Source organism: Chiroxiphia lanceolata, chromosome 1 (assembly GCF_009829145.1).
Source record: "Chiroxiphia lanceolata isolate bChiLan1 chromosome 1, bChiLan1.pri, whole genome shotgun sequence".
Taxonomy (NCBI): Eukaryota; Metazoa; Chordata; class Aves; order Passeriformes; family Pipridae; genus Chiroxiphia; species Chiroxiphia lanceolata.
The window spans coordinates 27,653,908-27,714,855 of NC_045637.1; the positions used below are offsets into that span (position 1 = coordinate 27,653,908).

A 60,948-nucleotide genomic window follows, 5' to 3' on the forward strand; every position below is an offset into this window, starting at 1 on the left:
GGAACACAGGAACATAGAGCTCAGGGTAGTAAGGTCGAAGCAGCTGGTCATGGCTATTCTGCTCCCCTTTTCCATCACCTCCAACAACCAAGCCTATTTTGCTTATACCAGAGTCAAAATGACTGCTACAGCAGCTACCAAAAGAAAGGCTCAGGTGAAGCAACAACTATTGCTGGGCCATGTCCTCTCTTCCCTCCCTCACAGCACTAGAGGTGCAGCCTTTTCCTTTTGCATCCTCCTGTACCAGAGAAAAACACAGAATCCAGTTTTCCTGTCACCTCATACTTTTCTTTGGGAGAGCAGTTCATGTTCATTTCGCTGAAGCAGCAAAGCAAAGATGAGGAACCTCAAGCTTTCTGTGATAAAGATGAATTAAGGAGAGAGGAGAGATTGGAAAAAGACTACAAGGATATTTCATAATCCTTACTTGTGCTTTGTCTAATCATAAGAAGTATCACAATTCCTTTCCTCATATAATGAAACTTTAAACAAAGTCCATTTAATGCAATTATCTTGCTATAAAATGTCTGTAGCACGAAATCAAGGAAAGACAAAGTCTGACATGAATTAACTGTAGCAACAATGGAAAAAAATTAAATTTCATGTTTTGTGGCTTTTTAGCACCATTAAATCACAGATGCTATCCTATGACAGAATGAAGTATCCATCCTAAACCTAATCTAATTTTACAGATTAATATAACTCATTAATCTATATTTTGCGATACTAAACTACTGTCCTGTGCAGGGCCAGCAGTTGGACTCAATGATCCTTGTGGATCCCTTCCAACTTAGCATATTCTGTGATTTTTTTGCCTTCTAAAATATAAAATAAGTGATGGCATACTTTAGAAAAGTATAACAACATAGTTAGGCTCCATGGTTTTTTGGGGTACTTTTAAATCCAGAGTTTTCTGAAAAGTACTTTAAGTCTCATTTTCAAAGAGCCTTGTGGGTACTAATGAGTTAGATAGTCAACAGCTATACAAGCCAGAGAATTTACACAGGCACCACACCTGAGGAAAAGATTATGAATTCTTGTACATACATCCTTATCATCTGAGCTAAAAAAAGGAACTCCCTTATCTCTGGGCAAAAAAGGGAGGCTGAACTCAAGCAGGTCACAAGAGGGTCTAGATAAAACTCCTGCAAAATTTTGTGGACTTTGAATCAGACCTAAAAATCATGTGGACAGCTGCTAGAAGAAGATAATAAGAATACCTGTGGGTAAACAAGGGACTTGAGAAAGCATTTTGTGGTGTAGGTAGAAATTAGAAGAGAATTATTAAAAGCACAGCCAGGGCTCAAACAACATTAGTTAAGGGAGAACAGCTAAATGGAGAACTTCAAATGAGTTAGAGAAAAGCCTTTCCACAATCTCTCATTAGCTTCTCTGGTATAATCAGAATGAAATAAACCAGTAAAGCCTTTAATCATAGTATCAGTTTGCAGCTTCATACAAATCAACGCCCCTTCTTTTCAGATGTGTTGCCGTGGGATTTAGGTGCTGAAAAAATCTTCGGAGCAGTTAATTAGGGGTGAGATAAGAAAGGGTTTATTTGCCAAGGCTAAGATGTTACAAGACGCCCGCCCCCGTGCCCGAGAGGTTACATTTTATAATACCATCCATCCAATCCCAGATGTGTCCACCCTATGGCCTTTACTCTGGTCCGCCCCGGGTCCACCCCCTTGAAATGGGTTTGGGGTGCATTTCGGGACCACCTACTTCATCATCTTCACCATCATCAGAGCACAAAGGGTACATAGTTACCTAATTCTTGACTTCATTCTGTGGTTTAGGCCCAGATATGCTGTTCTGTCAACTGTCTAGGCCTTGCCTTGACAAAAGACTAAACATTTCTATTAGATTTGGGGCTAGGATTGATATTGGGAGGATAGAATGGGGTAAGAGGGTTAAGGAATGTATAAACAAGGGTACTGGAGGAAGGGAAAGGGACAAGGGACAAAGAAGGGAGGGTTTTCTGCTTTTAAAACCTACTTATAGAACTTACAAGTCTTACAAATATTAGAAAAATAAAAATCATTAGGGGCTTAAGGCATCGCATGACCAAAACCAGCCATCATCTTCTCTCTTTCTCCTCACACTTCACAAAGCAGCACAACGTTCCCAGCACAGATGAGGATTCAGCAGGAGGCACCATTGGAGCCTGTTTGATTAAAACTTGGCCACTTACCTCACTCAGCAGCACCTGGTACTTTTGGCTTCTTTGTTGGCTACTCATTGCCCCATCTCCACCTCCTCAGTTGCCCTCTCCCACTAGCTTGCTTTGTGATTAATCCTCTGCATAATGAGTTCATTCTTAATTAATTCTCTGTGCTTAGTCAGTTTGTTCCACAATGGTTTAATTTTTTAAATTTATTCCCTGCATTTTCTTATGTATTTAACAAAGTGTAATTCACCTAATCACAGGTTCTCTGTGATATTGGATCCAATTGCTATAATTTCTTTGCATATTTATCATCTCCCATAACTGACTGGCTATACAAATGTTTCCCTTGTTTTACCTATTCTGTTCAATAGCTCTGTTGGTGGTTATACTATTTAGAAGGACACATCCAGCCTCCACCTGCTAACTGCTGACTGCATTATCACTCTCTGTCTCACAGTTTCTTTCGTCTTCCTAACCGATAATTCCAGTAAGATTCTTTCCAACTCATCCCTTTTCTTTCCCTTTCTCCAAACATTCTCCGCACCACATTTAAGTACTTCTGTTCTGAAGTCTATTCTCATCCCCTTCTAACTTTTCCCTTACTAGAAAATAGTCTTTTTCCAGTATTCTGGGTTTTGGTCTTGCTGTTTCTGCTAAATCAACAAGTGTCTCAAAGATTTCTTTCCAGAATCACAGTCACATTTATTCAGCTTTTACTGAAGTCCATATTGACATTGCTTTGTTCTTGGTAGGACTTGAGTGAGAAAGCTAAACCAAAACTACCATAGGTATTTCTGTACATGCTACAATTGCATCTCTGGATCATAAGATAGACAGAACACCCCATCTGGGAGATTACCATGTTAATGTTCAGTGACATTTAGTATTTTCAGAGCCTAGATACTTTGGAAAGAATCTCAAGTGAGCAGTGCAGTGCCTCAAAGGAAGGGCTGCACAAAAGAAACTTCATTCTGCTCCAGACTCTCTCCCACTTTCTTTTAGGTATTCAAGGATAATTCACTAAATGTTTAACTAACAAAAAACCCAAACCAGAAGCTGTTGATAGCTGCCCCCTTTCACATATTAGCCTAGCTACTATACCTTGCCTCTTTTGTGATAAGAGAGTTCAAACCTATATCTCTCACGTTCCCATAGAGTTTCCTAATTACCTAGACTAGAGAGATGTGGGAGGAAACTCTGTGTCCTTCCTAATCTCTGGATCATTGCGCAGAAAAGAATGCAAAATGCTATGAAATGTAAGAAAATAGAATACAAAGTGGGTCATGAAACCAACCTAGAAGTTAATTAAAATAGTAACCTTGTAGGAGGAATGAAGAACTTTGATTTCAGTTTGATTTCAACAACATTTTTGAATCATTAAAAAAAGGAAAAACTAATTCTCCCAACAGGTATTTTGACCCTATTGCAAATAAATAAGGCCCAGAACTCAGATCTCCTCAGAGGAAAGTTTTGATCATTAGGTGTTGTATAAAAGATGGTCACTCTCTTTTCCTGTAGATAGAAATAAAGCAGATATATTTATTGAGGGTACTAAACTCCCGTTGCTGTAAAACTCTGGCTAATTCTGACTAATAAGGTACTAACTAAATCTACATGGACTACAACTGAGTTATAATCCTCTGAGAAGGGTGATTTGAGTTAAATGTGAAATTTTGCAGCTAAAATCTCCCTTTGGCCTCTTATGAATCTGACTCTTAAGCTGCTTTTTAAAACCTGTCCCCTAGCACCTCAAAATCCAGGGTTAAATAAGTAGTTTGTATTTCAAAAAATACAAATTAAGTATATGATATAATATGAGGCAGTGCAATGAACTAAACCTGTCAATCCAAAGAGACTTTGAAATAATCTTATTCCTTGTTGTCTTATCCTTTATACTCTTTACTGGCACTGAGAAAACAGGCAGCTATTATTCCCATAAAATGGTTTTTTTTAAAGATTACCAAGAACTTAAATATGTTTAATCAGCTTGCTTTCACTCCTGCTGATATGAAGTCTTTTAATTCCTCTCAGATCTTTATTTTTCGCATGAGTGAAAGGTCTAAATGCTAGGAAAACAAACTCAGCTTCTTCATGCAATCTTTATTTCTTTACATAGAAAATAAGCTTACATAATACTTTTGTTAGCCACTGAAGTTGACAGTCAAGATGGACCTACTTACTGACTGTTTCACTTCACCCCTGTTGATTTCCGAACTTTTTTCCCCTGCTCATAGCATTGGTTCAAAAAATTTTTCTTGTAAAGTCATAAAGCTGTGTATTTTGTAATGTCAGAGCTGAAGTCTCTTCTCTCCTTCATCCATAGGTTTCCAGTGTGTTTATTTTTTCTTGACATCTTCATGACTCTATAGCCGTTATTCAGACATTTATGGATAGCTCAAGAACACCTCTGGGAGGCAAGGACAATCAAGAAATTATTAACTATGTCAAAAGTATCACAGGGAGTTTGTAGACCAGTTCTCTCACTCCCATTCTACTACTTCAAATGTAAAGTCAATCTTTACTCAAGAGAAACTACTTTTGCAGGCAATAACCCTTAACAGCCAATTTGAGACTTCTAACCTATTTCGAACTTTTTAACACTTTGCAGTAAAAGGAAATGGCAAAAAAATCACTGATTTTGTGTTTAAAACTATGTTTCTAAAGGATATATGTCACTGCTAAAAAAACCCATTACTCAAACATTAGCTGCTCTGTCTACTACTAGCAGACTCTACCCATGTCTTTACATAGTGTTTCCTGTTCCAAACAATGCTGTCTACCTTCAAGTATTTCCATGCACCATTAAAATTGCCAACGTTGTGCGTATGTTAACTAAAATAGTTCTATCACACGAGCATGTTGTGGTTTAACCCCAGCCAGCAACCAAGCCCCACGCAGCCTGTCTCCCAACTCCCCCATTAGTGGGATTGGGGAAAGAATCAGAATGGCAAAAGCTAAAAACCTCATGGGTTGAGATAACCATAGTTTATTAGGAAAGCAAAAACCATGCATATAAGCAAAGCAAAATAAAGAATTAACTAATTTCTTCCCACGGGCAGGTGTTCAGCCACTCCAGGAGAGCAGGGCTCCGTCACATGTAATGGTTACTTGGGAAGACCAACCACACCACTCCAAACTTTGTTCCTACTTCTTTCCCCCACTTTATATATTGAGCATAATGTCATATGGTCTAGAATATCCCTTTGGTCAGTTTGGGTCAGCTGTTCCAGTTATGTCGTCTCCCAGCCTCCCATGCACACCAGTCTCCTCACCAGCGTGGCAGTACAAAAACAGAAAAGGCTTTGGTTCTGTGTAATAAAAACATCTTCATATTATTAGCCCTGTGTTCCACACAAATCCAAACCATAAGCACATACCAGCCACTGTGAGGAAAATTAACTCTACATCAGCCAAAACCAGCACAGAGCAGAAATACCAAGCTACACAAGGTTTTCAGGCAACCATTAAATGTATGTATTCAATAGAAGAAAAATAAAGTATTCATTTATATTTGTCTTTTTCTCTACCATGACTAATTCCGTTCTGTGTTTCTGCTAAGTCTTGAAAATCTGATCAAGAAAGTTCAGAGCAATAAGATTTTCAGGACTACTTTCATTACCAAAGGAACAAAAAAGAACAACATTAAATGTTCTTTAAATAAATACTGCCTTCATTAATCCTGGTCATAAACATCAGAACTGAGTGTTAATATTTACAACTATATTACATACATAACAAGTCAATTAACTATATTTAGTACAACATTATCATTGTGTGATCATATAGTAGTTTTTAAGCATCAGTGTATTTTAAAATGCCTACATGTTTGTAAAAACCACAAAGTAGTTAGCAGTAAAAGAAAGTATTTGACTATATATTTAATTTATATAAAACAGACATTATACTAGGGTGTTCTGATGGAAATACAGCTTCCACCAAAGAAAAAAAAAAACATACAAGCGAGTCAATGTTTTGTAAATCATTCTGTAAAACAATATATTGTGAATTCAAAATTAAGTGAGATTATGTCAACCAACAATCAAGTTGTGCTAAAATGTGCTTTTGAACAGCCCAAGAAGAAGCCCAGGAACTCCACTTTTTATATAAGTAGTTCCTAGCCACGACAAGTTCTACCTTCACATATACCCAACCACTACAGATGTGAGGGGAAGCATAGATAAGACTATGGTCAGACTGCTAATACAAGGCAATGGAGCTGGCTGGGAATTCCAGGGAAGAAATTCTTCCCTTCCTGAAGGGAAGAAGTTTTTCTGTTCCGGACTCAAATGGCTACTATCTTGCTGCTGACACTTATTCATATCTTTGTAGTTAAAAACTAATTTTTTATTGACATTTTGCTTTTCTTTTTTTTTTTACTTTTTATTTTCAATAGGGCTAATGGCCGTGAAATGTGTGCTGGACGTAAGTGATCCAAGAAATACAAATTTTAAAGTCAGTCTAGTGACTGAGAGATTTATGTTTTATTACTTTCTTGCAGAAAGTCCCTTCAAATTGTCTGACTGTTCCAGAGGCATGGATACTGATGCTAAAGTACCAGTAGGGCTGCTGGTCTCCACAGTGCAAAGTGCTTTTCATTCTATCCCTAAGCATCCTGCTGCTGTTTGCAGCTGTTTGCTCAGGCAATCTCTTCTCTTGCTCTGAACAACAGGTTCACATCTCAGCACTTCAGTCTCCACACGGTCCTTTGGTGGGAATAAGAGGAAGGAGCTGTCCTAGTCAGGCTGGAGAGGTTGTAATTACCTTTTGCAAATCTAGGGATTTTGAATAACATCAGTAGCAGCAGAAATAGCGTGTTGGGATCCTTTGTAGAAGAAAGAATGAGCCACTCTCAGGAGATTGGAGGGAAAATGGTCGTTTTATTAAGAATGCACCTGCTTTTATAAGGTTGGGATGGAAGGGTCTGGAAAAAGGGGTGAAGTTAGGGAGGAGTATGCTAATGAAAACCATATAAGGAAAAAAGGGGTTGGAACATTTCCCTATTAGGAGAGTAACCGCTTCAATGCGGCGAATTTGAACCAATCAGGAAAGGGAAAAACAAGGGTGTAGATAACAAGGGATTTTTATAAAACCTTTTTAAGGGTTCAAACAAGTAGTAAACATGAATTTAACTAAATGTCCATAACACATGAGTATAAAGCTCTCAAATCGGGGTGATGTAGTTGTCATCCGTGTCGAGGACGTCACTCATCTCCAGACACCTCTCTTGTTCTTTCTTCCACCATTCAAATTCTGTCTCCTCTTCAGTCCCAACAAAATAGGACTGGAAAGTAGAAGAAATGATGAATTAGTGTAAAATGACAGACTTAGCCCTTCTTTTTTGCTAACTACTTACTATGGTAGAAAATAAAAATCTTATGTTCTACTGCTAGAAGGAACATGACAGTATTCATGGTGAAAGAATAAAATTTTTTTTTCCTGACCTAATTATTTTCTGGAAGAACCAAAACCTATGAAAAATGAGAATAATCTGAAAGACTGAGAAAGGTAAACAAATAGGTCTCATGACTTGAGTCTTTTCCTTGTTCCTTGCTCTCCTGGACAGATCATTGATATGACATGGTTTCAGTGGGCCTCTAAATTTAATCAGATATCTTTTTGAGGGATTCCATTAAACATTGTTTTACCCACAAAGTAATACTTCCACAACTGTCACTTTCCCCTTCCTTCTTAAAAGAGAACCAACAACACCTACCTAATTCAGTTTTAAAAAATATTATTATTCTGAGCAGGTCAAATATCTAGAATATGTAGACACCAGTGAGCTACATTCCTCAACTCCTACTACTAATACATTGGCAACTCAACCTACCTTTATTCCAGTATAAGGGGAATGGAAGTAATTTAGAAAAACTCAAGTCTGTTATTTTTTTGAGTATGGGTCTATATGTTTTGAAAATTTCTTTCATTGTTGGTGCTTTGGCATGATTCCACCTCTTTTTTCACACTCATGATTTCTTTACCATGACCTAAGTTATGCAGAGCAAATAGAAGATTTCTTTGTTGTCCTGTAAACCTGCCATCTACCTGATGGATCATTATCTATTCTGGAAACTAACTGCTGTATGCTAAATTTTCCCTAAAATAACTACCATGCTGTTCTTAAGGGTGTTCCCTTGGGCCTGGTCACATAAGTCAGAGGGCTACAAACTAGATTTAAGCCACAAAGAGACTACTGTTTGGTTTTTTTTTAATGTGATTATGCAGATAGCCCTCACAATTTTACATAGAAAGAGACAAAAGTTGACACATAACTGGCAGTGGTGCTAGGCCATGCTATTCTAATCTTAATATAAATAAACCTTGCACAGGTCCTAGAAATTTATAAATTTTTGTATGTGAAAGTTTGGAATATTCCTGGGATTATAAGGTCTTCCTTCAGTCTGAGTCCAGTCAGCATTTAATGGTCAGTCTGGATTCAGATATCAGACTGAATTCCTTGAGAATATCTAGCAGGCTGAGGAGTCGTTACCCTTCTGCAACGAAATTTTTATGTGCAAGCACCACATATTTTTTACTTTGAGGTCTTTGCTTCTCATACATGTTGTCATTCCAGAGGATTGTCTTATTCAGGAGCCCATTACACTAAATAATATGTCTACACTGGCATTTTATTTGAAATGAAGAATACCCTTCTGAAAAAAATCTGATTATACCCTGTTGTGCTCAGCTTTTTCCACCAAAAAAACCTCTAGGAACTGGATTCCTTTAGAATAAAACTAAACCAGAAGAAACACTCCATGAGTCAAACTACTTTACTCAAGCTACTGATTGTCATTGATTTCAGAGGATCACAGTAGACTTCATTTGAAACACATCTGCCAGATATGCCAGATATTTATATCTGACAGATGCAAACTGGATACCATGCCTTCAGCACCATTTCACTGTTCTGATTATTCATATCAGGTTGTGTTCTATACCAGTGTAGATGCAACTAGGAGCAACTACTATAACAAAGAAAATTCCCAAAGTGATACGATTACAGAAATGTTGAGATTTGCCTTGCTTTCAATCTTGATTGAGTACGTAGATTTTTGGCTGGTGGAGTCAGGGCAGGAAGAACTGGGAACCATGAATTCAGAAAGGACCAGAAACTGCAGTAAGTGCTGAAATTTTTGGCTCTTGTATCATCTTTGCTAAATCATCGCATGTTGACCACAAAATCACAGAAGGATTGTGCAACAAGGAGAGCACAGTCACTAGCATGATTTGTAGAGATCCCCTGAGGAAAGGGTTAAATAGAAATTTAATGGGTTAGGGTTCAGTAGCAAGACTCACAAATTAGTCAGTTATAAATAGGTCCAATCCCCCTTTATTTTCTGTAACTTCAGCTCCTCTGTGATTTTCTTACATGGGATTCCATGAAATGCCTAGGAGAAATAAATTTTATTTTGCTATGAGAACGTATTCATTATGTTAGAAGCCTGAACCCACTTCAAAATCCCTCCTTCCTAAAAAAAAACCAGTCTTTTTGGCTGGATCTCCCAGAAAAGAATTTTGAACCCCTGAAATCAAACTGTAGAAACTCTCTCGTGTTCTTGTACCTTCCTGGGGATAGGAACAGTAACAGTCCTCTTTGCAGTCTTCATTTCCCTGAATGTATACTATTCTGTATCTTGAAAATTCACTGGCAGATCCTTCAGGTAACGTTCATAAAACATTCAGTACTGACATATTTTCAACAGACTTTTCCTCAAGATAGTACTGCAATACTGACTGCTGCAGAAAGGAAACAATAATCTGCATTTTCACTAAGTGGCCAAGATACTGTTTTCAATTCAAGACATAAAATTCAATTGAATACCAAAGTTTTAAATGGAATTCCTCAAAAAAAATCTTTCCAGTTTACAGGTTATAAGTGATACAAATCCTGCAGACTGTCTTTTCATAATCAGTAGTGCTACATTTCTTCAAGGGATTATATGAAAATTAACCCCTAAACTTGCTAAGTCAAAACCCAGTTAACCAGTGTATTGGAGAACATGGATTTCTTTTTCTCACTTCAGCTGCTTTTTGGACTGTGGGCTGAGCATTTCTGGCATACGCAGACACTTCTGTCTAGGTCTTGCCCTTGATCCTGTTAAAGAAATGAATTCCTGTAAGAGTAGCAGGGCTCACATAGGATATTCTTACTTCTTAACCTAAATACTAAGAAAAAGTTCTAGAAATGCCCCATTGGTCCTGTAATCAGTTGTCTGTGTGGTAGAAGTCTGAAACTCAGCTCAAGAAACATAGCGTCTGTTCTTAATAGATGCCTGGAAGAACATATGATCCCGAATCTGAATTAGGAAGGTAGTTTGGTATATCCAGTGTTGTAAACAAACCGACCCACAGTCCTTCACAAGGTTTTGTTTCAATGCAATTTCAAGCAACCACCTTCCAGATAAGTAGCTTGACAGTTTAATGTTGTAATTGCCTTTACCCCTCTGAAATGAATAGCTCTCTAAATATGGAGCTTAACTGTCAGAAAAGTAATCTTACACTATGCATTCAAAATAGTCAAGGTTTGATTTTCTTTGAGATATCTCAGACTTAAAATACAGAATAGAGAATACATAACAGGCTCCTGATTTATTTGCTGAGATGCTTTCCTGCCAAGCTTTTTCCTCTATAATCGTGTAGTGAAAGTATTTATGAAGGCTGAGCTTGTCCCTCCTTTATGCAAAGTGTCAGACTGATGAAAGCTATCAAATTATTTTTCAACATAAAAATTTAAAACAAAGATATAAGATCAATTGTAAAAAATCATCACTTAAGGCCACTTAAATAGCAAGAGACTATACCATTTGTTTCAAACTCTACAAGCTTCCTACTTGTGATTCCTTTAAAAAACTTGATAGTAACAAAAAGTATGTCATACTAGCCAAAGTATGATATACTCACATCCTTAATGTTATATTCCTATCATAATTTACTCAGCAACAAACAGGACCGTCATGGCAGCTGAAGCAACAACATTTTTAATGCAGTTCAAACTCTGCAGTATAAATAATGTCATTAGAATTTCTATGCATAAGAAAATAAGCTACTCTTCATTTTCTTCCTGTATTTCACAAGGCATTTCTGGACAGATCTATCTATCTGTCCTCTACAATTTTTTTAAATAAGCACACACTAAAATTCTATCATACTGCATGAGTTCTTGTCCCTCATAAATATAGAAGAGCTCTGTATTGACCATTGTTGATCTGGCTACTGACGCATCTAGTTTAAAAACCACAAGTAAATTACATATTCTAAAAGATGTATTTATCATAAACAAGTTCTGTATAGCTGGCATTGAAATAGATTTCTGCAGGAAATTGCTCAGAGGTCAGGTCCCAAAAGCAATGTCATGTAGTGCTTGTCCACTACAGAAATGTCAGACAAAATGTGATTCCTTCAAAAGTATTACTGTGATTCTTTAAAAATTTCTATTCAAAAAAGTAAAACTTTTTTTCTAGATATAGGATCAGCAAAAGCACCTGAGCCTTCAAAAACTGAAAACTCAACTGAACCAGCTAAGACAACTCAACAGGAAGAGCATCAACTCCAAGATGGGAAAGAAGATGCTAAGTGAGTAAATTCAATTAAAAAATTTGAAGCTTTTTCCCTTACATCATGACCTAATATTTCTGTGTTCCATATGTCAATTCTTTAATCCTCCTGTAAGGATCTGAAGAGCTTTATTTCAATTCTAAGGTATATATATGAGGCATTCATTTATTATGTTCATTTGATAGTTTGTTGTGTATATCATCCTAAATTGCAGGAATGAGAAAAAGGATTTGCTCAACTATGATTATATGCTAATTTTAACAGTGCTGCTGCTCAATTATTATTACTCTACCTTAGCAAAGAACAAGGTCCCAGAATGCTGCCCTGAATAGCTGGAATGTTTGTCACATCATTCTGACTTGAAACTTTTTACTCTGCATATTTTTTTCTTAGTTCTACCATCAAATCAGCATTAATGTCCACAACCAGAGTATTAGTACTACCTCTTTCTGAGAAGAGACAAAAAAACTAAACAGTAATATTACTTCAGGGGAAAATCTAGAGTCATTCAACCTTTGGAAAAAGCTGAGGTGACTGTTTTGCTAAAATAGTGATAAATATGAAGTCTTGAAAACAATAATCTTGCAGTAGTCTACATTCATGACTGAATCACAGATTCGTAGAATCATAGACTTGTTTGGATTGGAAGGGACCTTTAAAGGTCACCTACTCCAACCCTTCTGCAATAAGCAGGGACAACTACAACTGGATCAGGTTGCTCAGAGCCCCATTCCACCTGACCCTGAGTGTTTTTAGGGATGGGGCATCCACCTCCTCTCTGGCCAACCTGTGCCAGTGTTCCACCACTCTTATGGTAAAAAATTTCTTCCTTATATCCAATCTAAATCTGCCCTCTCCAACTTTAAAACACCTTGTTATTCCACAAGACCTGCTAAAATGTTTGTCCCCATCTTCCTTGTAAGCCTCTTTTAAGTACTAAAAGGTCACCAAAAAGATCTCCCTGAAGCCTTCTTTTCTCCAGGCTTGAAAACTCCAACTGTCTCAGCCTTTCCTCATAAGAGAGATGCCCCAGCCTTCTGATTATATTTGTGGCTCTCCCCTGTACCTACTAAAACAGGTCTTTGTCTTTCCTACACTGACAACTTCAGAGTTGAACACGGTGCTCCAGGTAGAGCAAATTTGAGAGGAAGAATCAGCTCCAGCAACCTGCTGGCAACATTTCTTTAGATGCAGTCCAGGATACAATATCCAGCTTTTCATCCACCAGCACCCCCGAGTCCTTCTCCCTAGGGCTAGTCTCCATCCATTTATCCCCCAGCCTGTATGGATACTGGAGGTTACCCCAACCCGGGACAAAACCTTGTACTTGGCCTTGTTGAACCTCATGAGATTCCTGTGGGCCCACTTCTTAAGCTTGTCCAGGTTCCTTTGGATGGCAGCCCATCCTTCAGGTGTGTCAACTGCACCACTCAACTTGGTGTCATCTGCAAACTTGCTGAGGCTGCACTTGATGCCACTGTATCTGTCACTGCTGAAGATAAAGATCTTCAGAGATCTTTAAAGATCTTCAGAAGCAATGAGGTCCAAACATGTGCTAAGAGCATTTAGAGGTTAGACTCAATTCCCAGTTAGATCAGGTTGCCCAGAACTTTGTTCAGTGTAATTGTGAATGTATATTTCCAAGAATGGAGTTTCCACCATTTCTCTGGGCAATTTGGTCCACCATTTGACCACTGTTATTAAGAAAATTAGATAGAATTAAATTTTCCTTTGCTTTAACTTGCTTCTGTCATCTCTCTTCCTTTTGCTGTGCACCCCTGTTGCTTTTTCTAAATTGGAACAGGTAGTTAGTCTTCACTGCAGCAAGAACACACTGTGGATTCATATTCAATTTCTTGTCTATCAGGACCACCAGATCCTTTTATGCAAAGCTGTTTTCTAGTCAGTCAGCTCCAAGCCTTTCCTCTCACATGGGATTATTGCATTCCATGTATGTGTCATGGTTTGAGATCCCCAAAAATCTAATTCCCTAGTCCAAGCCCCCTCCCACATCTCAACCCAGTGAGAAATGATTATTTCCAGACAAAAAACACCAGACTCAAAATGGGGGAAAGGGAAATATATTACAATGACTGTACACATAAATAAATATTACAATACATTATATACAATCTTAGCTATCTCTACCATGACATAAGTATTTACAATGGATCAGACCTCTTCTCCCTTTCAAATAAAAGTCCAGGAGGGAAGAAGGACAGATCCCTTCTAGTCTCTGAGAAGCAGGATCTTCTACAGCAGCAGTCATCTGTCCCCTTCACATGCAGCAGCTGATAGCTGGACTTCTGCCAGCACTCACGAGGGGGAAAATCCAAGCCCCTCTCGGCCCCTTGACGCAGGCAAAGGGGTCCTCCGTGGGCTGCGTTCACCCCAGACAAAGGTCGCTATCACCACGGTCATATCACAAAGCACAGGGGGTCTTCGTGTCGGTCTATTATCTTCAGGTGACTCAGCCCCTTGCAGAGCTTCTGTGCCCTGCTTCAAGATGGCTGCGAGCTTCTTTGTAGCTTGCAGCAAGGGAGGGCTCAAGATCTACCTCCTACACACCGTCCTGGCTGAACAATCAGGACGACTGAGCTTCTTAGCTCTTCTCTGCAGTGCATGTCGCACTTCACGCCTCTCGTCTAGGACGTGAGGGGTTTCCAAGGAGTTTGGGGGGTCTGGTTCAGTTCTTACCCCCAAAACTCTGTCTCTCAGCTGCTGGCTTTCTCTCGGTTTTCCTTCCAGGAGTTCTCTCCTGCTTGGTTGTAATGCCTCTGCTGCTTCATCTTATCTCTTCTGGCTCTGTGCCACCGTTTCTCCGGTCAGTGCTGGCTGCCGCTACTCCTGCCGCTGCCCACGGTGGAGAGAAAACTCCCAGCCTCCATAGCTACAGACACATAGTGCAGCTTAACACTGTTTCTGAGTTTCTATACTGCTAACACTGTTTCTGACCCCAGCTGGGGGCTGGGGGGCTGTGGCCTCCCAGAGGGGCTCTTACCCCTTCAGCTCATGGCTTCAGAACATGGCTACTTCTTCTTCAACCCAAAACTACAGCTCTTCTCTTCTATTTGATTGTGATATGTTTATATTTTGCAGAAGCACTCATTGGACAAAACTTCAAAACTTCCAGGGCCACCACCCCCTGGGGTTTTGCCATTTTCAACTGCAGGTGGAAAACCTGGTTCAAACCACTACAGTGTGGAAACTTGTATTTCCTTTGCTAAGCTTCACGAAGTTCCTGCCTTTTGAGATCACTTTGAATGGAGAAAAACAGATACACTCAGCCTAGAAAAGGGTAGAAAGTTCTCCTGCTTGTCTTTGCTTTTTCTTATTTTGATTATCCTGACGACACAAAACTAAAGTCTTTCCCTGACATGGAGGTAATTTATTACCTATTTCCTCTCCTTTGCCAAGACAGACTTTGTACTGCAGTGACAAAGAATAATCAAGCAAAATGCTACTGCACATACCTCTATAGAATAATGCATGCAATTAAAAATAAATTGACTAGAAAGAATGGAAATGTTACAAATACCTTTGTAATTTGAATGGGAATTAGTAGGTCAAAAATTAAAATCTAGATAAAGAATCTTTATCATTGTACAATATGTTATTAGACACAGTTCCACTGGTAAATCCTGTAACCACGGTTAACATAATTATTATATGCTTATGAAACAAAGAGATATGTTGCTTATTAGTAGAAACAGAATCTGTCTGTTAAAAGGGAATTAAAAATGTTTATGTTAAACATTTTCTTCTCATAACTGTTCTGACTCAGTGTCATATGTGCATCCAGATAAATCTAGTCAGTCTAATCTGAGCAATGGCTTCTAAAAATACAGTAAATATTTGGTAAATTCTTCTGGCAAAACAGTTACCCACTAAATTCTACAGTAGAGCTTGGAAGGCATGGTGCTGGTGTCATCCCATTGGCATGAAACTAAACTAAACAGATCTATTGTATGAGCTTGAAGGAGAATCATTTTTAAAATATGCTTTTGGGAGAATTTAATTAATTACTTCTGAAGATTCATGGAAGTCTATTCAGACATTGTTCTTGATCAAAGTTACTGCTGTCTTGAGTCTATGTGTTCAGATCTGCTCACTAGAATATTTTTAAGGAAATCAACTGCCTTTATCACGTGAGAAAAGCTATGAGAATTTGAGTCAAATAGATACATGTAGTCAACAAAAGTAACTATAAATGAAACATGTTCAAATCACTGTCCAACACTGAGGCCAACTAGAACAGTAAAAAATTCCTCCTAAAGAATTTGCTCATTGCTAATTTCTAGGTATTTCCATATCTGGGAATTATTTGGAAAAATGCTAGTTTGATTAGTTAAAGCCATATCAAGAACTATTAGGATAGTGAGGATAGTCAGCTAAGAGTCCCATTGGCCAGGAATTTTCCCTGTCACTGTTTAATCTGCATTTGGATACCGCTCAAACAGAGATCAGTAATGAGTGGTGTCCCTTGGGGTTGGTATTGGGCAACACCAAACTGTGTGGTGTGATCTACACATTGGAGGGAATGGATGGGATTGGATGCCATCCAGAGGGACCTTGACAGGTTTGAGAGGTGGGCTCGCATGAACTTCATGAAGTTCAAAAAGACCAAGCGCAATGTTCTGCACATAGGTCAGGTTAATTACCAGTATCAATACAGCCTGTGTAATAAATAGAGATCAGACCTGTGGAGAAGGACTCAAACACATATTGGTGGATGAAAAATTAGCTATGAGATGGTTATGTGTGCTCAGAACCCAGAGAACCAGTTTTACCCTGGGCTGCATCAAAAAAAATGTGTTCAGCAGGCCACAGGAGGTGATTTGCCCTCCTGTTGAGACTCCACCAGGAGTACTGCATCCAACTCTGGACTCCTCAGTACAGGAAAGACATGGACTTGTTGTAGGGGGTCCAGAGGAGGGTCACAAAAATACTGAGAGGGGTGGAGCACCTCTTCTACGAGGAAAGGCTGAGAGAGATGGGGTTGTTCAGCCTGGAGAGGAGAAGACTCTGGGGAGAACTCATAGCAGCCTTCCAGTACTTAGAAGGGGCTTATAAGAAAGATGAGGACAGACTTTTTAGCAGATCCTCTTGCAATACAACAAGAGGTAATGGTTTTAAATTTTATGAGTACAGATTTAGACTAGATATGAGGATGAAATTTTTTTGTGATGAGGGTGGTGAGACACTGGTTTGTCAGAAAAGTTGTGGGTGCCCCATCTTTGGAACATTCAGTGTCAGGCTGGACATGGTTCTGAGCAATCTGATCTAGCGGACCATGTCCCTGCCCAAAGCAGATGGGTTATGGAAAGGTTGGGGAAATCACTGGTAGTCTTTTCTTAACTGGAATTTCAAATTTTGCCCAACTGCATTTCAGATTACAGTAAGGGCTCCCTGAGAGAAGAGGAGATGGGAGCCAAGGATAGACCCAGCACAAGCATTGTCCTTACCAACAAGGTTCAGTCCTATAAGGTCTGAATACAGCAAGCAGAGGCCTAGCAGTAGGCTCCATCAACAAGGCAAAGGTTAAGGGTCTATCCAGGGAGTCAGGTCAGGAGCAAAAAAGACTGGGACAGAGATAGGGCTGGAAACAAGGTGGCTTCAAAATCTCTCTAGGAGACAGGACCAGAGACAGAACTGGAGCTAGAAATAGCTAGGCATAGCTCAGGCAGTGACTCAGGCCTGACCTTAAGGGGACAACAAAGTCAGAGAGTGTGGGTAGAAGTCCCACTGAAGGCTCTTCAGGGACATTAACTTTTATAGACCATTTTCTTATACTAATTGTCTTCCAAGAGTCAAAGTTTAATCAAAAGTCACTTGATCTGCATGGAAAGAAATCGTCAGTATGCCTACAGACCGTGAGTAATATATATAATAAAATGAGGTTTGTGGATACATATATTTATTCACAACACATAAATCCAGAGCACCTCAACTTTCATGGAAATTTTGTTAATCAAAAAGGTTTCATCTTATCTGCTGCTACTGTGACATTTAATTTTTTAAATGCATCTGTGTAGGCTCAGATACATAGAGTAAGGAAGAGAGAAGGTAGTTGTCCTGTTTGGAACAGCACATTTTTCATTTGAATCAGATCCATGTCTCTCCATGCAGAATTTAAGGAGAAAGTAATGAGCTCTCAGATAAGGACTTTAAATTTTAAAATCTTAGGTAATACTGCTTTTTTAACAATTTTATTAATGTTATTATCAGAAATCAGTAAGACTACTTATATGTATGACAGTTTACAAGACTGTGCACCGGCTACATCCTTCTTTCAATTCAACTGTGTTAGGGTAACTTTTTACTCATGGTGGCACATAGATTGTAGTATCTATCAACAGGAAAATAGTGTTTTGAACTTCCTCTAAAAGAACAAATATTTTTCTCTTGTTAAGTGAACGACAACTCTGACAAATACTGTATTTATTCCTAAAAATTCCAATAGAAACTGTCCACAAGAAAAAAAAAATCAGTCTTTCCCTCTCAGAATATCCTCATTTTTTAAAATATAGCAGTACATGAGGATAGACATTAATAAAAAGTAGATAGATGCAGCACTGATCTCAGTCACCTGAACATTATGTCTGAAAGAGAAGACAAGAATGGATGATGCATCAAGTGCTGAATTACGGCCCAGTGACAGAAACTTTCAATGTCTCTTTCCTAATGGTTTGGAAGGGATTGCACACAAATTGGCCCTGTCTGTCGATATATTGTTTCTCCCCTCCATCTTTAATGATAATGTAACAGAGTATTAGGCAATTTTCATGAATAGCTGTTTGCTGAGTAATAACAACCTCTGGAACGGCGGGCTAAGACTATCCTCTCTCTTCACAACAAGAAATGTGGGAGCAGAAGAACATTTAGGACCTCGTTTGCACTGTAATAGAAGATAGTGGAGTCTTATTAACAAGGAACTAGCACAAAGCATCATTTCAGCCTTTATAACATGTGCAGATTCCTTTCTGTTGTGGAGGGTTTGCAAAAACACGTATGTGCACACACAATCCTTCACTTTTTTTGAGCTGCCATGCAAGCATTTCCTGTGAGGGACTGGGTAGCACATAAGCAAACCTGGTACATCACCAGGGACTCACAAGGACAAGCCCCTGGCCTGTGCAAGCAGAGGAATATAGCCATTTGTACACAAAAGAAAGTGAAAAAATGCTTTGTGAGAATACTATTTGGAGTCCAAAATCTAACAAAAAAAAGATAATCAGAAAGCCATGACTGAGATGATCACAAAGTGACACAGGAGAGGCTAATGTGAAACCTTTGCATGACTGCACACTGAAACTAGGAGCAAATACAGAGCCTGTGGCATGATAAATCCGGTGAAGAAGAGGACTGCACAAAGTCTTTTGGCAGGTAAAAACAGAGAGGAAATGGATACCTAAGGAAAAAATAATAGTGGATGTCGGGCATCAGGGAACGAGACGAAGTCACAGCAAGTCCAGGAAAAAGTAGGAAGAATGGTGAACAAAGCATCTGAGAGGATAGATGAGAGAAAATGGAGGGACACAAAGAGCTTCTATGACCTTTCCTCTCCTCTGTGTCTTCTAAAAGCCTTTAAGCCCAGCTAAATTTGTAAGAGTGTTTCATCTTCCCAGATTATCAAAGAGATTACAATGTACTATTTATACTAAGTCAGTACTCTGAAACCCCAGTCAAAGATCATGAACCCCACTCTGCAAAATGCTGTGTAAAATAATAATCCATATTTGCAGGCCAAATATCCAAGAACACATTAAGAAAAAAATACAGCAAGTAACTGGTACTTCCTATGCTCTTAGGTTTCACCTCAAGTTCTTATACATTCTCAGTTATGATTAGAGAGGAACAAAATATTATATCCGATATGTCACCTTCAGAACCTAGTTATTATGAAAAAAATAAGTTAATATAAAACACACTAAAGAAATTTTAATAAAATGTTAACAATTATACAAAAAAAATTTCAACATTCCCACCCAGAAAGATTACTCTCCTGATTTTGCTTTTTCAAATGCAGAAACACATTTTCAAACAAAAGTGAACTTCAGCGCTGCAAACTGCCATATGAAAAGGGGTGGTTCAGGAAGACTGAATTTCATGCTTGTAACTTGCCCTTTTCATAGCCAGGTCCTATTACCTAATAGACTATACCAGTCCTTCCTAGGCCCATAAAGGAGATTTTTTTCCTCTTTAATTTGGCTAATAGCAAAAACGGAAAACAAAACAAAGATTAAGAGGCAATTTTCTATGTGGTGCACAACCAGGCTAATAAAGAGAACTCCTGCTGGTAGCATGTTCTTAGTGAGTAATGCACTTCATTTACCTCAATTACCTTGACCAAGAAAATTACTGTGCTCATTAGTGCTTGCTATACACTAGTTACAACACATCAATTCACCAAGTAGATGCATCTTAGTGAAACCATGTCCTATCACAAGAACAAAATCTCCACACACTGGTGAAACAGACCCAGCAACAACCCTCTGCAGTGCCCAGAAATCCTTGATTCCTGTAGGGACACAGAAGATGCTACTCATGGCACTAAACTCCAATTCAATTGAGATGAAGTAAAACAAGGTCAATGCTGGGCCTTCCAAAAATCCCTGTTAAAACGCAGTTGCAAACACATTTTATAGAGAGACTAATATATTTCCTCCGTTGTTTACAGCTAATCACTGCATTGCTTGAAATTGTAAACAGAGAGAATGCATCCAGTACATTTTGTAAGCTTGACTGAAAAGACATTAATATGTTAGAAAATAAAAATACTTTTCTTGGCACTTATATTCCTTCTGCTTAGGTATTTTTTTTTTCAGAGCCTGTCACTTTTAGTTCTTGGATTTAAATTTCTGCAATGACTACATCGAGAATCTGCAAATTAAATAGAAAGGTGATGGTGTATGGCCTGTACAAAAATGGATTAAACTTGCTGTAATTACTGCTGAGATGTATTTTCCTAGAGCCTTTAAATTCCATCTGTTCTGCAGGATGCAGTTCCCCATGTTGTTTAATGCCATTCAGTCTGCATGACAATCAAGTAGGTAGCCTGAAATTAAAAAGGTAGAGAATTTGGAAGTTTTTCATTGAAGATTAAATGAAGTGAGTAAGGGGATAGAAATGCCATTATACAGACTGAAATGCTGTTTTTTCTCTTCTTCCATGACATTATTTTAAATTATATGGTCATAATATTCATATATACTCATTTCTGGCAGTATAAATGGAAGAAATTGTTTTTCTTTTTAGAATATGTAAGAATTTGTAATATTTTACCACTGATTTATTTCTTTAATTAAAAGCATTTTGTGTAAATCCTCCATTGACTTAATATTTTTCAAAGCAAGAAGTAACCTTTTTTGTAAAGGAAGAAATTATAATTTATTCAAACTATTATCTCTGCTATTATCTATTGAGTCATTTTCAGGGAAAAAACACAAAGCAATGAGCATTGTGACAGGTACATTACTACGCAATATAAATTGCAGTTATTTAAATCACATTTGTACCAAACATTTGCAAATATATCAGGGTTTCTCTTGATAAATCTAAGAGGCATATAAATCTAAGACATAATGTTTATTATTATTTAGTAAAAGAAAACTGGTTACTACTTCATGACAAGTGTAAGTATTCATACCTATATTTAATTTCGTCCAACATGTTTTATTAAGGTACTATGTCTGCAGGGATTTACTCATTTTCCAAATATGAGTGATTTAGGTTTAAAACATCCTGTTGTACAGCCCAAGAGAGGACTAGAGGAAAAGTGACAAGTGGAGACATGAGGTTGAGATGAGAAGTCAAATCTGGCAGCCCAATCTTATTCAGTGCCCTGGGTAAAAGATACTCAGGAGGAGAGGTGTGATGATCTGTGTCTGTAGGGAATATACCTACTTTATTGCTGAATTTGGAAAAGAATGTATCAGACACCTGCAGAAGGAGAAAGGATGGCCTTAAATAGTGGTAACTGGAAATCATTTCAGAGGATTGGGTTCTTTCTCTCTCTCTCACCATATTTCTTTGTGATCCTGGAAAAGGTACATGAAGTGAGTTTCTACACAGATTGCCGTATAACAGTTTACCACTAAGAAAGGTAGAATTGCAGAAAGACAATGGCACCAAAGTAATTTTATATAATTAGCATAGGCAACAACAGTGCATGGCATGAAGTTCAGCATATTGTAAAAGTCTATCAGGGCTCCCAGTAGTGGAGCAACTTTAGTTGTCATGCATGCTGAATCTACACCACTGCTTCTTTCTCTTTTAACTTTACTAGTTGAAATATAGATTCCTGAAACTTCCAGCAGCTAAAAGATTCTTATCCAGGTATGCACATCTCTGCACACTGAAAATCATAAAATTAACTATTACTCTTAGTCATCATACAATTATTACCTTTATCCCAAATCTTTTTCCTCTGAAAAAAAAACCCACAAAAACAAATAAACAAACAAACCCAAAAACAAACCCACAAACAAACAAACAATAAAACCCAGTGAGAAAACAAAAATGTGCAAACAACCAAAAAGTGATATAAAAGAGAAGGAACAATATGTTTTATTCCATGTTCACAGTGCATAGGACAAATTGTGCTGAAAGGGACTTACACTGAGAAAAAAAATTGTAAAATGAAGGTAGTAAAGTACTAGAATAAATTCTTTAGGAAGATTATGGAATAGCCATCACTAGACATGTTTAAGAACAGGTTAGACAAGAATCTATCAGGTATACCTCATTCTACTTTGAGCTGTGGGGACCAGGCTTACAGGATGTCTCAAACTTCTCTACAGTCTTGTGATTTTATGATTATTTTAGGGTCTGTATGGAAACAGATGAAAAATGAAAGCATCTAATGAAAATTAAGTTTTTCTAATTTGAGACTTTTTTTGCAATGTTTTAAAAAATCACTATGGGAAATTTTATGGTATTTTAATTTTAGCTTTTAGTTCCCTACATATTAATAAAAACTGAAGAATAGAAAATTGGAAGAAGGATCTGTGCTGCTCATGAGCTCTGTGCAGCACTGGATCACGCTCTAAGATATTTTTTTATGTAGGCATAAATTATTACATGCTTATGTAAATAAGATATGAGTTTGCATTTGAATGTGTTTGAATGTAACAAACACTATGTGTATATGATAAGCAATATCTTTAAAAATTCCTGATAAGTGGAAGATATCCCAGATTGATTTATTTATTTACAGATAAGAAAGACCCAATGACTTCCTTAGAATATTATACCTTTGTTCTAAAGCAATTAGTATTAGAAATTATGATTTTTTTACATCATAGTAAAAATCTAGTGCAATTAAACAACTTTATATCACCAGTTGCCTTAAAGAAAGGTGATTTTTTCATAGCTAATTGATACCTTCAACATCCATACTACTTTCTTTGCATAGTTCCTTCTGCAGAATTGTTAATTAAAATAAAAATCTTATTCACATTTTAATCTGGTACCTCAGTGAGTGTTCAGTATTGAGACAGACTTCTCCTGAGAGAGAAGGGTAAAGAAGATTAGAGGATTCACAGACTCTTGTGACATAATAACTAGGATGATTGTCAAAGAAGCTGTTGTGACAAATCTTTGAACTAAAGAGGAGGAATCTCATGCAGCCTAGATTATCAGATTTCAGACTTTACTCCATCAGGAAGTTTATTCTGAGTCCAATACCAGTAAATAACTCTGACAGACAATACCTTCCTTAAACAATGTTGTTTCCATAATTGTTTTGCTTTATGAATACAACATGAGACCTGGGAAATGGAAAGTGTTTCCATTTTATTTTAAGAACATGTACTTAGGGCCCAAACAAGCAAGAATTCTGTACAGACTCTGAACTAAAGGAAAATCATGCATTTCAATGGAAAGTTTTATTTATACGTTGTCCACATGAAGCTTATAAATGCTTATGACCCATTCTTGCTTATATATATATATGAAAAACCAAAACCACCCAAATATTATGATATCACTATGTTTACATTAATGAAATATGTAAGAAAATACATAATAAGACAAAAGTAACCAGTTTAAAATCAAATTTCATTATGAAGAATAACTCAATCCTAAAATAAAATTAAAATAAAAATGTAATTAGTTCTTTTTTTGTTGCAAAGAAAATTTAATATAATGCTAGTATTTCAAAACATGCAGCAAATAGAGAAAGACATAATCTTCTGGATCACTAAAGATGAGTCTCTCTCAAACATTTTCCCTTGTCAGGAGAGGTTCAGATTAGATATTAGACAAAAAAAAAATTCAGTGAAAGAGTGTTCAGGCTTTGGAATAAGTTGCCCAGTGAAGTGGTGGAGTGACCATCTCTGTAAGTGTTCAAGAGGCATCTGGATGCGGTACTTGGGGATATAGTTTAGGAATGATTATGGTGGTGCTTGGTTGACTGTTGGTGATTTTGAAGGTGTCTTGCAACCTTGATGATTCTATGACTAAAGGAAGAGATGATGGGTCAAAGGAAGATAGTTTTTTCAAGACTGCTAATGAAAATTAAAATTTAATTAAGAGCTTTTTGAAATTCAGTGGAATCTAATGAGTCAAAAACTTGTTCCAAGACTTTAAGATAATATGTTTATCTCAGAATCTCGCTTTCTTAGCATTTGAGCTATTAAGATTTATGGTGGTAGTGGACCTGGTGGTAAATATACAGGTTAAGTCACTTATTCACTTTCCAAACCTTTTATATAATTCAAGTTTGTTTGCTGAAAAGGGTCTCCTGTCATGCTGCATAGATTCTTTTGCTTTCCTGTAAATCATAGCCTACAACAGTTTCTATGATCCTAACTAATACAATCTTGAAGTCTGTCATGCTTGTTTCAGTTGCTACTCACTCATATTAAAAGGTTGCCTAGAATTCCGGTCATTAAGGGCTTAGAAACTTTCTTCAGACCTTTAACTCATACTAATTCATTGTGTTTCTATTCACATTTTTTCTTCTTACAATATTCTTCTTACTGTTCTGTAGCTCAAATACTTCTTTTCCCTACATAGTTCTCCACCAAAATTTGAATTTATAGACTATGATTCTTCTGCCTCTCAACCTGCTTTGCTGTCATTTTTAAAGCCACATTCCCAGCAGCTTTGGCCATTCTAAGAGACTCTATAGAGTCTCCTACATGAATTCACCTTCTGAATATAGCTGGTCAGAATAACTCTCACATTGGCTTATATCCTAATATTAATACTTCATTCCCTGGCAGTATGTCATATGCATTCTAAAGTTACATTTGCACTTGTGTTTTTCATAGCCAGATTACATAGGTCTCATAGACATCTTGCTGTTGACTAAAACTCTGATATTTATCCTTTTGTCATCTACATCTGATGATCCCAGCATCTACAGAAGAAATTCTACAATTTGATTCTAAGTACATGTCTGCAGTATGGACCATTAGATGCATTTGCATTTCTATTACTTAGACTAAATAATTCAAATTTTCTGGTACAGGAATAATTCCTCCAAATCCAATGTCCTATGAAACATCATTAGTACACAACTACATTTTGTACCAACATCATGAAAGAAAATATTAAAGCTCACTTCTAAACTCCATCAGCTTCCTGTGCAGGTAAAGCAGAAAAATGGGCTCCTTTTGCAGGTAATTCACAGCAGAAACTTTTCTCAGTCATTCTGAACCTCTCCTCAGGGAAGCCTTCCATTGACTATGAAGGGAGCATAATCAAAACAGTTAACTTTTTGGAATACCTCTGTTCCTATGCCAAAAAGATGATTGACATGTTATTCTTCTACTACTAGGTTTCCTAGCAATTTAGGATGTGTGAACTTAGGCTTGGAGCTTGGGGCACATAGAGGGCTCTGGTTTCTATGGCATTACTATGGGATTGTCAGCACAAACTGAGGATATGTTTTTGAACCAAGACATTTCTCAATGCCTGGAACTACATTTTTCCATCTCACCGAAATCTTTCTCAGCCGTACCATCATGTTTTGTGAACATCTGTATAGCTATGCATTGTCACATTCTTTTGAAAACTGATTTTCTGAATCAGAGATTATCCACAATTTATTAAAAAAAAACAAATAATTTTTTTCAAGACACAGGTCATAAATACAACCATAAATCACAGTGAAATGGTTCAATAAAAGCATTAAAAGCTCCATTGCAAGATCAAGAACTCTATTTCCATGTAGTTAGGACAAAGTTTCTTAAGTGTTGTAAAAAAAAAAAAAAAAAAGGGGGTTATAATGGAAATCAGCAAAAAGTGGTATGGACTTTTTTCAGGCAACAGCATACATTTATGAAATACATTTTCTTGGGGGTTTCCTACTACACAAAGGGTTGAATCAAACTCAGGTATTTAGTGTTCATGGCCTAAAAGCAAGAAGGGATTAAACTCTAGATTACAACTTAGAAGAGGGTAAGCCTCATTTATTCTGAAATAAGTATTGCATTTCTTTATCGCTGTTTATTTGAACTCTCAACAGAAAACTTTCAAGTCACAGTACTTAACAGCTGTTGCATACATTAGCACACTCAACACAGTATTTCCATAGCCCGTTTCAAGTCCATATTCTTTCACTAGGTGTCTAAATCTTTTCTTGTGGCATGGAGAGAATTAAGCCACTGTTATTTTATTCACTAAACAATCAAGGTCAAGCCTACAAGCTAAAAAAATAAAACCTACGAGTGAAAAATATCAGAAAACTTCATTATTATTATTATTCGCATGTTACATATGTTGCTATTGTTAAACAAAATATGTTTGAGGTAATAACAAGAATGTGTGTATAGTACATGAGTTATGGTCCTGACTTACACTCCCCAGGCCACATGCAACTATTACTTCCTCAGGGAATAAACATTTCCACTCTGTAAAGGACTATATGGTGCAGTAAGTAATATAGGCCCAAGCCTATTGTAACATATTGCACAAAGGTCAGGGATAAATTTGCTTAAAGAATAACAACTTGGAGACAAATCCTAGCACCACCTGATGCGAGACAAGTAGTCAAGTTTATTAGAAGTGATTTAGTGAAGTTTGAATGGGCTTCATTAGCCAAGGCAATTTGAAGTACACCTCCACACAAAGTGAATGTATATGAACATCTTCAAATTAGCTGTGTTCAACATGCAGCTTCTTCCATCTGTACTAACAAGAGAAAATTTAAAGTAAGCATTTCGTTACTAGAGAAAAATAGAGGAGAAGGCAATGCAAGCCAAATGAGAAGTAGGGCAAGGAAAATCAATTTCTCATCAACTGTGGGGTGAATAGTTTTAAACTAAGTCACATAGATTCTAATCAGTACCAACAGAAAAATGGTTCCTCTGCACTACACTGAAAAGATACAGCACCAAATTCATGATAGAGGAGACTTTAAATTTTGTTGGAAATTCTGTGAAATAAGAAAATACCATGAAATTTATAGGTCCCTAGAAAGCAGATAGAAGGGGCCTTTGGCGTGACACTTGTGATAAGTGTATTTGACTTCAAGATAGCTAATGCCCTGAACAAGTATAGCAACAGCAAAGACGATGTATTATTTTAAATTCTTTGCATAGAAGCCGAAAAACTAATTGTGACATGTTAGTTCAAAACAAGAAAGGATTTCATTACATTGCAGATGGCCTGAGCAAAGGGAATATGTGACACAAAAGGAACTGTGATGAGATTACAAAATGTATCAGAACTTCTTTGATTAATCTCATCTGGGGAGTTTTAAGAAATAGACGCTACACTAGACTTAAATTAGAGGAATGACAAGCATATAATTCTGACCTTCTGCTTCTTCTGCTGCTTTTACAGCATATGTCCACTTTATCCAATGGTTTTATTGCTGAAGGATTTTCACATGCTTAAATTATACTTTCTTGGACATCGTGATGTGTGTTGTGTCTCCAGAAAACCATGCTGCTCAGAAAGCTACACACATCCCACTCTGACACTGTCCTTTTTTAGTTACAGTTCCTTCTGTTAGGAATTTCAAAGTAGTTTTAGGTCTTGAGGAGATATGGTGTTTATTTAGAGATTACTTTGGAGTAGTTTTCATTTCTCCCGTACCCAAGGTGCTCTGATACCACTTTGGGAAGATTTTCTCAAGAATCTGGTCATTTCAAGCACAATTCACTCCTGGTCTGCCACTTCTCTTGCTGTAATATCCACATCCCCATGGCATTTGGGACACAACTGAAAAACTGTTAAGACAAAAAGAACAATTCTTTGCTATAACCCCTGTATTGGGCATAGATTTCAGGGGTTTGGTACAGGGATAGCAATTGTGACCTGTGTGGAAGGAGGCCTTGAGCTGCCCTGTGCCAGTCACAGCCATTTCCCCTCAACCCTTACATCAGTGTGGTACATCAGCTGAGAAGTATTGAATCAAGGTATGGAAAAAAATTCCATATCCTGGTCTCCACATAGAGGAAGTCCAAATGTGTGGCCTGGTTGCCAGCTGAGTGACACTCCAAAGCAGCCCCAGTTTGCATAATCACACCGTAGCAAGTAATTGAGGATGAAATTTCAAATATGAATAAGCCCAAATGAGTTGATCAAGAATCACTTTCTATTTGACTGTCCAGCGTACACAAATCCTAATGAAAACATTTGTTTCAGTGCAGAATATGAGTTTGCAGGTGTTTGAAAATCAACAGTCCTCAGGTTTGAAGAAATGTTGTGAGTGCTGGAATATCAGCTTGATGTTACTATGACCCAGAGTAAGCCACTAGCACAAAAAGGAAGAAACCTCAGGAAGAACAACAGTGTTTTCAATGAAAACAGATGCACTTTTTTACCTCATGTTAGCTATAAGAAACCATAAAAAACCTAGATGAAATCAATTTTCCCAAGCATCAATTAAGCATAGTCTCTCTCCCCCCACCCCCAATTCAGTCTTTAGCTCAGTTATCTCCTGCCATCATAAGGATATTACCATACAATAATGAGCATATTTTTATGCACAGATGGGAAAAGCATGCCTTGTCACTTAGTGAATACATCAGATTAGCTCTAGGCTTTACATAGCCACAGTAGAACTTGATGAAAAGCAGCAGTGGGAAGTCATTAGTGTACTGGGCTATACAGGGTACCCTGATCTCCTCTGCATGAAATAAGACATAAACTGCTGCTGGATAAGCAGAAAGCAAGAGCAGGTAACTTAAGTTCCTCTTAGGATGAATTAAGTGATGTGAAAAAGCACTGTGCTCAGTAAAGATCTAAATGTCTGGCTTCAGCTCAGAAATAGAATTAGAGTTGTTTCCTTCCATTAATTTCCAGTACATAAAGCTTTATTTCTTTTTGTTTTAATTAGCACACAGAAGCCAATACCTTCAGGTTTCCCAAGAAATGAGTACGCTGAGGCCCAGCTTCAAGAGATTATCAAAAAAATGCGGGAAAGGTCAAATGTCTATAAGGAAAAGCTGAACGACCCAGTGCTGTCTTCACCTGAAGGCAGTCCTACAGCTTGTAAGTGATTCTCAAAACAGCTGTGAATTTGTTGGGCTTAAAACTTGAAAATTATTTTGTGGGAACAGAAAATACTGTGATAAATTTTTTGTAAGAATAGTGTATTTATCCACTGAAAAGGATCAGTTTGCGCCCACTGAATACAATTTATCCGTAGTTCTCTACAACAAGCCAGGTCCTTAGGTACAAGCTCCCTTTGAACTCCATCACTGAAGAATTTGGGAAAACAAACTTATAGAGGCAATATCTAGAATCATCCCTGTCAAGAAGCTCTCTGGATTTTAAAATAGCTCCCAAATACGTTTATTCACGGAGATGAATCAGAGACATATGAAGAAACACACAAATATTATGAGTGGATATTAGTCACTATGATGAGATCTGCTGAGTAAATAAAGTAATAAAAATCTTACCCTTGACAGCAATCTTCTGGACACACTGAGGACTTTAAATCCAGGTTTGAATGGATCAGACTCAGCTGATGTTAATTAATCATTGATTTTTTACAAAATATGAAACATAAAACAAATCAATATTTTTCCTCTTCAGACGAAAGTCTGACTTTTTTTTCCTTTTCACAAAGAATTGAGTGTGATGATTCTATGTTCTGAAACTTTTTAGAAGCTGTTTGTAGCTTATATGCTTATTAAAAAACTGTAAAAAAGGGTGCATGAAGAACTATAAATTATACCATCTGGTAAAGAAATTCTTTTCTTTTTAATTATTTCTTTACTCATTTACCTAGTTTGTTCTCTTTGTAGAACTTAAAATCATTTATTTCCTAAATTATTACAGACCTAGTTTGCCAGTTTACTGTTAAGCATGTGTATCCTAACCAGAATTAACAGCATACATGTGTGGACAACATTATCTAGCCCAAAGAAGAAAGAAGTGGGCTCAAAGGAGTGCCACAAGACTGTTATAAGCCTAGAAATATACAAAACCATAGGCTTCCCACTAGTTTCACCTACTGTGTCTTGTACATCAGGTCTCAGGAGAGGGGAGAGATCAGCCCATGGCACAGGTGTCTTTTCCTATCTCCATTCTCACTGCATGCATTCTTTTCAACAGTCATGGAAAGAGAAATGCCCAGTTGCATTAATGAATGCTGAATTATGAATTAACCTTTTCTTGCAAGTCTTATAAAAGGCATAACTTGTGGGCACTGTTCAGGGAAATAGAGCAATACAGATATACTCTGTAACCTAAGTGCCCTGTTCATGATAGCCGATGCACGCGTTCATGCCAGTAGTGATTTTATTCTTCAATTCTTTTTCTAATGCATTTAGTATAATAAACTGTAATTTTAGTCACTGCCTAGTGTTTTTAGAATTTTAGAAGAGATTTTAACATGATGAAGCTCTTGTTCATGTTAAAACAGGGTGTGGTAATTGAGCCATTATTAAAATGCCACCCTTTGTGGCATCCTCTGTGTCTAGCACCAAAGAAACCACCCCCACCGAAAGAAGAAAAAAAAGAAGAAAAAAAAGAAGAAAAGAAAGAGGAGGCAGAAGCAAAGCCAGAGGAGGATCATTACTGTGATATGTTGTGTTGTAAATTCAAAAAACCCCCGCTGAAAAAATACATGGAGCATCTGCAGCTACCAGAGACCATAGACTCATACACAGGTAAATTAAAAGCTATGCAATAGAATGGGGTAAAGACATATTGAAGTGACCTGGTGTTACATAGCACCTGTGAGCCATCATAAGATACACATTCCAGTTTGCAACTCAGAAGGATGCAGAGGCCCTGCCCTAAACAACATCTTTCCAAACAGGAAAAAGACATAAAAAGTGACACCAGCTGTAAAGATGGTATGCACAAAGATGGTACACAAACCAATCACAATTAGAATTCAAGTTTCTTGATCCAGAATTTGTACCATTAATTAGGGCCAAATAATTATTTTGTCAGTTATAACACACATGAACAGCATGCAAAATGATAGTATGAAATTTCTTCAGATGCATAAAATTCTGTATGGTCTCATTACCTCATCTTTTTTCCTGTTTGCAAATTCTTTATGCGACTCCTAGTTCCATCTATATCACTTTAGCAGTGTGTAGCCTTGAAAAAGGGAGAATGCTAGCTTGCTCTGGACAGAATCATTCCCAGAGACTGCAATAAATATGTCTAAAAGAATGACAGTAGACTCTTAAGTTTATGCCTGTAAGTTCAATGTTTTTTCTTTCAGATCGCCGTTATGTAGGATGGCTCATGCTTGTGACAATCGCCTATAATTGGAATTGCTGGTTTATTCCCCTTCGCTATGTGTTCCCATATCAAACCCCAAGTAACACAATATATTGGTTTGCCATTGATGTCATTTGTGATATTTGCTACCTCTGTGACTTACTGATTTTCCAGCCCCGAGTGCGATTTGTAAGAGGGGGAGACATAATAGTAAGTACTGGAGGTGGGATTTCCATAGGTAGTAGATGTGTGTTAAAGTAGAATATAGAAATTCCTCCAATCTGACACTTTTTCTTCTCACTATGTCAAATTATGTAACTTTTTTGTTTACATATATTCTTCTTCATTGACCTGCCATTCTTCACTGACCTTCCATTCTTCTATGAGGGAAAAAACATAACCATTGCTTACATTCTTAAAAATAGAAAAAACAGATTTGAAAGTAACAGATGAGAGCAGTTGAAACAAGCATATCGTCCTCAAAAGGACTAAATTGGTGAAGTTTAACTTGAATCAATGATTATATCACATGTACTCATGCATATATACATCTGTTTGTATGTTTGTGTGAAAGTTTGACCTTTCTATTCCCCTTATACCAGAATCATAGTCGAAGACAGTGCATATTCTGCTAGGGTTGGACAGGATAAGATGTTTTGTAAAAGACTGTGAGATTGTGGGTTTATTTTTTTCTAAAGTCAGTTTACCCTTAACATACCAAAAGGACATCTAGAATATTAACTTTTCTTTAAAATCTTCCTTGCTTTTGATTCTCTAACTTCTTACAGAAAAAAACTATTTCAGAAAAAAAAAATAGTTTTGATAATTCAGCATGACATTACTGTGTCCAACAGATAGAAAATTCAAAATTATATATCCTCAAATGTAATTTGGAACTAGCTTTAACAGTGTTTTTACATAAAATTTTATACATTGTACATACACAATATTAAAGATACCTTTACAGATAAAGCTGTGCAAATATCATTTGAACAGATATTAAATGCAATTCAGTGTAATGTAGTTTCCAGACCAAGACATTCAGCAACTGGCAATCTTGCCTAAATCCCACAAAACTCAATTTTTATGAGCAAAGTTAAAACTCTGACATAGGAAGCTTACATTGTATTTCCCTTGAAGCTGTTTCTACAATTCATAGATTTTAACACACAAAGAGATCATCTACTGCCTGATCTCCTGCATTTAGTTTAATGCTTAAACTGATAATAGTGAAAGCTGGCATGAAAATATGCTTAAGATTTTAAAGTTCTTTTTAAAGTGTCTCTGATATAAATACAGAAAGCATAAAAATAGATAATTTTTTTTAGATACTTGTGATTACCCTTTCTTATTAAGGCATTAGCCTCAGTTCCCGTGAAGAACAGATTAAAAATAAATAGCTAATCACTGCTAATGAATGCAATGATGATTATTATAATGCTAATAATGCTAGCATGTTAATGCTAGCTTTCAAGAGCTAATTTTGTACAACACCATCAGAAACACTCTTTGCATTTTTCTTGGAATCACTGCAGATAAATGCAGTTTTTCACCCTGAAATTGAAGAGGTTTGGGTCAAGCATTAAATGGTATAGATGTCTTGAGAGGAAGGTTTTGGGGGAAAAAAAATGTAAGGAACAGATTGGAAAATATCAGACAAATCCTAAGCCTCATTTTTTCAAATAGTTCTAATAAAATCTGATCTATTGTAAACTGGACTAATAAAAGTACTACTTCTCCCACCATTCATACTTTCAGACTATCATTAAACTGTCATCATCCCTACTATCAGTAGATAATAATTATAGTCGAGTAGCAGAGGCTAATTCTTGACATTCTGTTCTTGACTTTGTCTTTTTCTCCATTCATTGTCCCTGTAGATAGACAAAGTGGAAACGAAAAAATTCTACCACAGCACTGTGAAATTTCAGGTAAGTAGACCTTGTGTTACTGATATCAATATGAAGTTCTTTGTGCTCCCCCAGATTGCTTTAGGCAGTCTGGTTTTAGAAGCTGAAGGACTTTTAAGATGCGCTTGCAGAGTGGTCTCCCCACCTCCACTCACCAGCCACATGCCTAACATTTTAGTTTTATCAGAACTACAACTGAAATAACAGTATGTATTAATAATCAAATATATGCGATACTATTAATAATCCCCATGAAACAGATTAAGATCTCAAGCACAGAGAACTTAAAAGCAGGGCAAAGCTGTTGGTGTTTTCAAAGAGATAATTTTGCCTGTCAGTGCTTTGGGAAGCTACATGTTTAGCATGCTGACTCTTCAAATATTATTGCAGTCATGATTCAATCTAAGCAAGTTTTTGACAGCAAATAAATACATGATGATTACTATGAAGTTTAAATTGACCTCTCTGCTCTTCAACAGCTTGATGTGATATCAGTATTGCCATTTGACATTTTATACTTCTTCTTTGGATTTAATCCAGCACTTAGAGTAAACAGGATGCTAAAGGTAAGCTCTGTGTTAGTGATGGATGGCTAACCATGCATAAATGTTTTGCAACTCAACAGAAAGTTTTTTATAATATTTAGGAATATGAAATTTAGAAATTGTAAAATATCTTCAGGTTAAGGTAGAATATCAGTAAATAAACCAACAAAAAATACAAGTTATAGTCTAGCCAAATTAAGTGTTTATTCTCTTACTTTTCTTCCAGCTTTTAATTACTACTTTCAAAAGATATTTTGTAATTAAAGCTGTTTTTTTTACATAATTTAAATTAAATTTATCTCAAATTACCTCTTTAGTTTTCAAAGATTAAAAAAAATCATTAATGATTGCCAATGATTTTTCCTCTTCTGTTTGTTATGACTGGTGTTTAAAAGCAAAGGAAGGAATTTTAAGGACGATATAAACTATGCACAGAATATTTATCAAGCATAAACCCACTTTTTTATTGAACCAAAGACACCTGGAATTGTGTAATGAAGGGTCTGCAAAGGGATTAGAACATGGTACACAGCAGGCTTCTCCGCAGCTAAATACATTCCCCTTCATACAATCAATATGTTGACAAAGAATTGTCTTTCATTTAACATTGTGGGGGAGACACAAGAACTCTGATAATAAAATGAGGGTGTTCTTCACTTTAATATTCAACAAAATTCCATAAATCAGAACCGAAATAATATGAAAGAATGGAAAGTTAAATAGGACCCCATATTAGGCAAACAGATGTGTATTGAACAAAAACAAAGAAAAATCTATATACAAATATACAAATATTAAAAACTATCACTAAAGGTCAAGGACAAATACTTAATAGGAAGAATTTGATACAGCTGCAGTTGATACCACATAGAATCACCTAGTATGTGGCTGTTGATACATATGGTCACTTACTGGAGAATTACTGGAATTTCAGAAAAAGAGAAAAGGAGGGTTAATGCATATAATTCTCTGTGATCAAGTTGTCCAAGCAATTATATACATTCAAGGAAGTAGAAGTCATTTTATCTGCAGCAGTCTGACCAAATCAGTAAGGTTATTTCTGTAGTCAGATTAATGGGACACTTAACACCCAAAAAACCATTTAACTCAACTTTTATCTTTGCTTTTCAGTTCACCGTTTAGTTAAATGTTTGTCATGGTTTAGGAATGGTATTCTTCAATTTAGTACTCTCACTAAAAACCATATGCTGCTCCCCCCCCTCCAATTGGAGGCACAAAATGCAAAGATCACATGTTGAGATAAGAACAATTTACTGGAAAAAATGAGATAAGAAAATGAACAGCAACAGCCACAATATTAATAACAAAAGATATGAGAGAAATTATTCACATGGTAAAATTCCTCAAATAATAGGCAATACCACACAGCTCCCCCCCACACGTTTTCTCAGTCAAAAGGAACTGCTTCTCTCTGGAATGGAGCCTCTTTCCCCCACCCCCAGCAATGAGGTGAGGTGATATCGAATAACCTCTGGGTCCTAGCCATGCCCCCTCCTAGCTACTGCAAAAATTAACCCTGTCCTGGCTGGAACCAGGACAATGTCTACAGGAAGCTTGATTATTGAAAAATCCATTTTCAAAATGTGTATGTGAATTAATATCTATACAATTATAAAAAGATGTGTACTCAAGAACAGTGATTGGATTGCTTTCATTTTTTTTCCATTCAGCATAACACATTCTTTGAGTTTAATGATCGTTTGGAAGCTATTATGGAAAAAGCATACATCTACAGGTATGTGCTGATAAAACTTGAGTAACATGCAGAGTTGGGCACAGAATCCATTTCATATGATCCAAATCACATGATTTTATGAGTTGTCAGTTAAGCACTGGATGGAATATGATATGTCTTTAACTGTTCAATTTAATTTTTTTAAAATATGTCTTTATTGTAATCTTTAATATATGTAAGGCTTCACTCACATATGAAATCTATCTCAGTTCAGTTGGCCTGGTTCAGACAAAATATTTACCAAACTGAGGCTCCTGCCAAAATTTAATTGATCAAAAGTATCAGAAAGAAGTTTCTTTAGTGAAAGAACTAAAGAAGTTTCTTTAGGTTGCTAGTAGCAGTTCCAAATCCTCAGTAGCTGTTTATTTGTACTTAATAAGAGTTATGAGCTTGAGACTGTGTCAACATTTTTCTTCAAATATGCTCTCCCTATGAACCTGGCATGTACAGAAACTTGATCCTTCACTGCATTGACTACATTTGGAATGAGGACCAACTCAGCACAATTCTCAAATAGTGATTATAAATGTTGTCTGCTGAACTGTGTTCTCACTTCCTGCATTGACAGGAAGAATTTTGGATGCAACTCAAGCAGTCCATGGACATAGTTATGGCAAGTTTCATAGGCCCCTCAGCTGTCACTGATGCTGCTAAAACCCAATGAACCCATCTACTCTGTCACCATTATTGTCGTCTACTGTCAATGTCATCAGCCCTAGTTTATCTTGTGCAATTTCCACACCAATAGATTCTTTTCTCTGTCCCAGTTTTGGGCCATGTATTGTTCCTCTGTGTTGCTGATGCAGAAACAAGAATATGTTGTCTACCATCTTACTCTATTTCAGAGATTATTGCACTTAATGGTACACTTGATATTTATACATTTAAATGAGATGTCTTATGAGATTTTAAAACTAGTTAAATATGAAAAGGAAGTTGAAACATCATGTCTTTCATATTTTCATGTACCTGTGAAATAAAACAGAAGTTTGAAAGTTCTATGAAAGTATTTTTGAGATGCTGACCTTCAAAAAGCTTATTCTTATGTAAGAATACAGACTTATATTCTTATATAATGCCCTCTCTTTTCAGTCATTGAAGACTCTTTCATGGTTTGGTCCGGTTTCTTTTATTTTCTTTTTTTTTAATTCTTGTTGGTTCAATGGAGGATTTTTCTGAATTTCCACAGATGACAGTGTCTGAGTCATTGCCTCTCTATCTTCTCCATTTTCTAATTTCATTAAAAAGAATATGTTTTCTTCTGCTGATGGTTTTTAACTTTTTCTAATGTTGATAAGTTTTAAAGGTAATTGTTTTTAAATTAATTATTTTCCATATTATGTCTTTTGCATTTTGGAGCAATAACTCAATGACTTTTCTATATCTCCTATAATGTTTGCAGTGAGTACTGGGAGATAAAGTTTTTATATATAGATAATTCTGGATAAAGTAACTAGTTTGTATATAACAATAATGTTGTGTCTACATGGATTTCAAAGAAATGGGAACAAATTTGCAAACTCATTTTCACCAAAATAAACAGCTTTACGAGGGACAGAGTTTCACACTATATAAAAATACAGAATGGGAAATGATTGTTCAGAGGAGAAGTTGAGAAAGGGATATGAGCAAGATCTCACTGGTCCTGTGAAATATATACAGTAGATGGAAAGACAGAGCCAGCTATTCGGCAAAGCTCTTTACCTTATTAGACATTTCTTTAGCATGATATTGGTTGAGTATCCACAACTCTGTGTTGCTTCTGGTGTCTTTGCTTCCTTCCCAGGCCCACTTAGATTTTCAGTATTAAATCACTTGCAGAATGTAAATTCCAGAATTTAAATATTACGAAGTGAATCTATTTTCTACCTCATAGTTCAGAAAATGCCAACTCCTGGTTTTGCTCATCGGTAAATGGAGAACAGGGGTAGTTATACAGAAGAAGAACATAAGCGGGAGCTAAAAAGTCTAAAAAAGTCAGGCTTTTTGTGCAAACTATCTCATTTTGTTTTAATGTAGCAATGTTGCTTTGGTCTGAGATCCTGGTATAGTCATAATTTGAGCAATAAGTCACCAATTAACTAAATAATATCAAACTAAACTTCTACACGGCAAATGTATGTACGTGGGTGGATTCTCTTCTCAAACTAATTAGTTTGAGTTTGTAGGAATAGAGCTGGCAAAGGTTACTTACATTTTATCTACCCATTGTGATAGATTCGATACGTGTCTAGAGAAATATAAAATATATTGTAGCAAAGGCTTCCAGAATCTTCACTCAGATCTCAGAAGTCCACTTGAATGGATTCAAATTTGTACACAACACCTTGTATGGTCAATATTGCAATATTACTAGATCACAACGGCTATCTGCTGTTCTCAATAGCTTGCAATCCTAAACAGAGCTGTCCTGGAAGCACACCAACTTTTAAACAGAGAAGTGGCATTCATTTGTCAGCATCACAAAGAAGAAGAGGACACTTAGGTAGATTGCTTAATGGCACAGAGAGGTCAAGGAGGGCATGCAACGGCACCCGAAGAACCAGCAAAGGAGTGCATAATACAGAACCGACCACAGTAATGGTTGATATTATCTCCCATTAACTTGGTTTATACACCAAACATATTTAGATCTTATTAAATTTTCATAAAACCACATACTCAGTTATTCTGCACTCCAAATTGCATTGAATTCTAGCTGTAGCAGATAAACCCTGGTGGTCTAGTGGTTAGGATGCGGCGCTTTCACCACCGCGGCCTGGGTTCGATTCCTGGTCAGGGAAGTCCTCCAGGCAGATGGAACTCGTCAGCCCTGTAAGGCCATCCATCTAAGAGAAGGTCACTTGAAACAAACCTACGTTCTGAGGACCTCACTGCCACCATCCAAGCTTGCTCAGCCCCGGCAGATGAACCTTAGGATTAAAGGGTGGGCTTAGTTCAGTGTACACTGTGTCTCACCTAAAAAATCCACTGCGCAGGCTCGAAGGGTAAAAGACCTTTCCCAAATCTTCGTTCGCGAAGACTGGCCATACTAATTACATACCAGCTTCTCTATGTTCAGGCAAGTCCTGTACTTTCCCTGCTTATTTATCCCCTGCTTGTATGAATATTTGAATGGAGATTAAATCCAGGAGATCTTTCTTTTGATCCCCATTCACTGAACAGAGGATATACAATGAGATCATTATTGTATAAAACAGAAAGCTGCTTGGTACTTAAGTAGTTCATCATTGGTATTCTTCAAAGAACTGGCCATAAGCATAAGAACTGGGATTAGGAATGATGTAACTCCTGCTGTAAACACTAAATTTGAGAGAATCTACTGCAGGCTTCCTAGCACAGCTCTTTCAAAGCAGTTCATTTGCGACCTCAGAAATTAACTCAGCTTTGGTTCTCAAGTTTAGAACCTATCTTGAAGAGAGTTTGTCAAATGCATCAGTTTGTACCCTCTAGCCTCATTAATGTAGCTTCAAATTTGTGTAAATATTCATAGCCATTTAAAGAAGTTGATTATAAACTCCTCAGGGAACCATAATTTAACAGTTACCCCATGTCAAATATTCTAGGAAAGACATTTTTTTGACTTTGGACAAATGTGAGAGGTGGGTAACTGCCAGCTATTTTTTTCATAGAATCAATACAGATGGGGAACTACCTAGTAGACATGTAATATTAACATTGTTGATGCAAAAAAGGAATGGGTTCTATATTAAAAGGAAGGAAAAATGTAAGTTGTTTTACAGGAATCTGTTGACTTTTATAGGGTCATTCGAACAACTGGATACTTGCTGTTTATCTTACACATTAATGCATGCCTGTATTATTGGGCTTCAGACTATGAAGGACTTGGCAGCACTAGATGGGTGTACGATGGTGAAGGAAACATGTAAGTCCTTTTCTCTTGCAAGAGATTTTTGTGAATTTTGCTCCTTCCTGCCTCCCCCTCCTTTTCCCAAGCCTTTGTTTGCAGGGTATGCCTTTACTTTACAAGTGCTTGAACAGCAAACTTTTAGCACCATGACTGCTGATTAGCAGCTTTCATTACAAACATATTGGGAGGGCAGGTGCAGTGAATAATCAGTTTACCACTTTCAGCTTTTATAGGTTTATGAGTCAGTGTAAAGCACCAACTTAATTAAACATTTAGAAAGTAACAAGGGTCATAAATTAAACTTACTGATTGCATATCACATGGGAGCCATTCAAAGGATTATATAGCAATCCCTCAAAGGAAAGAGAGGAATAGTTTAGTGGGGTTTTTTGCTGCCACACAGCATTGTACCACTAAAGTGCAATATTTTAGTCCCTCTACGCTGTGGTGATTGGTCTGAAAAAATTCCACCAACTTTCTCTCATCTTTTGGGAAGATCATGCTTAAAAATGTGGCAGAGTGTTACCAGCGGGAAGGACTGGATATTGGCACACTTTTCCACACTCTCCTTATGAGAACACTAGGTTGGGCACCAAGTAAGGAACATTTATTAAGATGATTAAGAGGAACTAAGAGAAAATAGCAAAGTCACAATATATTTTGTGTGTAGTTTTATAAAAACATATCTCATCGGTTCAGTTCTATGAACACTTATTTATTTCAAAAGTCATAATATAAAGCCACAGAAGTTCAGTTTGTTCATTAATTACATTCTTTGCAAAACCACATATCTTACTGCTGTCATAAACCTCCTTTTAAAGAACTTTTCACCTTTTTCTTGGTCATGTGCTCCTGTCTGCAATTTTGTCAGACTTCACAAGTTTAATGTGAAGTCACTATCTTGCAGGATAAGAAAAGAGGCTTTGAAAGCAAAACAAACTTCATATAAAGCAGCACTAATTTTTTTATAATTAGGGTTATATCTCAAAAAAAATTACATGTCTGAAGTTTCCACACACCACTAAAATACACAGCTTCAGTACTGCAGTCAGGTATTTGAAAGCAGGGTCATGGAGCTCAGTGGGACCACTTATGTAAATGAAGTTACAGACAGGTATTTATTCGCAGGATCAAGGTTTCCAGAAATCTGACAAGAAAAATGCGAAACTAATTTCCATTATAGCTATTTTTGTTAATGTCATTCTTGGGAATATTTTCCTCATAATTAAAAATAAGGTAAGTAAGACTAAAAAAATCTGAAAATTCTGAAATTAGAGTTTACTGGGTCTTCAAGTTTTTTAATGCTTCTTCAAAAAAGTCTAGGGAACAGGAAAGAAAGTCTTCCTAGTTTTCACAGACAAAAATATTTGGCATTTTACTCAGAGAAACAATTGGTAGAAGTTATTTACTAGTTTGATCACAGACAATGCATTTGTACCCAGAGGCAATGGCCAGGTTTTTTAATATTTTGTGATATCTCTTCCATGAGGAGACAAAAACATTTCTCAAATGAAGTCACACTGAAATCACATGGAATTTAGGGCAGATTTATTTTATAAACGATAATAATAAACTGGTAATTCAAGATCTGTATTATATTGAGATGCTTAAATAAAATACATATTAGGATATGCATATATCTTAATACAAGAAAGCTGTTGACCTATTGGAATGAGTCCAGAGGAGAGTTAATAAGTTAACCACAGGAGCACCTGTCCTATGAAGACAGGTTGGGAAATTTGGGACTGTGCAGCCTAGAGAAGAGAAGGCTCTGAGGAGACCTTACAGCAGCCTTCCAGTACTTAAAAGGGCCTACAAGAAAGCTACAGAGGGAATTTTTTACAAGGGCATGTAGAGATAGGACAAGGGGGATGGCTTTAAACTGGAAGAGGGAAAGTTTAGATTAGATATTAGGGAGAAGTTCCTTACTGTAATGGTGGTGAGGTATTGGAACAGGTTGCCCAGATAGGCCAGGTTGGATGGGAGTCTGAGTGAAATCTGTTCTAGTGGGTGGTATTCTTGCCCATGGTAGGGATGGTGATCCCTTCCGACCCAAACCATTCAATGATCCTATGATTCTATCATATATCCATATAAACCTCATTAAGCCATTAATTTATCTCATCCTGACATTGCTTGGTGAATTTATGACTTTATTCTTTTGCCAGTATCTAACTCACACTTGATTATATGGTACCATGTACATGGAACCCCAAAGAACCCAGGCTGAACTGCATTTAATAAAGTATAGCTTTGCATCCCACTAACAGCAAATGTCTTCTGTATGGAATAGTCATTGCCTTAGAGAATCAGGCATGATATATTATCTAATTGTCAAATATTCAGGGATTTTTGACAGAGAGGTACTGTGTGAACATTAGTTACAATTGGAGATGCAATCTGAACTTAAACCTATCAAATAAGATACTTCCAGGTATCTAGGTATTCATTTATTTGGAGAGCAGGATTTAAGAACAGTATGGGGAAAATCTGTCATGAAAATTTACCAGTGCTGCAGAATATATTATGGCACAACATAATTTCCTTTCACATAGCATTCAGGGTTGACAATATTTGAAGCAAAATAGTCTCACAAAGAATGGGAACACATTCAGAAAGAAGATTAGGCAAACATAGCTACCTAGCTAATTTTAAAAAATGACAGGAAGTAGTTTGACAAATAAACCAAAATTCTAGTGGTCTCAGATTACATTGACCCAAAGCAAATTATCTGGCACTCATGTAGTGGCATTAATGTTTTATGAAGAATCCCTGCTATGCCCATAAAATATTGCTAGTTATGGCTAAAACCAGTTCTTAAAAATGTCAACACTTCTAGGATACTTTTTTTTCTTTTCCGGGCTAAAAAGAATAAACAGGCAAAAGATTCCTTTATCAATTTGATTACATGCCTGTTACTGAGCAGGCATACTAACTGATTAATTAAATCCATAGCTAACAGCTGTATATACACTTAAGCCATGAGAAAAATTATCAAAATAGCTCTTTTGCAAATCTCTGCTATCTCTATTCTTTTCCAGTTCTTGTCCAGATTCTAAAGTGTTAGTGTCAATCCAAGAAGACTTGAGCTTTTTCGCAGGGCATCCTCCAGTCAAAGCCTGATGTGCAAAAGGCAGTCTTTACTTTACTTCCCTGCAACACACCCAAATTAGCCACACAAGGTGTTCCCAGCATTAGAAGTGCACTCATGAGCTTGATATAATTAGGCAGACAGACCTCATCCTCTCCTAATGCAGAAGTGCAGCATCACTAATGCGACACCATAGTGTAGAGTCTATGTAAGCACAGCAGCATGATATTGAAAAGGCCTCTTAATTAAGTGGAGAATTTGAACTGTATGTGTTTATTTACAATCTAATTTAACTACCTAAGTAAGAGATCAATCTCCCTAATTCCTGGGGAAAATGGACAAATCCTTTAGAAAAGGATTCAAGGCAGGAATGTAATATCATTGTTCTGAATTGTCCGAAGGAAGTATCTCTCTTTCATCACTGTCCATAGAGAAACTAAAACTAGGGAGGTAAAATTCTCACGCAAACCATCCAGGTCAGCAGTAAATTTAGGCAAAACAAATAATTTCATTTTCCTCATGGTATGCTTCTGCTGTTTGCAAGTCATCCACAAGCAATCTGCGAAATTCTTTCAGGCACCTATTTGCATCTCAGTTATGTTCCTCTGTAGCTTGCTGCCCTCCTGCTCTGGGCACAGACTTAGTGGACATCTGTAAGTCCCAGAAAATGGTCACTGTATGTGTCTAGAACAACTCCACTTCTTTAGTATGCATTGTCCAATGAGCAGTGAGACTGGCAAATCTTAAAATGTGTCTCATGGGTATCAGCTGTACATTGCTCTTGCAATAGGTCTGTTGTGTTACAATCACAGCACTTGCTATACAAAGGCAGTTTTGTGCTTCCAGACAAGCTGTGAATGCACAGCCCAACTCATATATCACACACCCAATGCTTTCAGACCTGCTACCTGAAGCCATACATATTAGGCTAAAGCTTTCTAGTTTACTCCGTTCTGTCTGAGATCATCATACCCACAGCTACCTGATGGGCACATCACTCCAGAAAAAGAGGTACCAAGGAGGTCGTTGGATTACCAGTTTATAAAGGCCACTTCTTTACTCTGCTTAAACCCATCTTGATTGTAATGTGAGAGGGTCAAATGTGATAGCCCTGAAATAATGCTTCCCTGGGCTGAAATGAGTATGTAAATACAACCTTAAAAACTGAGAGCCACACGCACAAAGACTTGATTTACCCACATTAACCATGTAAGAAGTGTAGTGTACTTTAAATTGGTCTTTTATGAAAAAGATATTTCTATTGGCATAATATTATAAGGTAAGTGACTTGCAGTGTTCCTGAATGTTTTCATTCCTTGGATTTTAGGGAAAAATCTAATAGTTTGATTACCTGAAGGATAAACATGCTCTCTATGATGAGCAGAGGGAAAAATTCCTTTCTTGTCTCATGTTGTTTGCTTCAACAGTAAATTTATAGCAGGCCAGTAAGCTGTATGGTGAACAGTGATGGTTTCCAGACACAGGCTAGCAGGAAGCAGAGCTGCTAATACTGTTGAAACAGGAGTCTGTTTTTCCTGGGTTTCCTTAAACAAAATTTACAATCTCATTTTTCCCTTTATTAGGGAAGAAAGCAAGCTGCTCTGTATTTCAACTGTGTAATTTTCAGATTAAAATAAAACCAAAAAAGCATAAATGGAGAAAACTTGTCCCTAATAGATAGTGAATATCAAGTGACTTTGCCAGTATGCCAGTAGGAAGTTTCTTTTTAAGTAAAATTAAGAAGAATATAGTGTATTAACTACATCTTCAGAAAGGAGTAGGCAGATATCAAAAAAACTCTCACGTTTTGTATATACAACAGTGCAAAGAAAAATTCCTCTGAGGAGCTGCTTTCATTCTGTGTAGACATTCCCAGAAATGAGATTATATTGTCTGTCATGGTGGAGTCAGCAAGCTTAGCATGCAGGGCCATTGTAAGTGAAGGAGTTAGTTAATTACTTTTGTTTCCTATAGTAACTAGAATAGAAGTAATGCTAATTTCTTTACTTTTATATTACTAAATTATACATGTTTCAAGCACTACAGCATTCTCAGTTATGGCAAACAAATATGATATTAATATGCCTTATATGGTAATTCCTATTAGCCAAACTAGAGGCATCATTTTATACTCAAATCTGTCATTCTTCCAAAACAGATCTGCATCTTTTTCTTACTATTTTTTTATGCTACAGAACTCTAGGATGAAGCTTCAACTTATGCATACTTTGCTGGAAACATGCATATTTGATTTTTTTTTTGAACCCAGGTGAAAATATTATATTGGTATAAGCTTGAGGTTCATTTTGCATAAAAATGATATGACGGCAAATATGCAATGAATTTTTTAATTTAAGGACTCTAAATGAAAATGGCCAGTTCCGGCTGTTAAAATCTAAAACTAGAAAACTGTGGTAAATATGATCATTGTTACTGCATTTCATTATTCTACAACCAAGTAAAAAATGCCTTGATAATGAAAAGCAGAAATCAATTGCTTGGTAAAGCAAATTTTAGGTGAAAAACTTGGAAAGACTTTCGAGTGATTTAAATAAAAAAACCCTCATTGGAATTGGTTTTGAGATTATTTTCTTATATTTGCACAAAACAAACTCTACATTTGTATTATCACAGGAACCACTTATTAAAAGTAGTGGAGTTCATATCTTAACAAGAGAGGAGTTTAAAACTAGAGAGAAATAAATAAAATGTACACCCAAGGTCTGCAAGCAGATCAGGTGGTCTCAGATTCAGGGTAAGCATAAGAAGATGCATGCTAGAATTTCTATTTCAAAATGAACATCCCCAAAAGTATTTCTTCTGTGTTTTAGTGTTTGGGAGGTTCATGTTTGTTTTTTTAATTATTATTTCAAACTCAATAAAATTCAACAAATAGAAGGAGTCATCATTGCTTCAAAAGCAATAGTCATAGCTGAAATAATAGAAAATCTCACTGTACAATTAAGGAAAATGAACTTCCACTCCTAATCATCAGTGAAACTGAAGTCTGATAGTACAGAAATGTAGCAAGTTAGTTTCTAATTAATAGGAGGCTTTTAAAAGTATACCTAAACCAAGACTTGTTTGCTCAGAAAAGAAGAAAATGATAGCATACTTCTGACAGTGCTTTGCATTACTTGTGGTGCCATGTTCTAGAATGAAATTTAAACCAGAATTTTAGAGATGCCAAGGCACTTTTCCAAAACATTCTGTCCACATCCTTTGTTGCTTTCACAAATTTTTGTTATCATACTAATAGAAATATTCTACTTGAATGCAATAGGCTCTGTCATGAAGGCTGTACAAAGAGGGCTGTACAAACAGAACAAAAAATTTTGTCCACACAGCTCACACGGTATGAAAAGTAACAGACAGCAGATGAATACCGTGAAGGAGTTAATATAAGCCATTCATTGAAGCAGAGTCTTAGTGACTGACCACTGCTTACTGCTGTATTTGTTTGGATTCTAGGTCAAGAGAATTCTGATAAAAGTCTTAAAGTGCTTTTGTAGCCATCAATGGACAGGTCTCCCCTGGAAGGAGGCAAAGTAGTGGAGAAAGCAGGAAAGTGTTTGTTAAGGTGACAGAAGGAGTAGTGAAGGTCAGCAACTAGGAGACGCTAATACAGGAATGAACCTTACAGTGCTGAATAAGTCAAGTGGTTTGGAGAAGCTGGATAAACACACAGCTTGTGCAAGCATGTAACTTCTCTTTGACATAACCCAGGAGGCAGAGACAATAAAGGCTGCTGTGAAGCAGAGTGGAAGGAAGACCAGCATGGTTAAAGGGGTAGGAATGGACACAAGAAGAACACCGCATTTGTTGTTCCCACAAATTCATACTGGTATCATCAAGTGAAAGCCATGAAAGAGACCTTCAGATGTCTGAGCATCTAGTATACTGCTACAGAGAGATGCTGGGAAGTCTCTAACATTTTTACACTGCTTTTAACATCATGACATCTTCACTGGTAGCATCCTAACACTGTAATGTCCATCTTGGCAATTTTTTACACGAGTCATCTGTAACACTACATAGAGTGTTACTAGAAAACAGTAACACTAGAAAACAGTAAGCAAGTACTGCACTTCCCATATATTCTTATTTTGCTGTCAGTGAGAACATTCAGCTCAACCTGATTTATGTAACTGTAGCATTTGCAAATTCATAACCCTTTATAAAAATGCTGAAAGTCTTTTGAACTGAAAAGTGTCACTGAAAGGCTCAACTCAGGCAGGTATATGTTTAACTTCAACCACAAAAGTACCTACAGCCTCTAACAAAAGTGCTGTTTGTATCCACAGGTATCTGAGGTGTTACTACTGGGCGGTTCGCAGTTTAATCACCATCGGTGGCCTTGCAGAACCACAAACGCTGTTTGAGATAGTTTTTCAACTGCTGAATTATTTCATGGGTGTCTTTGTCTTCTCCAGCTTAATTGGTCAGGTACATTAAAAAAAAAAATTGATAACAAGTTATGTTCAAATTACTGCAATGTAGTGATAATATATTCAATTTAACGGAGTTTAGTTCTGGGAAAAAGTTTAGCTTCCATCCTCTATTCTACTGTCATCCCTACTTATTCTTCTGACAAATAGATGTGTTTAATCAGTTACCATTTTTGTAGCTATTTTGGACAAAAGCTGATTTAAAGTCAAGACTCTGCAGGACACAGATGATTCTTGAAACTATTTATAATTCCTTTTTTTTTACTTACTCACAGCCAAGGAGACAGTTCCTTGACATTCATGCTATACTGTTAAATCTGATATAAAAATTACAGTTGTTGAATAAGTCACATTCAGTACTACTACCAATAGAATACACGTTAATGGAAATCCCATGCTTTTTGCCTAACTAGAATTCTGGTCTCTTCCACAAATTATAATATATATGTTAATCTGAAAATTAACTGGTTTCTATTTCTCTTGGTTCTCATTTGGCAGGAGGGTAAAAAACGGACCATAGCATAGCGAATCAGTTATATTTCCAAATATTTCCAGTTTTAAATCCACAGGTTTTAAAATACCTTGCTTACAGAAAAATAAATGCTGTGGTTCCTATGTGAGATTGTATCTTATCAGTTTCTGTAGAAAACATCCCAGACTTTTTGATTTGTATATACCTGTTATTGAAAGAATTATCAAAAAAAAAAACCAACCTGAAATTTAATTTTTATTTTTAATACAGTATTTGAACATTTCAATCAAACAGTTAAAAATTGCATATGTCTCTTGCTCTTTAGAAGTGTAAGAAGAGGTAACTGTCACAAAAGAGAGTCTTGCCTATAGGATTTTAAATTCATCCACAAACAAGAATTACCAAAAATAAAAGAAAGCATTCATATAAAATATTTCTTATGGAAAACAAGTACATAGAATTAAACTTCAGAGTTTTCACATTTATAATTGATTGCTAAATTTTTGTAATTGTCAATGAAAGCCTCATTCCCTAAGAAGATTTTGCAGATTAGTTTTTGCAACCAGTGTAGTCATTTGCAGACTCAAATTTTAAAGCATAACACACAAATTGCTTCATTGCAGTTTGTTTGTTATAGTTCCTGTTTACAAAGAGCTCTTAAAATAACTGAGTTACTCCTGGTTTAGCACACTTGCTTAAACATTGTTATTCCCATTGCAACCAAATGAATCCTTGCAATAAAGAGCAACATTCAGCCCATGGCTGAATCCTTGACGCTAATCCTTGGCAGCTGCCAGATGAAGCCATTCCACTAAAAACACATTTAAATACTTCAGCTTTTGAAGATGGAATATCTATGAACACTAAATCATCCACTTTCTAAAAACTGAATTACATTTGTGTTGAAATGTTAAATAATGTTCCTGCACTAAAAACTTTAAGGTCAGCTTTCAGCTCAGAGTACTTATGATTGATCTCTTAACTACTTAAACAGTGGCACAATCTCAGTTCTAATGGTGTTAGATGATGTTATTAGAGAAATTCAGCCCAGTTTGCTTCACTTCTGACTTGAATTGCAAGCCAAATGTAGAATAGCTTTATTATGAATTTTTAAGAAAAGCATTATCTGTAATTTTCATCCATGTCCAGAAATATGAGACAGAAGAATAAGCTAAACCCCAGAAATGATTCCTCTAAAACCATAATTACACTTTCCAACACAATCAGATTAAATCTGTAATGCTTCTGAAAGAGCGGATGAAGCACCTATTCAAAACATGCAGCTGAATGTACTATTATTCAGTGATTTTGCAAACAAGTGTTTCATTATTTTTATATGTTGTTGGCAAGATATTAAAATCAAGACTATTTTTGCTGAAATGTGTAACAACACTTGATGTTTGCAGATGAGAGATGTAATTGGAGCAGCAACAGCAGGACAGAACTACTTTCGTTCCTGTGTGGATAACACTGTCTCCTATATGAACACTTATTCTATTCCAAGACTGGTCCAAAATCGTGTTCGAACTTGGTATGAATACACATGGGACTCTCAGGGAATGCTGGGTAAGGATTTACAATTTCAGTTACTTAGTATGTCCAAGTGAAACTGTATAGATACAGATATAGGGTAAAATTCACATTTCTCCTTTTCTGAATTGCATGAGGGAAGTGAGAGGAGGCTGCTCAACTTACTTTGGAAAAAAAAGAAACAACAAAGCAATATGACACTACTTCACAAATTCAATTCATTAATATAATGTTCTGGTGATAATTTTAGACAAGGTATATTAAACATCTTTGTAAAAACCTATTAGCAGCTTCCTCACGTGAACTCATAAATAGCTCCATTAAGTTATTTTTCTGTACAAAGCTCATTTTTATGGACATTCCTCCATTCTTCCTTTTTTTTTTTTTCAGATGAATCAGAATTACTGGAGCAGATGCCAACAAGAATGCAACTAGCCATTGCAATTGATGTGAACTTTGCCATTGTCAATAAAGTGGACTTATTCAAAGCAAGTAATTTTACAAGAGAATGCAGAAATGTGTGGTATTCCTGAGACAGAAACCTTGTTCTGTACATCTTGCAATACTTAAGGACATGTTCGTAAATATGCAAGGCAAAATAAGTCTAAGAAATGTCTCAATTAATGACAAATAAAGCCAAGTACCTGCATTTGAATGTGGTTTTTTGTCAAGGCAGTGATTTTTTAAAAAAGTAAATAAGATTAAGACACAGTCCTGTTGTGACAACATATTAAAGCTGATGGTATGGTCAGACTGTGAGTTAATTAATCTGAAGAGTCAGACATAGAATAATCTAATTTTTAGCACATTTCACCTTGCTGTATGCTGCCCAGCTCTACCTGAAAGATCTCCCATGCTATGTGTTCTGGCAACATAACTTTCATGTAGTGAATGCTGCATTTTAGTAAGTTTTTGTGCAAAGGAGCTTTCTCTTTATTTATCGTGATAGTTTTCCAGAGCTAAAATTTAAATGTGTACTTAAAATTGGCTTTCTGAGACAAAATTAAGAAGACTCTGAATTTTTAAAAGTAGTCTTGACATACAGGAAATTTGCATGTTAGGATATTTTTAAGAAAGCACATGAAATATCTGTATAAATGTTACATGGCTGTATGGTTTTTCCACATTTCCTGAAGACATGGAATTCACAGATTTATACCAACATTTGATGTGATCTGGTTTTTTCCCCTGGATCAGTAAAAAAAAAAAATTCCCATAAGATTCCCATAACAGACCCATAAAGTTCTGATCATAACACTAACTGAGCTTCCACAGCAAATTTGGATGTATGGAAGCTCACTTTGTAAAAAATGAAAAGATGTTCCAGCCATAGAGAACTTTATAAGTATTTGAAATAACAACCCTCAGTCTTTTCTCAGCTCTAATGGGTGATCTTTATGATGATTTGAGTTTGCATTCCACTTATTAATCCCTTGGTCATTCCTGTATTGTTGGGGTTTGAAGCCAGTGTAAGCACTAATAGTCGCTTTTGCTACTGAATTAACAGAGCAATCAACTCTAACTATTTTAACAGGGCTGTGATACCCAGATGATATATGACATGCTGCTAAGGTTGAAATCCATTGTGTACTTACCTGGTGACTTTGTCTGCAAAAAGGTGAGCATTTTTGTCTTGTTGAAATAATAATTATATTACTTAAGAAAAAGAGTTCATATATTGGTCAACAATGTCCTTTAAATAAAATGAATCCTAACTGAATTAAGACAGTATAAAAGTAGTTAAGGTATTCTGTGTAATAACAAATGTGCTCTCAAATTTTACACACATAGTAGGGAATAAAACTCTGTTGGAACCACATCCTGTTTGGATGCATGTTGCATCTCATCCTACTCTACTAAGGAGATGCTGCATGCAGGCTTGGAGGACAAAGGGAAGACACAGGAAGTGCAAGTCCATACATTTTCAGTCCTGGCTACATTGTTGCAGCCTTTTGACTTTTAAAAGGAAATTGCTGCTTTGCCTCATAATATTGGTAAACCCGGAAACTGTCATATTATTCTAATAACAAAAAATACTGCTAAAACATGGGCTCTTTATGTGTTTGTGTGCCCAGGGAGAGATTGGCAGAGAGATGTACATCATCAAACAGGGGGAAGTTCAAGTCCTTGGAGGTCCTGATGGTACAAAAGTCCTGGTTACACTAAGAGCAGGAGCTGTATTTGGGGAGATCAGGTACGTTCTCACTGTTTTTAATACTTTCTTTGGAACTGGTCAAATAATCAGTGGTTGTTTAACTTCTCTGTGGTAAGCATGACAGCTACCATAGAGAGGCTCAAAAGTAAGTAGGATCAACAAAGAGGACATTGAGCAAGGAGATGCAGGTAAGTGAAGGAAAATCTAAGCAAAGCATAAGCAATAAATATGGCAAGATCTGAGACTAATGTTTTGGTCAATGTACACAGGGATATACAGAAAAATTTCTTCTTTGGTATTTTAAAGGTTTGACACATCTCCCTGTTACACTGTCTGCAATACAGCAGGACCAAATGCATTTTATTGCCTGTATAATGAGCTGAGGTGCTCTTAAACAGCAGAAGGTAAAGATGAAAATTAATTTCCAACAAAATCAATAAAAAAACCTAAAATACCAAATAAAAATAGTTCATTTAGAGCTGAAGTAGGGATTCAATTGATGAAAATCAGGTATCCTAATTTGAAAAAATATTTATTTAAGAGCCTACGACACAAGAAAAAAGCTGATAGACCATATTTTTTCTTTGTCTCAGTTTATTCAGAGGAGACATTTTTTTCTGGTGGCTACAAATGGTTTTTACATTCTCCATGTGCTTGCTATGCAAAATCCATTAACTCTTATGTGCTATGTTCCCCAATGAGCCAATCAAGTGCTAGTTTTCAGGCACTGCACTCCCCTGCTGAGGTTGGCCTGAGGAAAACTAATAAAATACATATGCTGCCACATGTGATAAACTGGATCCTTGGTTTCTTCCAGCTGCTTTCCTGTTACTGTTAATCCTCTTGCTAGTAGGTTTAATCTGCCTTTTGAAAAGCAGTAATCAGCTCTGTGTCAGGTTTACATTTGTCTTCTACTTGTGCCTCTGTCTGTAGTAGGGGAAACATTCCTGTTTATCCAGTGATGTGTGTGCAGAACTTGCATAGGCTTCAAGTGGGAAACATCTGATATATCCAATAGATACAGAACTTCTTCATTGAGTGGGAAAGTGAAATTATACCAGCTCTTTGAAAGAAGGTTATTTGGAGGTTATTATTTCTCTGTGTGACAATACACTACCTGAGCAAAGCCTCCAAACAAAAAGCTGTATTGTAAATTATGTGGAAAGGTTGAGAATGAAATCACCACTAAGGCTGAATAATGAAAAGACAAAAGAAAAAACTAAAGCAGCCCCAATATTTAACACACACACGGAGTGAGAACTTTATATTTTAAACTGAGAAATTATAATGATTGGTTTTAAAACAAGGAAAGGATTTTCACACTTTTGATCCGATACAGGTGAGTGCTTGTTTCCATGTGGAAACAACGACTTTTAAAGATTCATTTCCCAATATCTGTCACTCTTTACATAATTGCCAATATGTCCAGGAAAACCCTCAGCAATGCTATAACGCTACACTTCTAGTCTTGTTTTATTCATCACTGACCTACTGCAGCAGTAAACCCATTCAGACACATGTAATTTGCATATAAAATGTCAGGCAGTGGATAAACTTGAGGAGAAAAACCGCAGTAATTGGCAGACATGAAGCACTAAGTGTATTGGTAGAGATATACTCTTCCTTGTGGCAAAACACTAGAAAATAATGAGTTTGTATTGTGCCTTTCTATGTAAGTTTTGTCAAGGTCTTCTGAATGCAGAATACCAAAAGAAAATGGAAAAAAATATTTTTTAATGGAAGAAATACTTACTTAGGACATAGAAATTTTCCCCTCACTTCATAGTGTGGTTATAGCCTGATATCAGGCAGATTTCCTTCTGATTTCCAATTAAAGATTTGTTTAGAGAAATACATCAGCTTCTTTCTGAGTGGTTTAAGTATATGATTGATAAAACACTTGCTATTTAATCTCCCTCTGTTAAAAATGCATATAAATGATGCTTAAAAAGTCTCCAGTGGCAAAGGAATTGAAGAAAATAAAAACTGTGTATTTCAAAAAAATTCCCTGAATTATACTAGACCGCCAATGGAAGACTAATAATCAAACACGTCCTTTGCCAATTTCGTCCTTGAAAATTATTACAGAAAGAGATTAAGTAATAGGAGTTCCAATTAACATCCTGCCCTCCCTGCATAGATATCAGTTTGGGGAAGTAAAATAATTTCAGAATCAGAAGCAAACAGACTGTTGCCTTAATGAGAGCCTGTCAGCACACACAATTCAGAAAGAGAGAAATTCAGTTATAACAACACTTCATTAGCCCAGAGAAAGCTACATTTTAAGCCAGATGTCCTCATTCATCCATTTACTGGTATTTTACTAGAGCTATTTCCTATCAGAAAATAGTAATTCTGGAAAAACTAAAACATTTCTCCATCTTATGTAAATTTTTGACAGGAAGATCCCTAAATGTTTGATCTCAGCTTTAGCTTTCAGCTGTTTTGTAATTTTAAACTTTATTAAAAAAATCAAAACTACCAGGAATATTTAGTTCTGTGAAAGATTACATTTTCCAGCACTTTGGTCCAGGATTTCCCTCGAAGCGGTAGCTGCTGCTTTTCAATGAGTTTGCCCTTTGGAGCTTGAAATCCTGCTCGGAAGCAAGATCCAGACCTATTATTCTTTCCTGACTTACCAGCTCTCTTCAAAGGCACAGACGTGCCAGGTTGAGCCACCACAACCCTGCACGTTCAGCTGATAACACACACCATTTCCTGATCTGTTTGCTAATTTCAATGAGCACCAGCTTCCTACAGAGATCAGCTATAAAAAGAAAATAGATAAGCTGAGTCATCATTTTGATAACTTTATAGCTTGAAAATTAATTTGCTAGCATAAGAATTCAAAAGTTATTAACTCATACTAATATTACAGCATTTCAGGCTAAGAATTGAAGTAAAAAATGTTAGGTAAACAAAGCAAATTTCACAATTAATATAGATATTACATTTCCAAGAACCATTGCAAGGCAAATGTATCTATTTTAAAATATTCAGTCATGTAACTATTCATACACTAACCAAAACAGATTCAGTGCTGACATACATAACACTGTCCTTAGTCAAAGATGATTCTTTTTCAGCAGAGACTGCTTTACTTGTAAAATTCACCTCACATCATCACCATAATGAAAAAGTTGATTGCTTTAGTCTTCGTCTACCTTGATAAAATGAGCTTTCTGTTAGGAAAGCCTAAAAATGATTTTTCAATGACTTGTTGAGAAATGATTCATCAGAGCTCAAAAGCTGTTTGCAATTTTCTTTAGTTGCTTTTCGTATTATGCAAAGAGTTTTATTCTATCTGAGGAATTGCACAGAATTGTTTAAAGAGAAGACATTAAACTGTATTTTCAGCTTGAGTTCATATACTGATTGCTGTCTTGGCTTGCAGAAAAACACTCTTTGTGTGCATGTAAAAACAGCCTTGCACACACAGTTGCAGAGGTCTCCTACTGTCCTTTATAAATTAAATATATTATCTGTATGATGCAATATTTAGAAATATGTTCTAGAAATATATTTAATATTAAAACAAATACTTATATAACTTTGATTAATATTTTAGATAGGTATAAATTCTTGTTTTATGGGGATCAGACCATTTTTTTATTGATAATTTCAAATTGAGATAATACTAAAGGTTGTCTAAAAATATTAATTCACTGGGAAATCTTTAAGGGAAAAATTTTAGGGTAGATCTTGAATACAGTGATAGAGCAATTTTAGTACTAAGAGCAGAATGCAAATTCTCTTGCTTATCACCACAGCTGAGAGGTGAAGTCTCTTCATTTGTTTAATGCAAGATGAAAAATTTAATTGTTATTTGGACATATTTTTTTTGTTTTAGGTATCCTTCCTATGACCAACTGCTGCTGGCTAAACTGGTCTAATGCCTTACTTTCAAAACAAAACACTCCTCTTTTTCTGGCAGGCATATTTGTAACTGTCAGTCTGAAAGACCTTCCTAATCTGTATCATTCAACTTGCCAACATTCAAACATGAAATATGTTATGCGAGAAAACTGGAAACCAGAATCTGGCAGAAATTATTTACTCAGGAAAAATAAAATTCTTGGAGAATCATTCATTCACTGTAAATAAAGCTGGCCTACTTCTGATGTAAATAATTTTCAACAATAAAATTGAAGAAATGCCAAGTTCACGTGAGGACTAAAACAAGTGCAGGCCTTGCTGTGGGTGTCTCTTAAAAGAAATGTCTCTGTGTAGCAAAACTTTTTACAATCCTTAGTATCTACCTGACTGGCAGCGACAATTTGCCTTCTTGAGACAAGAACATATTTCTAATCCAAATTGTACAGGGCCTTTACAGAACATCAGATTGAACAGCCAGGTACATAAGTGAGCTTTACAATGACTTTAATGGAGAACCACCAGCAAAGAGGTTCCTCACTAGGGCAAGTAACAATGTGACTGATGATGTTTATTTTCATTCCAGCCTACTAGCTGCAGGTGGAGGAAATCGAAGGACTGCCAATGTGGTGGCTCATGGTTTTGCAAACCTTTTCATTCTGGACAAGAAAACACTAAATGAAATCTTGAGGCACTACCCTGACTCAGAAAAGCTTCTCATGAAGAAAGCAAAGTATGTCCTAACAACAGTTTTTAACTCATATCATTTAGTTTAAGCAGAATGGACAGTTGTGACTTCTAGACAAATTCCTTTCGTGGAAGAGTAAGAGATGTAAACACATTTGTATTTAGAGGTCAGATTAGCCTGGTATTTTATAGTGGAAAGCAGAGTCTTGGCAGGAATCCCAAGGGCTGTGTAAGTGTGGTAAGTAGAATGAAATCCTGAGTGTAGTTGCCTTCTGCATTGTATTTAAGGTAAAAAAACAAATAGGAGATAAGGATACATACCAGGACTCCTTACATAGTCAAGAAAGAAACTGCAGAAGAGATGCCAGTTAAGGAGTAGGTTTTCAAAGATGCAATAAAACACTTACAATTAAGTCTACAAAGATATGCTTCAATGCACCCACAGAATTGTATGCATTTCCAAAACCTTATGCAGCAGTTAGGAATGGATTTAAAGTAAGGCCCAACAAGATGGGAGTACACAGATTAGAAAGATGTGCATTTTGTTCAAAAGCATAAAATTACGACAAAATTAGTACCTTGCTACCTTGTAAAAGGTCCAAAAACTCAAAACAGTTTGTCGTCATTAGTATACTTCAGCACTCCTATTGTTCTCAACTGTTGCCTTGAATTGCTATCAAAGGTTGGAAGGTTGGTCCCAGAAATTTCATCAGAGAAGACTAAACATAGCACAGGAGTGATATTTTGTCTCATGGAAGTGCTAGCAGACGGCTGCATTCAGCATGTTGCAACAGCCCTGGTTGTCAAACAACAGTACCTTGAGAATCATGATGCCCCTGAGGAACAAGGATCCTAGACACAGCACGTGCTTATTGCCCAATTTTCAAAACCAGCATCAAAAGGTAGAAAAGTGGAACAAATCCAGTGCTCGATGGTCCGCAGAACTTATCTTTCCTGACTTTTCTCTAGCTTCTATTTAAACGGTAGTACGACCATCATTACTTGTTATTTCTCTCTGCCCTACATTACCTCTTCTGACTTCTTGCCCACCCTGATCATATTTTGCCAATCCATTAAATTCTGCTTCCACCAAATAGTCTTTCTCAACCGGAGAGCTTAATCATCCAGCCTTAGTACCGGCAACTCCCATTTGAGCTCACAGCCCTCTCTAGATATCAGACTAAATACAGGATATTCTGTTTAATTTTAAACATATGCAGTACCTGCCCTGTGCTGAAGGCCAAGTATTTTGCCCAGTTGTCTAGGTGTCCACTAATTCCGCCAAAACTAGGCACCAAGAGGAAATGTGTGCACTGATTTGATAAGGATTGCAGTTATGTTCAGTTTTGGAAAGAAGTTGCCAGTTGCTTTGCCCTGGTAGGTTTACATTAGAGTTCTCTGGGGCCATCTGACAACTTTAAAAGGCTCCTGAGTTTATTTCAAAACTCAAAAGATTTATTCAAGCAAGAAATTTGTTCTGTCACCACCTGCCAGATACCCATGTCTTTACATAACAAAGCCATGCAAGTTGCTGAAGTGTACTTTTTTAATTTATGACAATAAAACTGAAAAAAAGAGTAAAAGCTCCACTTCTGAAATTACTCAAGTACTAAAGTAGAAGATGCTGGAGAAAATTATAATATTATAGGATTTGCTGTATGACAGACTGCAGGTATAGTCCTTGTTCATAAAGAGCTTTAAGCCTTGTAAGGATAGAAAAGTTGCCTTCAAAACTGTACAGTAATCTAATAGACACTGAAAGCAGGGGAACCCTCTGCTTTTCACTGGTTTCCTCTATCTCAGATCTGTCATCTAATCTTTACCCTCAACATTCATTCTCACTTCTTGTCATTATGGCTGCAAACCAGTACAGCTACAGAACAGTGTTAAAATCTAGTCTGTCATATGATTGGCAGTAATGTTTATATCTTCAGGGTGTCTTCTTCTACTGAAGAAGACCAATAAGTACCACTGTCTAACTTGACCCATGAGAGATGAGCCATGCTGGAATTTAGTTTGGTAAACTATTACTTCCACAAGTATCAGCTGGACTCCCAATGGTGCATTAAACGCTCTCTGAATTTGCATCCAGAAGTCCAGGCAAGAGACTGACACCTGAGGTATGGGGCACCCATTCCCCTCCACACCTCTTTTCTCCCTATAAAACTCTCATCTGCTTTGTGACACCTTAATTTGAGCCAGCACCTGTTTACTCTCCAGGATATAGATAAGTAACTCTAAATTTGAACAGTTTCCTCCAACTCTACCAGAGCCTGGGTAAAACCCTTACCATTTCCAGTTTTGCTCTTATCACTGGACCTGGGAACCAAATAAAGTTCGTCTGTAAAAGCTGCCAGATTTTCATGCATGAATGTGGTATTTCAGCTTAGCAGGAACTTTGCTCATCTTCACAGCACTGTTTTGTGTCCTCATTCCCTTCCATCTCCAGGGTGCTGCTGAAACAGAAGGGGAAACCTCCTCCAGGACCACCAGTACAACAACCACGAGGCTTGGCCAGTCTCTTCGGGCAGAAACAGGAAACTCCAAAATTGTTCAAAGCAATGCTTGGAGCCAGAGGAAAAGATGGCCTTGCTAAGCTGCTGCAGCTGAAGAGACAACAAGATGCTGAGGTAAAGCCACAGAAGATAGAGTAGAATCTTCCAGGTGCTGAAAGATACTGGGAGGGCTTGGGCAAACAGAGTAGATGAAAATTTAGACACTGCAATCAACAGCAAAAACTCCCAGTAGCTGAGATATAACCACTTCCCTAATCTCTGTAAACACTGATTTTAAAATTTGGCTCAAATCTTTGTGAACCTGGACTCTATGCAGAGCAGAGAAAAAAAAAGCAAGCAAACAAAAATCCTCAAAGTCTATAAAATAGACTTTACAAAGGCCACGGGGGCATCTGATCTTCTAATTTTATGTAAACAACAGTAAATACAGAAATACCTTAACACAGTAATCTGATCCAGCTGACTCGGGCACGCAGTGAACTTTCCAATTCAGTGTCAGATCTCTGGTTTTTACAAATCCTGAAGACAAAATGTAAAGTATAGCCCACATAGACAAAACTGATTAAATCTCTAATATATTGCACTTATGAGAAAACTGTTATTTTAACTGATAAAAAATAATTCCAACATTATACTATATTCTGAGAAATGTTAATGTTAATAAGAACCTGCTCAGTTCTACATATTTACCCAAAGTTGACAGAATCCTTTTCTTTATAGCTGAACTGGCTGGGGTTTTATTTAAGTTAAATAAAGAACTTACACAAATAATTACAACACTATGATTAGAGCAGAAACATTGCTCAGTTTAATGTTACTTGTGAACTTAATTGCAAATAGGCTTGGCCAAGGAACTGGGGCTGTGGGTAGTATGCCAAGATTTACGTAACACTTTTTCTTTCTCCACTAGTGTAAGTACATAAAGGAAGGCAAGACCTGAGGCAGGGTTCTGTGCCCCAAAATGGGCCTGTTTCATCCCTCTGTATTAGTAAGAAGCAGATACTATCATTATCCACAAACTTTTCCTAGGTTTTACACTGATATTCTAATTCTGAAATTACATTTCTCATTTAGAAACTGATTCTAAAGCATCTAAATAGAAATTTACATATGTTGCATACCATTAATCACAGTTGCCATGCTGTGCCTTTCCATGGCATATACAAAATAGAACTACTTCCAGAATTTCTTCTGCAGTATTGGAAAACACTAAACTTCTTGTTTCTAGGAAGCTAAAGCTGAAACAGAGACTAAACCTAAAGAAGAGGAGAAGATGCCTGAGAAGCCCACAGCCTCCTCTGCACCCCCTGCTCCAAAGAAAGAGCCAAAGGCAGATGCTAAGCCTGCAGTTATGCAGAGAGGAACCAGTAAGGAGTCTCTGATCATTAGTATGTCACCATCCCCGAAACCAGGAGAAGGAGAGATCCTTAAAGTTGAAATTAAAGAGACACAAAAGAAATAGATGATGCTTTGGGCTCTGGCCCCATCTATTGTCTTGCTGAATTCAAGCTTCTGAATTCAGGGCTGGTGTGACTTTGCTTTTGGGTACAGAAGATAAAAGTAGAGACTGATCATGAGAAAAATCTACTTCAGCTCCTCTTCTTTCCCTCCTCTCCTGGCACAATGGGACAAATCATTTACATTCTTAACCTTGAGCCTGAAGAGAGAACTGGTGTGCTAGGAATTAAAGCTTAGATTGTATTTCAGAACCACCTATTTCTTGTTTGTTCCATGCTCTCCCTTTTCTCTTCCTCCCTCTTGTTTCTGCTTCTTCTCTTCCCTCACCTGTTTATCCTTGCATTCTTATTGCTGTTCCTGTTGCTCAATTTGCTCTTAACTGTTGCATGTACTCTTTTCTATTTTTTCCTCTGGTTTCCCACAGTTATCCTTTTCCTTGCTACTGCCCTACTGTTGCTGAGGGTCCTTATGTTTTTCTCTACCCTTCTCTCTCCTACCCTTATAATTCTAATAAGTGACCTGGGTTTCTGACCAGCATGGCTCAGAGCAGACAGCTGTGGTGTAGTGTGTTGGGATGTTTTAGCTTGGAACAGGGGACAATGTAACAAAACCATTGTCAAAAAACAAAATCACAAAATCCGCAAGGGGGAAGCAGATTGCAGAATTATTGCCAGCCCTCTGAAAGCATAAACATCTGCTCCAGTTGTCTTTGGCAAATAAACATGGGAAAAACTTAGATAGTCCACCCCACTGGGCTGTTGATCTACACGCTTGATCTTCTCAAGGGGTTGGGCACGCTGTCTGAAGAGTAAGCACTTGATACAGCTAACAATCTGAAGAACTTTGGTATCTAAACTAGCCACTTCAAAAATAAAGGTTTTTATAAAAAGCAGTATTTACACTTTCTGGCTCTGTGGTGTGTACTTTCAACCAATGCTCCAATTGTTCACCTACATCACAGATCTTGACCGATGGTGCAAAATGAAACCCATGTCTTTTGGGGCTGAGTTATATCATACCTGTGAACTACAGGTTTTATGAGCACTACAGCTGAGAGGGATACAGCTTCCTAACAATGAGCTCCCACACTGTCAGCCTTCTGCATCAACTCATCACAGTGCCAGATGCAGTATTAAACAAAAGGCTGAAGATACGTATAAATTTAATTCTCAATTACTTTTTTCTCTTCCATGGGTTCGCATGTCCTCTCTCTCCCTATCCCCTTTCAGGCCTCATTGGATGAACAGTTTTGTGAACTAAA

General features: G+C 36.8%; 1 protein-coding gene across 1 annotated transcript; it reads left to right on the top strand.

Annotated features, from left to right (window-relative positions):
• Positions 1-26,603: 26,603 nt before the first annotated feature.
• Positions 26,604-60,205, top strand: CNGB3 (cyclic nucleotide gated channel subunit beta 3). The gene is made up of 17 exons (XM_032675324.1): positions 26,604-26,611; positions 29,025-29,179; positions 30,561-30,566; positions 30,670-30,807; positions 31,377-31,585; positions 33,256-33,306; positions 33,765-33,851; positions 35,522-35,586; positions 39,350-39,472; positions 46,853-46,994; positions 48,875-49,034; positions 49,389-49,486; positions 50,533-50,616; positions 51,074-51,192; positions 55,613-55,759; positions 58,163-58,343; positions 59,458-60,205. The coding sequence occupies exons 1-17, from the start codon at positions 26,604-26,606 to the stop codon at positions 59,689-59,691; spliced, it is 2,007 nt and encodes a 668-aa protein (XP_032531215.1). The 3' UTR covers positions 59,692-60,205.
• Positions 60,206-60,948: the final 743 nt, after the last annotated feature.

What these genes read in the sequence shown, in the direction of transcription:
- CNGB3 (XM_032675324.1), top strand. An exon ending in TAAGAGGGGGAGACATAATA is followed by an intron (nt 31,586 to 33,255) that starts GTAAGTACTGGA and finishes TTGTCCCTGTAG; the next exon opens with ATAGACAAAGTGGAAACGAA. An exon ending in GGACTCTCAGGGAATGCTGG is followed by an intron (nt 49,035 to 49,388) that starts GTAAGGATTTAC and finishes TTTTTTTTTCAG; the next exon opens with ATGAATCAGAATTACTGGAG.